General features: G+C 35.6%; 3 protein-coding genes across 4 annotated transcripts; 2 read left to right on the plus strand and 1 right to left on the minus strand.

The window, feature by feature from the left end:
* Positions 1–15,332: 15,332 nt before the first annotated feature.
* On the plus strand, positions 15,333–25,100 carry LOC110918679 (protein transport protein Sec24-like At3g07100). Of its 2 annotated transcripts, none has more exons than XM_022162956.2 (14): positions 15,333–15,779; positions 17,012–17,077; positions 17,284–17,337; positions 17,414–17,586; positions 18,631–18,814; positions 18,902–19,047; positions 19,134–19,288; positions 20,428–20,509; positions 20,601–20,716; positions 20,823–20,921; positions 22,333–22,456; positions 23,086–23,363; positions 23,940–24,154; positions 24,725–25,100. In XM_022162956.2, exons 1-14 carry the CDS (start codon positions 15,452–15,454, stop codon positions 24,934–24,936), a joined length of 2,232 nt encoding a protein of 743 aa, XP_022018648.1. In that variant the 5' UTR covers positions 15,333–15,451; the 3' UTR covers positions 24,937–25,100. The 2 variants fall into 2 exon arrangements, with proteins under 2 accessions (XP_022018648.1, XP_035841182.1); XM_035985289.1 differs by having other exon boundaries at positions 15,553–15,779; positions 16,733–17,077.
* Positions 25,101–30,350: 5,250 nt separating this feature from the next.
* LOC110918680 (probable calcium-binding protein CML48) lies at positions 30,351–34,409 on the plus strand. The gene is made up of 5 exons (XM_022162957.2): positions 30,351–31,056; positions 33,581–33,627; positions 33,757–33,932; positions 34,031–34,049; positions 34,119–34,409. The coding sequence occupies exons 1-5, from the start codon at positions 30,630–30,632 to the stop codon at positions 34,224–34,226; spliced, it is 777 nt and encodes a 258-aa protein (XP_022018649.1). The 5' UTR covers positions 30,351–30,629; the 3' UTR covers positions 34,227–34,409.
* A 3,173-nt stretch (positions 34,410–37,582) lies between these two features.
* LOC110918681 (glucan endo-1,3-beta-glucosidase 14) lies at positions 37,583–40,158 on the minus strand. Its single transcript, XM_022162958.2, has 3 exons — positions 39,985–40,158; positions 37,872–38,902; positions 37,583–37,787 (listed from the first exon to the last, which is right to left on the minus strand). Exons 1-3 carry the CDS (start codon positions 40,025–40,027, stop codon positions 37,731–37,733), a joined length of 1,131 nt encoding a protein of 376 aa, XP_022018650.1. The 5' UTR covers positions 40,028–40,158; the 3' UTR covers positions 37,583–37,730.
* Between the last annotated feature and the right edge of the window lie 23,754 nt (positions 40,159–63,912).

The following is a 63,912-nucleotide window of genomic DNA, read 5'->3' on the forward strand; positions in this document are numbered from 1 at the left end:
CTTGCAAAGGTAAATACTTTTAACTTATTTTCCGTTATACGGGCTTGGGTTACGGTATATAGCATACCACTTGATCGGGCATCAGATTTTCCACCGTTGAGTGGGTAATTGAATAAATTTGATCGGCTCGTTTAAACAGTCTTGTTACTTAAAAGCCTTTGGGGGGTTAATGACCATGTCCCGGATATCCCTGGCATCATTTTACGAAATGGCCACGACCTAAGCGCGGAGTGTAGGCGTACACTCGTCAGTGCATAAATAGTTTGATGTGGTGTGTCTATTGATCTTTAACCTGGACTTGATCCGGGCTACTGAACGCATAAGGAACATGTAATTCGTTCACAAGATTATAAATTTAAATAATTCTCCCAAGTTATAAAAGAGTTTGTGCCTTGTGCATTCAAATCAATTTTAATAAACATTTTCAAAGGTGTCGGTTGAATGTATTTTCCCAAAAAGACTAAATGTATTTACCGGGCTACTGAACGCATAAGGTACTATGCGTAATTGGCTGGATATTCTCCTTAGCATCATAAAGAGTCTCGCAAGCTTAAGATGCCTACGTCTGTTGAACAAAACTTATATTTTATTTGATCCCCTGTGGATACTTTTCGACTATTCGTAATACAAACAATGGTTGAAATATAATTATCTTTATGCTTCCGCTGTGCATTCATATATTGTGTGGTTTGACTATATTGTTGCCAACTACATCACGATAATCCCCCACCGGGCCCACCGGTGAGACACGTGGAAATCGGGGTGTGACAGACAGCGCAAAGGTAAGGTTTATGTTAGGGTTGATTGCATTGTGATTTTACACACCGATTTAACTAGAGTTGAGGTGACGTTTGAACGTTCAATGAACATGTTATCTGTCACACCCCAACCGATGGCGGAAACATCGGGATGAGACGAACAAATTGCTCAAAACAACATAACACTAAATGTGACAATATAATTTAAATTCAATTTCATAAATGCTAAAATGTCATACATTGTTCAAATAAACAAAACAGGATTCCAACATAGTTTATTACTAGGTGTGTTTCTAATCCACCCTAACTTGATTCTTGAATTCTTCATCTATCAACCTGCAACATGTATTAAAATAACATCAACAAAAATATGTTGGCGAGTATACAAGTTTGATACATAGCATAAAGTAGAATAAAAGTTTAAATACTCATATCCAACACAAATAACATGATCCACTTTGCCTTTCCCAATAGACTAGCGGGAGGTTAACACATCCAACTTGTTTTATACGATCAACTTGTTTTATACGATCAACTTGTTTTATACGATCAACGTGTTCAATACGATCAACGTGTTCAATACGATCAACTTGTTCAATACGGTCAACTTGTTTTATACGATCAACTTGTTTTATACGATCAACTTGTTTTATACGATCAACTTGTTTTATACGATCAACTTGTTTTATACGATCAACTTGTTTTATACGATCAACTTGTTTTATACGATCAACTTGTTTTATACGATCAACTTGCATAGCATATGAGATTAACAAACAGCAAAATGTTTCGTGTTTAAATGTGGATTGAATGTGAATATAACAAGTTTCAAGTGTTGTGTAATTTGAATAAGGAATACATGTTGCACCCAAAGTGTTTAAAACGAAAATGGGATCGAGTATACTCACATTGGATTGCGTTGCGTTTTCTTGGTAAACAAGGAAGAGTAGAAAGGTTTGAGATTATCCAAGAGATTGCAAGAGATTACCCTATTAAGATATGAGGTACTTGTTAATATTGCGTGACCTTGGTTTATTATTTAGATTGTGTTTGGGTTCGTGTGATTATAGCGTTCTACCATTTTGGTTTAGTCAAACAATATAATTAAAAATGGTGACGTTATTATATAATAAATTAACATCATTATTTGATAACTATTTTCACACTAGTGAGTATTAGAAATGAATAATGGAAATATTACAATATTATCTATTTTATTGTTAATCCCCTTTGTTTTAGTAATAAAAGACATTATAGTTAATTAAATTATAATAAAACTTTAAAATATGTGTTGACTAATTTTAGTAAAAAGGCTTACCGTCCCCATCGTAATGTTTTTTTAATAAAATTGAATAATAGTAATTTGATTTCATAAGAACCAAGACTAAGACTATCTCCAATGCATATTTAACACCCTTGTTCTTAGAAGTCCTTACATGTCCTTACCATTGGAGCAATGGTGCCATTTGAATCCTTTAACATTGAAGTCCTTAATTATGGATGCATGTTTGTATTGGTTTTGGTGATAAGGTGGACCCATACTATAAAAATAAAAACTTTTATTTAAGGATTGTGTGTAGTGAGTAGGTGATGAGGTGGAAATTTAGAAGAATAAGGATATTTGTAGGGTTGGAGATGAAATGAAGGTTTTTAAGGATTTGTAAGGATATGATGTGGCAGATGATGTGGCAGCTAAGGATGCCTAAAGACACCCGTAGCGTTGGAGATAGTCTAACTGTCATCTTCTTTATTGTGAATTACCCAACCGAACAGTAACCAGCACACCATTGTTTTGTTCTTGGAAACACCCAACCATGCACATTACTTCTGTATAAATAAATTAACAAGAACCAAAAAGATGATCGCTGGGAAGAGTGTATACCGAACAAAATGACGAGTCGAGTTCCGCCGAACATGGTTTCGAACTGAACAGGAACAAGACTCCGTCGTGACTCCATCGTGACTACGGTTACAGCGAGACCTCCAACTCCGGTGACTTCAAGTTCTCCGGCGACTGGTGGTTTATGGAACTCCGATCTCCGGCAGGGGTGTATGGTTCGATGAGAGGGTGTAAGGTTGTGCATAAGTTGTTGTGAGTGTGTCGAGAGCTTGTTGAGAGGATTCGATGGTGATAAGGTGCCGGGTTATGTGAGGAAGGAGGGGGGTAACGATGGTGTGGAGAAGTTCGGTATTTATATAAGTGTCGAGGGGTGTCGAGATTTTGGAAGTTCCGGTTGATTACGGCCGAGTTTGGAAACCGGTTGATTGATTGAATCGAGATAGGAAGGTAAGTGATTGATCGATAGGTAAATAAGGAAAACGCGAAATTGTTCTTCAATCCCGAAATCAGTGGGGAAGAAAGGAAACAACCAGGCTGTACGCGTTAAATCAGTTGGCGGCAATTGATTTAAAAAGGATATTCAACTCACTTTTCAGTATATAAGGAAAGTGAATTGACAGTTGTCAAGAAAGATAAGAAGTGGTGGAATGGTTTGCTGGTTTGTTTATAATTCGTGAGACTCGGGTTCGAGTCTGCTCAAGAACCTTTTTATAGTTTTGAATTTTTGATAGTTTCAACATTTACCGGATCAGCCCCTGAAGTTTCAATATAAGACTAACTGAGCTAACTGGATTTCATTAACTTAGTTCATTTGGATTATTAATAAATAACTAACTTAGTTAACTAGCTTAGTTAACCAATTAAAAATATTAGTTTTAATAATTGAATATTATTAAAATTACTTATTTATATTAACCATATTAATTAGATTAACTAACTAGGTTACTTACATAACCTCAATAGAACTTGAAATCTAACGAGACTTATATAAAAAGACTAATTTAATTAGTTAAGCCAATAACCCCTTTTTAACGATATCTTTCAACGATTTATCTTTAAAGTTTAGGATCCGTATTTTAAAACGGGTCGGACTTTGAAACGGGTCGATTTTGACGGGGGTTACATTATCAACATCTTCTTTCCACAAGAAGAATTGTGACGTTTGAACGTTCAATGAACATGTTATCAACATCTTCTTTCCACAAGAAGAATTTGCAATCGCCTCTCTACAAAACACAACAACTGTAAAGAAACTGCAATCGACTATCTACAAAACACAAATGCTTTACAACAAAATTGAACTTACAGGCCAATGAGAGCAGTCGTAAAATTCTTCACTATGTCTTTCACTTTTAAGTCCATCTACTCGAAGAACTGCAACAATGTCGTGATAGCAGTATGCATTTCCATCCAAATCGACCTTGAAGAGTTTAGGTTTTCGAATTATATCAGAGGTAGAAGACGAGGACATCTTGAATCAAAGTTTCCAGGGGCACAGGTAATGAATTCGACGACTTGGGGAGGAATTAGGGCAAGAACGGCTAGGGGGATTAGGAGTTCCGATTGATTTTGCTCTGCAATACAGGGAATATGTGTTTGTGTTGAATTATGGTTTTTATTATGTTTACAGAGATGATAAAGGGTGAGTCCACATAGGTTGTCCACCTCACAAGTCCCTTGCCACGTAGGATAAAAACCAAACTGAGTTAGTGATTTTTTAACGAAGGGGTGACATTGCCACCTAAATGTTAAGTAGAGGGTGGTGGGAGCCAAAATAAAAGTTGGGAGTGGCATTGGCCAGTGGCGGATCCAGGAATTTTTTCATGGGGGTGCGGAAAATTTTTAAAGATTTTAAGCCCGTAGGTATATAAAAAAATTCGGTTCATATTGGGTCGGATCCGGTCAATTCGGGTCGGGTCATGTAAAAAACAAAAGTACATCAAGCTAAAATTTATATAAACATCAAAAACACACCAAACGTCGTTACAGACATATTTAAAATGTCGCCGTACGGGTTTTCATTTTTTGAAATCTTTCCAAAAATCATCTAGAGCTACTTTTCAATTTATAAATCTATCCAAACATGTGAATCGCTCCATAAGTTATCGCTCCATAATTTTCAGTTTTCTTTTCAAGACCTACTAATTGCCGATTACTTATGTCTTTTAAGTTGTAACAACCAAAAACTCATCTAAACAACAAAATCACCCATTTAAAGTCTAAAACAACCAAAAACATCAAAATACATAAAAGAGTTAATTACTGTTTTCGTCCCTGAGGTTTGTCAAAAATAACGGTTTCAGTCCATTAGTTTAAAAATTGCGATTTCAGTCCATTAGTTTCATTTTCGTAACCATTTCAGTTCACTAACTTAACTCCATCCATTTATTTTGTTAACTTTGAGTTAACTAACTAATTCAGGGACGGTTTGCGTCAGTTTTAGAAACACAGGGACTTAAGTGTAAACTCTAAAACATTAAAACAAAAAAAAAATAGTAAATTCCAAAAAATCAAAAAAATTCCAAAAAAACCAAACAAATTCCAAAAAATTCTAAAAACAGGATCTTTAGTATTTTAAAACTGCTCATTACATAATTTAGGGATAAAACCCAGTAATTTACAATAATGTGATTTCCATGGAAATCTTTATTTTTAAAACATGTTCCTTTATTTATTTACATTGAGCCACTTTTCTAAGCTGGTAGTGCTTCCTGGCACTTTTCTTTGCTCACAACAGATTACCTGAAACATGTTTGAAAAAGGTTTTGTCAGCGGGGAAATACTGAGTGAGTTTATTCAGTTTTTAGGAAATGACCCATAGTTATAAATTACAACATAAGAGCGATTACAATGGTTTACATCTTTATCTTTATCTGGCTTTCTGCCACAATGGTGACAAGTCACAATGGTGACGATGGTCATACCACTATTAGGTCAATGAACTCTAATAGTGACGTTTCTCCCTAGTAGGTCAATGAACCTAACTGGGAGAATTAGTAATGTGCACAATACCCCACTAACCAATAAATCAAGATATCCACGACTTAGTCCCTGTAATTATAACATTATGAAAATAATTTGGAGTATTGTAAAATAGTTGATAAAAAGAAGAATGACTCACTTTGCAGATTTAACGAGCAGTGTATAAGCCTGCTGATTAGCCTTGATTATTTCTAATTTAACAATAATGCACACAAAACAGGATTAGTGATCAATACAGCAGTTACGATAATTTCCCGAGATCAAATACTTGCAATGAATGACCAAGTGCAATACTTCAACTCATTTATCAAAATGACAAACGACAAAGTATAGTACTTCAACTCGTATATCGAATTATCGACAACGACAAAGTACAATGCTTCGGCTCATTTATCGGATTACCGACAAACGATAAAGCATAGCCCAATGTGGGCGGCACTTAGACATTCTTTGAATGTATTGATTCCGGAAACTGAATCGTAATAGCGATCGAGTAATTACCCTGTTCTGCGGCAGCGATTCGATAATTGTGTGTGTGTGTTGGACTGTTTTGCTTATAACTCGACCTACGTAACTCCGCTTTTCGTCGTTCAAGTGCCAAATTTCAAGTCCCAACCCCTGCTATTTATACTGAGATTTTGACACCGTCGCGTAGCGCGAGGGGGTACCCCCTTAGGCGTCGCGCTACGCGAGTGACCACCCTATTTTCATAGAGTAGCCCTTCGTGCGTGTAGGCTTGCTGTGTTGTCAGTTTCTTAAAATTCGATTTTTATAATTAGTTATGAAGATAATCGTTGGCTAGGGTTTATCCCCCCCTGAGTTTTAGGGGCCCTGATCCTGATTCTGAAAATTCTGAAAATTTTAGGGTTTGTGTGGAATCACTTGGGTTTCTCAATTAGGGTTTTCTTAATAGATAATTAACATCCTAATTAGGGATTTTAATGACAGTTGTTACATCCTCCCCACCTTAAGAAAAATCTCGTCCTCGAGATTTACTAAAATAGATGAGAGTATTTTTACTTCATCTCTGATTCCAGTTCCCAAGTGTATTCTGGTCTTCTTTTGGATTCCCATTTGACTTTCACTAGCACTAGTCGTTTGTGTTTTGAAAAACTTAATTTTCCGATCTTCTATTTGTAGGGGTTTCTCTATTATTTATCTTATATCTTGAAGAGGTATTACCAAGGATTCGCCTGATAGACGTTTCTTGAGATTGGATACATGAAACACATCATGTACTTCAGTTAACTCTTCTGGTAGTTGTAAATGATAAGCTACTGGTCCTATGCGTTGGATTACTGAAAATGGTCCTACGTATCAGAGACTTAGTTTCTTCTTTTACCGAATTTATAAATTCCTTTCCAAGGAAATACTTTCAATAGCATTTTGTCTCCAACTCGGACTTCGACGGCTTTTGTTTATTATTTGCATAGTTCTTCTAACCGTCTTCAGCCTTTCCTTCGTGATACTAAATATCATAGTCGTAATCACCGAGGATTTCCCTTTTTCCTCATGTTTAATTCTTGTTGCTCAAATATGTATCTTAAATTCTTATGACCCATATGGATAGTAAGCTTGCTTAGATAATGTTTCCTAATCTTTAAGGATAACTTGTGGTTTCTAATTTTTTTAGGCTTACAAGTGGTAAGGCTTTCTTCGTGCTTTTGCAATTGCCTTGATGCATACACAATTACCTTTTTGTGTCGCATTACCATACATCCAAATTTTAACTTTGAAGCATTATCGTATACTTTAAAATCTTCTGTTCCTTCTGGTAAGGTTAGCTAGAGGCTTCTTTTTGTTTAGGTTCTTATTTAGAATTAACTGTGTTAACTTAGTTAAGGATATACCTATTTAAAAGAATCCTTAATAAACTGCCTATAGTATCCGGATAAATTTATAAAATTCCTACTTTCCATTTAAAAATTGCGAATTCTTCCATTATTATCTTAGCAGGATCTAAGTGAATATCTTCATGATTTATCATGTGACCTTACGTGGTTTATTTCCTATAATCATAAATACTTCTCCGGCGGTTACCTGGATTTTTTTATAAAGTTCTTATCACAGAGAATTCGAGTAGGGTTGGCTACTAACCAATCTATTTCTAATACAACATCAAATTCGATAAATTTTATAGGAATTAGGTTAGCGAAGAATTATATGACCTGAGAGTTCTATATTTTCCTTTTTGCCTGTTTTGACTGTAAAGATTTGTCTAAGTTAAGAGTTTGACAGAATGAAGTATTTATAAAACTTTGGTGTGCATCAGAGTCAGATAATACTTTTTGTGTAAACGTTGTAACCTAGGACGTACCGGCTATTACATCTGGAATGAGTTCTGTTTCCTGAGCAGTTAATTGAAAGGCTCTTGCATTCCTTTTTGCTTCTTCTGCAGGTTTGGCTTTAGTGTCAGATGGTTTGTTCAGTTTTGGACAATTTGGCCTAAGATGTCCAGTTTCTCCACAGTTGTAACAAACTGAAAATTTCTTCCTCCTGCAGTCTTCTTCCTGATGCCCCGGAATTTTGCAAAAATTGCAGTATCCTTTGCATCTTCCAAAATGCTTTCTTTTGCAAAAATTGCAAAATGAACTAGTAGAAGATTGCCCATTCCCTCCTTTCTTAAAATCGTTATGGTTATCCGAACGGATTACCTGGGTAATCTTTTGGGCTACTTCCTTCCTTCTATTTTCTTCTCTTGTTCGTACTAGTTCGTCAGTCAGAGTATTGGCTAAATCCACCGCATCATCAATCGTGCGAGGTTTCGCAGCCTTGACGATGTTACGGATTTCAGAAATCAATCCCCAAATATATCGAGAAATAAGTACTGGTTCTGGCGAAGCCAGGGTTGGTACTACTCGAGCATATTCGAAGAATGTCGTAGTATACTTTCGACAATCTACATCAACCATTCGGTGGGTTAAAAACTTGTTTGTCATTTGTTCCTTTTCATATTCGGGACAGAATTTTCTTTCTACCAAGCTTTTAAATTCTTCCCAGTTCATAGCATACGCCATCCTTCTTCCTTTTGATTGTAACACCGTATTCCACCATTCTAGCGCTCCTTCTTTGAAAAGGTTTGACGCGTACATGACCTGATCATCCTGAGCACATTTACTTATGGCAATTACTGCCTCAGTTTTCTCTAACCAACGTAGTGCCGCAGTCGCTCCTTCGTTGCCTGCAAACTCAGATGGTTTACAAGCAAGAAATTCCTTGTAAGTGCAACCAGGCGTTGCAACTTTCATTTTCTTAGGGAGCGGCGCTGGTTGTGGTTCATTGTCATGATTAACATGATCATTGCCTCCGTTTACGCTATTACTGAAGTTATCTTCAGAAATACGTTTGCTAGGAACGGGTTGTTGTGGTTCTATTGGATTTTTAACAGCAGCAACGATGGCTGGAATAGCGTTGGCTATCCCTTGAGCTATCATTGTTGGAATAGTGTTGGCTATCCCTTGAGCAACGATATTTTCTATATCCTGCCTAGTCATATATTGATCTCCCGGTTGTTGCTCAGAATCATTAGCCTCATTAACTGGTTCATTATTAGCGTTTTCCATTTGACAACTAAGTTATAGATAAATAATTAGTATACAAGAAATAATCCAATATCACACTTAATTGCACATAATCACGTATACGAACAAAATTTGTAAATTTTCTAAAATTTCATGCTTCTATATATAAACGTTTTATTATTTATCTTACAAATACTGATTTTACTATTATTATTACACAATAACAGTTTCATAACTCCCCTATCCTTTTTGTCAACGATATTTTAGTAACTGTGTTCCCTCTTATCGTAGTTCCAGGAGATCTGTCCCCCAATCTCTTGGATCCTATTCCCAGTATCCATTAGTTCTTCATCAAAGCGAAGTTCAGCCTTATTCTTGTTACTCATTGGTGGATTTGGTAAAGGGTCTAGATGGAACTTGAGGAAAAAGCTTATAGGGATGGTTTTGTAACTGTATTTCATTAATTAACCATTCGTCTATTTGCGAGTGGATTGAAGGGTTTGGAATAGATGGTTCTAAGTTCATTGGTAGTTGTGCTTCGAGAGAGTGATTAAAAATATTTTTATTAACAGGCTTAATAGTATTATGGCTTGCCATTATAGAATCTAATTCTTCCTGAGATGGTAACTTTTCAATTTGCCTAGAACTTTTCCCAATTTCTATTTCCTTGGGTTTGGGTTTTTCGAGAGGTAAAGCATCGAATTCTATAGGTTCTTCTATATCTAGTATATACCTATTGAAATCTCTGGAAACTTCTACTCTTACTGGATAGAGATTTAAATTCTGAAGGGCCTCAGACAAGTTACTCATGCTGTTTAGCAAAAATAGACATAGTCAGAATTCATAAAATTTATAGAAAACTTTTTTAAATATTAGTTCCTACTGGGTACTATTGAAATTTACATCATACGAGGTTTTATTTGAAAATTTTATGATTTTCTTGATAAGCCTTCTAGATTGTAGATAATAAAGGTACTAATACTTGAGTCAAATTATTTAAGAATTTGTATTACTTACTACATTGATTAGCATATAAAGATCTGCTCATATTGTACACAATTAGTCAGATAAATAAACAAATAATCATAAAATAGCAATTAATGAAAATTAAGTATTTTCTAAATACTTAATTGGCTTAAATCAGTGGCTTGAGAAGTGGCTCTGATACCACCTTATTTCTGTCACGGCCCCCGACCCGGTTTGACCCGTTTCAGGAGCCGCGGGACAGAAATCCTGCGGTATTTTAATTTAGGCGACAGCGGAAGTCTTTTAAAACAGGATCTTTAGTATTTTAAAACTGCTCATTACATAATTTAGGGATAAAACCCAGTAATTTACAATAATGTGATTTCCATGGAAATCTTTATTTTTAAAACATGTTCCTTTATTTATTTACATTGAGCCACTTTTCTAAGCTGGTAGTGCTTCCTGGCACTTTTCTTTGCTCACAACAGATTACCTGAAACATGTTTGAAAAAGGTTTTGTCAGCGGGGAAATACTGAGTGAGTTCATTCAGTTTTTAGGAAATGACCCATAGTTATAAATTACAGCATAAGAGCGATTACAATGGTTTACATCTTTATCTTTATCTGGCTTTCTGCCACAATGGTGACAAGTCACAATGGTGACGATGGTCATACCACTATTAGGTCAATGAACTCTAATAGTGACGTTTCTCCCTAGTAGGTCAATGAACCTAACTGGGAGAATTAGTAATGTGCACAATACCCCACTAACCAATAAATCAAGATATCCACGACTTAGTCCCTGTAATTATAACATTATGAAAATAATTTGGAGTATTGTAAAATAGTTGATAAAAAGAAGAATGACTCACTTTGCAGATTTAACGAGCAGTGTATAAGCCTGCTGATTAGCCTTGATTATTTCTAATTTAACAATAATGCACACAAAACAGGATTAGTGATCAATACAGCAGTTACGATAATTTCCCGAGATCAAATACTTGCAATGAATGACCAAGTGCAATACTTCAACTCATTTATCAAAATGACAAACGACAAAGTATAGTACTTCAACTCGTATATCGAATTATCGACAACGACAAAGTACAATGCTTCGGCTCATTTATCGGATTACCGACAAACGATAAAGCATAGCCCAATGTGGGCGGCACTTAGACATTCTTTGAATGTATTGATTCCGGAAACTGAATCGTAATAGCGATCGAGTAATTACCCTGTTCTGCGGCAGCGATTCGATAATTGTGTGTGTGTTGGACTGTTTTGCTTATAACTCGACCTACGTAACTCCGCTTTTCGTCGTTCAAGTGCCAAATTTCAAGTCCCAACCCCTGCTATTTATACTGAGATTTTGACACCGTCGCGTAGCGCGAGGGGGTACCCCCTTAGGCGTCGCGCTACGCGAGTGACCACCCTATTTTCATAGAGTAGCCCTTCGTGCGTGTAGGCTTGCTGTGTTGTCAGTTTCTTAAAATTCGATTTTTATAATTAGTTATGAAGATAATCGTTGGCTAGGGTTTATCCCCCCCTGAGTTTTAGGGGCCCTGATCCTGATTCTGAAAATTCTGAAAATTTTAGGGTTTGTGTGGAATCACTTGGGTTTCTCAATTAGGGTTTTCTTAATAGATAATTAACATCCTAATTAGGGATTTTAATGACAGTTGTTACAGAAACGGTTCGGCTCGAAACGGTACGGGTCGAAACGGTTCGCGTCGAAACGGTTCAGCTCGAAACGGTTCGGGTCGAAACGGTACGGACGGTTCAGCTCGAAACGGTTCGGGTTCGAAACAGTTTGCGCCGAAACGGATTTTTTAGATTTTTTTAGAATTTTTATGATTTTTTAGAATTTTTGTTATTTTTTAGAATTTTTTGGAATTTGTTTGGTTTTTTTGGAATTTTTTTGATTTTTTGGAATTTACTATTTTTTTTGTTTTAATGTTTTAGAGTTTACACTTAAGTCCCTGTGTTTCTAAAACTGACGCAAACCGTCCCTGAATTAGTTAGTTAACTCAAAGTTAACAAAATAAATGGATGGAGTTAAGTTAGTGGACTGAAATGGTTACGAAAATGAAACTAATGGACTGAATTCGCAATTTTTAAACTAATGGACTGAAACCGTTATTTTTTACAAACCTCAGGGACGAAAACAGTAATTAACTCTACATAAAATTTCAAACATTTTTTTTATCATCTCTATAACTCTATTTCTTCTAAAAACAACATAAAACAACAATAACATTAAAAAAACGTAGGTACCTTGTATTGTTTGGATTCCGTTGAGTTTGGTGGTCGGATGTTTGCGATTTCCAGCAAGAAATTGGAGTTGGATGGTTGTTGTTGGTTGTTGCGTGATTGGGCAAGAGGATCGCAGAGGCAGACGTGGTCACGAGAGAGAGCGCGAGAAACATAATAGGAAGGGCAGTTTGGGTTCGATTATTTTATTATAGACTTATAGTTCAAATTTTGTTGGGCTGGGTTAAGTGGGCTTGGGTTGGGCTAAATTGTTTAATATGTGGGTTACAAACTTATAAATGATGTTATATCATTATAAAAGTCAGTGTTTAGGTTATATTTTTATAAAAAACAGTGTTTATTATATTTTTTTATAAACTAAAAATATGATTTTCTTTTTTGTCTAAGGGGGACGATTGAAATTTTCAAGGGGTGCGATTGATATTTTACCGAAAAAATAACATTAAAAATATTTTTTAAGGGGTGCGGTCACCCCTTGCATTGGCCAATTTTGCTTAGTTTACGATGATAAAATTGATTTCCCCTTTAAGTGATTGTTTTTTAGTTTCAGATAATGCAATTAATTTCATGATGTTTTAACGTGCAGGACTTTCATGTAACTTACGTGGGATAAAAGGGAACGAATTAATGTAGGCTTGATTACTTATCTAAGGGTGTAAGGGGCACTCTCCTAAGAGGGGAGTTCCCTCTCTTACGCATAACCAATCCTCGTGTGCCACGTCAACTCCCCTCTTAAACTCCCCTAACACCCTAAATTGATGGCGGCACTCCCCTCTTAGGTGACTTGGTTTTTTATTAAAAAAAAAAAGGAAATTTCTCATTGGTCCAACCCTTCTCTCTCTCCTCCCTCTCTTCGGTGAATCCCCACCGATTTCTTCCCTCTCTCTACCTCACCGCCTTGATGGCGGTACCACCACTCTTCGGTGGATCAACTCCCCGCATGGGGTCACCGACTACGCCCCTTACACCCTAACAATTCATTTAAGATGGTTTATTTGGCAACCTATGGGAAGAATATCAGGTTTGGTGCCAATTTCAACTGGCACAGCTTATAGCCTTGTGGTTGTGGAAATGAGGGAAAGACTCCTGGTCGAATGATCTTGAGTTCGATTCCTGATCCATCCGGGTTTTACCGGCTCTGCATTGTCGTGCTCTCGGGCGGGTGCATGGTCGGGTTTTCCCCAGAACTTGTGGCATGGTGGGCTAGGGGCTCCGTGCGTGCAGGTTGGGCTGCCGCGGGCTACCTTTCGGCCAATGGGTGTCGCGTACGGAGTACCCGACGATTCTTACGTTGGACGTTCAAAAAACATTAACTCACTACCTTTATGGTGTTTTTTGTGACCCAGGTTTGACTTTCACTCTCCCCATTATTTTCTGTGGCATTCAGGTGAAGGACGAATACGGGCAGCGCCTGTTAGTTTTGGATGGGAGGCGAGGTTTTACCGATTATTCCACTGTCGTACCTTCAGGCGGGTGGAGGTCGGGTTTCGGCGCATCTGGGAGAGCCAAGGGGCTGGCGACGGTCAAGTAGTCGACCTTGGCCACAACGACCGGTGTCACGGTAGTTGACACGTCATTTCTTGCTTTAAAAAAAAAAACTCACTACCTTTATGGTTTCAAAATATGAGGTCCTTACATTAGTTTTTGGGTGATTTTAGACAAAAACTTGATCACTAAACTTTGAATTGTCATCTGGTTCATGTTTTTGCATTCCAAATGAAGACCTAAAGACGTTGTTATGGGGATACAAGGCTAAACCACCCGTGATCACCCTTAGGTGAAGGATTAGTGTTAGTATTTGAGTTCAACCTTTGTTTTTCCTAAGGGTATTGGGGGTGGTCCGTGATGGCCATCACATCACGCGTGGAACTCGATCGCACACCGTCGCCGTCCATATTTTTAACGCGTTGAATTTGTAACACGTTGTTTATATCACGCGTTGAAAACAAATTAGCCACAAAGATTGTTTTGTCTTTTTATGCAATTGAATTAATAGCAACTTTGATGAAATGTGCAAATTAGCCCCTCAACTTTTGTTAGCTATTTTTAAACAGCTTTCCTTTAATTGCAATTGAGGTCCCTCATCTTTATATAAATTTTAATTGCCAATCTCGACGAACCGTTTAAGTCGGTTGTAATTCAACAAAAGCGCGAGATTTGCGAAATGTGGGGTTGGGAGATGCCACCCGTTTAATTTAAGTTTTTTTTTTCTAATGTTTAGTTGTTTTTTATTTTGCTATGTAATTTATTTTTTAATTTTAATGAAATTTATAATTTAGTGTTTTATTGTTAATTTCTAATTTAAAAAAAGTTGTGAGTGATGAAATTCCATAACTAGTGATGACCACCGCCACTAAAAAGGCTTGTGAGTGATAGAATAGTGATTGATGACATGGCGGAACTTGATTGAATGTTTGTGAGTGATGGAATTCCCCACTCCCCTAATCTTAGAGGGTGTTTGGGGTTGAATTTTGAAAATAAATTATGCGTTTTGAATAATCAGAATCAGATAATTAACTATAACAAAACGTGATGTTGAAAGATAGTGTTAGGATTTGATTATGTTGCTTGATATCACAATAATCAGATAATCAACTATTTGAGTGTTTGGCAAATATATATTTAAAAAAATAAATAAGTAAAAACCCTTTTCTAAACCTAAATAATCAATTTTTGGAAAATTACGTTTTATTACAGTAGGAGGGGAGCTGCTTTTAGAAAACTGCATTTTATAAATTTCTATATACATTAAAAAACAAACAATATTCTTCAAACAGACTGCATAATTTTAGTCCATCTATTCTTTTACGGATGCATGCATTTTACCTCTTAAAAACAAACATAACGGGAGAAATGATAGTAGTCAAGTCCGTAAACCGTTTGCCCGTACCCGACCCATCCTACACTACACATATCAGTCAACAAAAAATTCCAACGTGGCACAATGTGATTCGTCAACAATACGTGTAACATCAAACCCAGAAACAGCTGAGTCAGCAATCGAGTAAACTCACTCAACTCATTTTTCCGAACTCACACACCTCCGGTATCTTCTCCGACCCGATCGGAGTTCCAAAACACACACCAAACCCTAGAAAATATCTCAACCAGCAATGGCGGTGCGAGCGACGGTGTTACGGTTTCCATCAGAACCAGACGCGCAGGAATCGTCGGGACTACCGTGGGGAGTGACGGTGACGCCGTTCGCCGCCAAGGACGAGAACGGCAACTCGCCGTTGTACGGATCCGGCGGAGACTTGATCCCTAGGTGCGAGAATTGCTGGGCGTACTACAACACGTATTGTGATCAGGAACAGTGGGCGTGGACTTGTGCGATTTGCGGAACGCTAAATGGACTCTCGTCTGAGACGATTGCGAGGCATGCTAATCCGGAATCGTCTCCGGAGACGATGTCGTCGTTCATCGATCTGGAATTGCCTCGTAAGTTTCAAATTATGTATCTACACTCAGTATCCTGGATTGTTATTGAAATTGAGTAATTCTGTTAAGAAAACAAATCGGTTGAGCTGGAATTAGGATTCTAGACCTAACAAATTAAGCTCTGAATCCTGTTTTGGAGAGGTGTAGATCTTCGTTGCTATAGGTTTTATTAAATTCATCGTGTTAATGTAGAGTTGGAGTCCATTGAAGCTGTTATGTGAAGTTATTGAGACTGTTTTAGTTATAGGTTTCAGTGATCATTTGTATACTCAATTGCATACCACTGAAAATGTAGTCTGATTCAGGAATTGGTGAATGTTTCTTACTGTGGAAGTTGTTTTATCTACACTCTATTTATGTATTTGTCCTGCATGGTTATTGAAATGAGTAGGTCGGTTAAGAAAAAGCTTTTGAGCTGCAATTAAGATTCTAGATCTACAAAATTAAGCTCTGAATCATGTTTTGGAGAGGTGTAGATCGTGTTAATGCAAAGTTGGAGTCCATTGAAGTTATTGAGACTGTTTTTAGTTAAGAATTTCAGTATTCATTTGTATACGCAATAACATACCAGTGAAAATCCTGCATGTTTCTTATTGTGGAAGTTTTTTTATTAATATGTGTAATTAAGCTCTAAATCATGTTTTAGATAAGTGTAGGCCTTCATTGCTATAGGTTTTATTCAATTCATCATTTTAACGCAAAGTTGGATTCTATTGAAGATGTTATATGAAGTTATTGAGTCTCTCTTAGTTATGGATTTATTGTATTCATTTGTTTACTGAATCTCATACCAGTGAAAATGTAGCCTAATGCAGGTATTGGTGAATGTTTCTTACTGTGGAAGTTGTTGTATTGTTTTATTTTTATAGTTAAGCGCTAAATCCTGTGTTAGATTAGTGTAGATCTTCATTGTTATAGGTTTTATTCAGTTCACCTTATTAATGCAAATGTAGGCTAATACAAGAATTGGCAAATATTTCTTCTTGCACTGGAGTCCATTGAAGCTGTTATATGAAGTTATTGAGTTCTGTATCAGTTAGACACTACTGTATTCATTTGTAAACTTAGTTCCATACCAGTGAAAGTGTAGCCTATTGCAGGAAATAGTGACTGTTTCTAACAGTGGAAGTTGTTTTTATTATTTTTGTTTTATAATCATCAAGTTTTTTTAGAAATAGATGTCAATATTCAATTATTCATGCGAATTATTCTCAGTTTTTTCCATGTTGTAGTTGATGGTGCTGAGGAGGAGGATATGCAAGCCCGGCCTGTTTATGTTGCTGCTATTGATTTGGCATGTAAGATTTGTATGAATATGTTTTTTGTATGTCAACTGAACATGTTTCAACTATGGGCAGAAAAAAAGGATATGCATTATTAAACAAGTATCAAGTATAAATGTTTCAACAATGGGCAGAAAAGATGATGTCCGTTGCTGTATTCTAAGCTCTCTGAGATGAAATTGTTTATGTATTTATTGAACATTCATTTACTATTTTTGCAGCCTCAGAAGAGTTTCTAGAACTTACAAAAAGTGCTTTGTTAGCAGCTCTGGAAGGTTGGTAACTATGACATTATTACTTAGACTTTTAATATGACGAGTTTCAATTGCTAAAATCTTGTTTTCGTTATAGCTCTTGCGCCTGGATCTCTTTTTGGGCTTGCTACATTCAGCCACAAATTAGGTTTGTATGATGTGCAAGGACCAATTCCCGTGGTGAAAAATGTTTTCTTACCTGCGGACTCTGATGGAACCCTATCAATTGAGCTTGAAGATGCTATGCCATTGTTTTCCTTTTTGGCTCCAGTAAGTTAGTGACAAGTTTACTTCGGTGTCCATATCAGTTTATCATTGGTTGTGACTAGAGGTGGAAATTTTGAACGGTTTAGTTTTGGATACTGGGTAGGTCAATATAGGTTATGTTTATCTCAATCTAGTATTTTGACCCGCCGTGCGTTGCGGCGGCGTCGAAACTTAAAGTAACTCGAACTTATACCGTCGATAATTTGACCCGACTCGTTTTCGAACAAAATTTACGCCAAAACATAGACCAACTGAAAACACACATGAAACTAAGCATGAAAACGTATTATATTTGACTTGACTCATTACTGAGAAGATTTATGTCCAAACGCTAAACAACTTGGATTTATAACGGAACGTACTTAAAAATAAGCACGTAAGAAAATAGTGTTTCTTACGTTAAAGAATGTTACCTCGCGTTGTGGCGAAGTCGAAACGTAAAGTAACTCGAATTTATACCACCTAGTTAAAATGTATTATATTTGACCCGACTCGTTTCCGAACAAAACGTATACCAACCAAAAGCGTACACAGAAGCAAGCACGAAAATGTATTATATTTGACACACGTACATAAAAATAAGCATGTAAAACTCGAGGGGATCAAAATGACATTTTACAAAGTTTTTAGAAAGCTGAGGGGGTGTAAGTGACAATGCTAAAAGTTGAAGGGTTGAATACACAAAGAGAAAAGACAAAAAAAAAACATTGGATGGCATTGTTGTAAATTTGATGAAGAAAAATAATAAAAATTAGAGGTTGGAACTATTCCTAAGACACCCTCTTTTGTTATATATATAATATAATATAATGGGTCAAATCAAATAATTTAGCTAATAGGGAACAAGAATAATTGGGTTGAAACTTGAAAGTCTCCTGAACTGTATTATTGATGCATGCAACCTCCTAAATTGTTTTAGTCGATGATTATTATCTTATATTTCGTATGGTTTTTGCAATTATATTTATCTCATTAATTTATTTATATCAAAGTTAAATTGGTAAAAAAAGTGATGAGATTTACAATGCTCCATTATATTTACTACAGGTAGAAACTTGCAAGGATCGAATTGCATCTGCACTTGAAACCTTGAGGCCAACATCGTCATGGGCAGGTACAGGTGGCGAACAAGGATTGGATAGAATTCTGCTGGGAGGACGCGGTTTCGGGCTGGCAATGGAATCACTTATCTCATACCTTGGATCTGAACACGGCAACACTTTCGCATTAGGTTTGCTTATGCTTTACCCTTTAGTACTCACATGATAAAAAAATATCATGAAACAAATTAGAATGTTTAAAATGAAATCATTTGCAGCCAGAATCTTTGCTTTTCTATCTGGGCCTCCTGATTATGGGCCTGGCCAACTGGACACAAGAAGATATGGCGAGCAGTATGCTAGCAGAGGAGAGGATGCTGAGCTGGCATTACTTCCTGAACAAACACCGTTTTACAAAGATTTGGTACTAATCTAAATGTTGATTACAAATTTGTGTTCTCCATGTGATATTTATTTGTGAAAACGTGTGCTTTTATGGATATTTTACAGGCTGCAGTTGCTGTTCAAGCTGGTGTTTGTATAGACATACTTGCTGTTACAAATGAGTACACAGATCTGGCGTCCTTAAAGTTTCTTAGCATTGATAGTGGAGGCTCATTGTTTCTGTACCCAAATACTGATGATTCAACACTACCTCAGGATATGTAAGTGATGGATGCTTTAAATGAGTTTTCAACCTTCGTATAGATAATTTGTGCATCTTATCTCATTAAGGTTACCTAAAAGATTGACATCTCAAGATATAGATAAGAGTTAATTACGTTTTTCATCCCTGTGGTTTGTTGAAAATAACCATTACAGTCCATTAGTTTAAAAATTGCCAAAACAGTACCACCACTTTCACTTTTGTAACAATTACAGTCCACCTCCGTTAACCCCATCCAATTTACCGTTAGTATTTTATAAAGACTAAAATACCCCTATGTAAAAAAACTACAAATAATAATCAATTTTTTTACAAAATTGTTTTTTTTTTGTAGTTTTTTTTAACATGAGGGTATTTTAGTATTTTCACCAAAAACTTAACGGTAAATTGGATGGTGTTAACGGAGGTGGACTGTAACTGTTACAAAAGTGAAAGTATTGGTACTGTTTTGGCAATTTTTAAACTAATGGACTGTAATGGTTATTTTCAACAAACCACGGGGACGAAAAACGTAGTTAACTCTTGTTTTTTTTGTAGTTTTTTTTAACATAGGGTTATTTTAGTATTTTCACCAAAAACTTAATGGTAAATTGGATGGTGTTGACGGAGGTGGACTAATTGTTACAAAAGTGAAAGTACTGGTTCTGTATTGGCAATTGTTAAACTAACGGACTGTAATGGTTATTTTGCAACAAACCACATGGACGAAAAATGTAATTAACTCTTGTTTTTTTGTAGTTTTTTTAACATAGGGTTATTTTTGTCTTTTCCACCAAAAACTTAATGGTAAATTGGATGGGGTTAACGGAGGTGGCATATAATTGTTACAAAAGTGAAAGTACTCGTACTGTTTGGCAGTTCTTAAACTAAGGGACTGTAATCGTTATTTTCAGCAAACCACTAGGACGAAAAACGTAATTAACTCTATAGATAAAATGGTGTGGGGGGTGAATTTGTGTTTCAGGGGTCTTATAGTTATAATCAGTTTTGGATTGATAGTTTCATACTAGTTGCAACACATCTGATTATCGAAGGATACAGTACAACTTCAAACATTAAAAACACATATACAATCCCCTTTATTACCAGTATTATCTGAATCTGGCTATTCAAAATCACGTTCTTTTTTTTTTGTAGGTATCGAATGTTAAGTCGTCCATATGCATTCAATTGTGTCATGCGGTTAAGGACATCCACTGAATTCAAAACCGGAAATTCAGTGAGTTGCTGTACATTCTATTGCGGAACCACAAAATTGTGTTTTATACTTTTATTCATGGTTCTAATCTACATTAATTATCTGCTTGCAGTATGGTCACTTCTTCCCTGACCCACAATATGAAAATGTTCAGCATGTTATTTGTTGTGACTCGTATGCTACTTATGCTTATGACTTTGATTTTGTCAATAATGATGGGTTTGCCAGGTAAAAGTTCATATTCCATGCTGGCCATCTAGTATCATACTTCGTTCTAGTAGCTTCCATTGTATAAGTATCATAAGCCTGATGTTTTTGGATCAATTATGTGCAGACACACTTCCGAGCTTCCCATGTTACAATTGGCTTTCCAGTATACTGTTGTGGTGCCCCCTGAGGAACATTCAACTACAGGCTCAGGCTTGACGAGTAGGTATGTATATCTGTATTATAACTTTATATATCCTTTCCAACTGTAAAATCCAATGAACTTCAATTATAAATTTATAACCCGTTGTCGGTACTCACCAGCCAATCAAAACTAAGGGGTGTTTGGATGTGTGTTTCGGAAAGCAATTTTGTGAAGATGAATGATCAGATTTAAATAACTAGATGTAATCAAAAGATAGTTTTTGGACATGCTTGTGTGGTTTGAGTGTTTGAACTTTGAAGTTGTTATAATTAGTGATGTGTGCCACGTTTCACGTTCATATCCATTTCTTTCATGTTTTGCATATTTGAGTCCGTAACATTAGGTTTGTTTAGTTAGTGGGTTTAGTTTGTTAGTATATTTCTTTTCTGATGCTTTTGTAAGCCTATAAAATGGCACTTATTATTTGAGTCAAGATTATGAATGAAAAATATTAAGAGAGAGTTATCTCAAATCTTGCTTCCTACTATTTTCTTTTGAGGTTAATCCACTCAACGGATTATTTATCCCAAATCCGATTGATATGTACCAATCGGATTTGGGATAAATAATCCGTTGAGTGGATTAACCTCAAAAGAAAATAGTAGGAAGCAAGATAAAAATAGGAAACAATGGAAACACATGAAGTAATTGCAACGTGAGGAAATGGCTTGTGAAAATGGAATCGAACATGGCACACATCAATTAGATAACTAGTATTTTACCTGCACGTTATGGTGGTATCAGCACAGTACTAGCACGGAGTTTAGTTGTCAAAGAAGGGTAAAAAGTAACTTTATCGAAGTTTAGGGACTGTATGATAACTTTAGTATTTTATCCTACACGTTGTGGTGTATCAGTACAGTACTGGTATGCGGTGTAGTTGTCAAAGAAGGGTAAAAAGTAACTTAATTGAAGTTTAGGGACTGTATGATAACTTTAGTATTTTACTCCGCACGTTGTGGTGGTATCAGTAGTATTCAGTACAACAATACAGTCTTGGTACACGGTGTAGTTGTCAAAGAAGGGAAAACGTAACTTTATTGAAGTTAAGGGCCTGTATGATAACTTTATTAAAGTTCAGGGGTACAAAAGTAATTTAATTAAACAAAATGGGGGAAACAATAGGCTGATTAAAGTGCAGGGCGTGTAAACGAAAATATACACTAAAAGATAACTGAGAAAAGAAAAGTGGCCGCCGCATGTCAGCATGTGAGTAGCTAGATAAGTCTCTAAAATTAGGTTTGAAAAAATTTTAAGTAGAAAATTCTGTTTTCCCATTAGATAATTAGTTTAGTTGAAGCTGGTAAGAACTGGTTATTTGGCCCATAAATAACCAAATAATCAAAAAATGAAGCAAAATATATTTATTTAAACATTCAAAACTGATTATTGAGTATTTTTTTGTTTATACAAATGTAACGTGTCTATGCAGATCAAAATACACTATCAAAAGGCGACTTAGAATAAGAACAATGCAGTTTGGAGTTGCACGTAACTTTAATGAGTTATATGACAGTGTCGATCCTGAAGTTGTTCTTTCGATACTTGTTCACAAGGTAAAGTTCTTTACAACCTTATACATAAATTTTACATTTGGCAAAACGGGCAGGTCAAATGGGGTGGTCAACAACAGATCAAAACATGCTCAAGTTGGAACAGCCTGATTGTTCAACCCGTTTTCCTTTTATCTAAAAATTTTGAGTAAAATGCCATTTTCGTCCCTTAGGTTTGGCCAGTTTTTTGCGACTTTCGTCCAAAGGTTTGTTTTTCTGCGTCTGGATCCAAAAGGTTTGTTGCCGTTTTCATCAGGCTCGTTAACTCCATCAATTTTTCTCCATTAAGTTAGGGGTATTTTCCTCTTTTTTATTTAGTAAAGGTATTTTGAAAACCCGTACATTATGCTAAATGCTTGTACATAAAGTGAAAAAGACCGAATTGCCCTTTAAGTTTACACAAAAACGAAAATAGTCAAATACCCGGAGAAAAATGGATGGAGTTAACGAGCCGGATGAAAATGGCAAGGTTTTAAACCTTTTGGATCCAGATGCGGAAAAAAAACATTTGGACGAAAGTCGTAAAACTGGCCAAACCTCAGGGACGAAAATGGCAATTTACTCAAAAGTTTTGGATGTGATAATTTGCATCTTGTAATATCTAATCTGACTACTGTGCACTATCGTCACAGGTGATACTAGCCTCGCTTAGCGAAGGAGTTAGAGAAGGCAGGATGTTACTACATGATTGGCTTGTAATTCTTACAGCTCAATATAACGACGTATGCAAAATTGCTTCCAGTGAGTTTAGAAGCTCAACGGGGTCACTTATTGATGTCACATTTTCTCAATGTCCACAACTACAAGCTTTACCTCGATTAGTATTTGCTTTACTTCGAAACCCTCTTTTGCGTTTTCATGAAGAAGGCATTCACCCTGATTATCGGATTTACCTTCAATGCTTGTTCAGGTACGCTATGGTAAATTTACTTTTAACAAAGAGTAAGATGCCATTTTCGTCTCTGAGGTTTGGCAAGTTTTGCGACTTTTGTCAAAAGGTTTGTTTTTCCGCATCTGGATCCAAAAGTTTGAAATCTTGTCATTTTCCTCCGGCTCGTTAACTCCATCAGTTTTTGTCCGTTAAATCAGGGGCATTTCCGTCTTTTTTGCTAACTTAAAGGGCAATTCGGTTTTTTTCGCTTTATGTACAAGCACTTAGCATAACGTACAGGTATTCAAAATACCCTTACTAAATCAAAATAGACCAAAATACCCCTAACTTAACGGACAAAATGGATGGAGTTAACGAGTTGGGTGAAAATGGCAAGATTTCAAACCTTTTGGATTCAATTGCGGTAAAACAAACCTTTGGACGAAAGTCGCAAAACTGGCCAAACCTCATTGGACGAAATGGCATTTTTCTCATTATTCAATATTATCATAAGTTTGTAGCTTAAAGTTTTAAAAATTATACTAATTACTTGCCATATGTTTGATTATATTCCCCATTCTAAGGTTTAATATTTATTTTAATTAATTGTTGCAGTGGGCTGGAACCGAGTTCTCTTCACCGTGCAATATATCCACTTTTGACATCATATGCAAATCCTGATAAACTAGCGTATCCTCGCCATTCATTGAGCCGGGCTGCTTTAATGACGAGTGAAAGTCCGATATTTTTCCTTGATGCATTCACAACCTTGATTGTATTCTATTCCTCTACGGCTGACCCTACACTTCCTTATCCTCCACCACATGACTGTAAGTCATTGATTCCTTTTTCTTTCAAAAAACGTTATATGAATGGGTTCTGTTTTTTTAAATCTCTAATGGATAAAACCTTTTATGAAAGGTTTTTCTTGTTTTCTATTGAAAGGTTTTTCTTGTTTTCTAAAGAGTTAAGTGCCATTTTCGTCCTTGCGGTTTGTCCAATTATGCCGGGCCAAATTTCAAATTCGTACCATTTCTGTCTCTGACATTCTTGAAACATGCCAGTTCTGTCCAAAAACTTAACGTCTGTTAAAACCTATTGTTTAATGAATGGTAAAAATGTCATTTTCCTTTATTTATTTTCTTTCTTTCTTAAACCCTATTAATAGGGTTTAGAAAAAAAAGGGAAATGAAAAAGGAAAACAGCAGTTTTACCCTTCATTAAACGGTAGGTTTTAACAAACGTTAGTTTTTTGGACGGAGCTGGCATGTTTCAAGAATGTCAGGGACGGAAACGGTACAAATTAAAATCTGGTCTAGACTGGCATAATTGGACAAACCACAAGGACAAAAATGACTGTTAACTCTTTTCTAAATAAACTTGTTTGACTCAAATTATAGGTTTGTTGAGAAGAACAATAAACAAAGTGAAACAAGAACGAAGCATTACTCCTAGACTGATGTTTATTAGAGGCGGTCAAGAGGATGCATCCGTGTTTGAGAGTTATCTAATTGAAGAACAAGATGTGGATGGAGGTGGGTTCGCAAATGCGATGGGCTTTGTTTCCTTTTTGGAGGAGATCAGTCAGAGTGTGTTAGAGTACATGAAGTAGAAGACTTGTACATATTGCATCAAGGGTTGTACCTAGCGAGAGAGTTTTGAAAGTTTGTTTTCGGAGACAAGTTTTGTGTAACAAGGACTAACCCAAGATTAGTGATCAAAATGAGGAAGTATACACATTTTTTGGAATAAATAACATGTTGAGTTGATGGTTAACCGCCTTAGCGGATAAATTTATATAGCCACCATGACGGTGGGAGTCTAAACGCAACGCCTTGCCCTAGGCCATGTTTTTTGGTCGATTGTGCAATCTTTATGGGACAAGGCGTGAACCTTGATCGGATGTGGGTGTGGCCCTGATCACATGGTTTTGGCGAACGCCTTGTATTCATGTTTTTTTTTTTTTTTTTTTTTTTTTTTTTGTAATCGGTTGTTGGGGACCGGTCTTGAAGCAGCATAGACTGCATCTGACCGTTTAAGAAGTTAGATTGAAGCACCATGTGTATATGTCCAGACTGTTGGTTCGCATGTATCTAGAGGGACTCTATAGAATGTGGGCCGGGTTAGGTCTAATGGGTTGATCTGCATCCTGGCCCAAGCCCAACCACAAGGTCGATTAAAACTTTCATCAAGCGGAATTATTCGAATAATTTTGCAACCTAAAATGATATACAGGATGTTAAAAACTAATATTACTAGTCACTTCATGGGGTTTGGTTAATTATCAAGTTAATTGATTGTTACATCTTTGAGGACATATTTGGGCCTAATATCTTGTGACTAGATTCTTCGAGAGAAAAGAAGTTGTTTGCTTGTGACCGACTAATAATTGGTTATCGTGTGACTTTTAGTTTATATTTATACAATATTTCCATTATATCGGACTTTATATATGGACCAACCATATGGTGACAATGACTGGCTAATAATTGCATGTGGCTAGTCTATAGTTTTTTTTTTTTTTTTTTTTTTTGAACGGCTAATTTCGGCTAGTCTATAATTGCATCTCATCCCACTTTGTTGGGATGTATTCAAACATTATTTCTCTTTGCATAAAAAATAACAGCATGTGCAAAGTCTATGTAGGTAACGGTATGCAATCACATAGTGTATATAAATCATGTAAGGTTATGTTTGTTCTAAATATAAGGTATAGTAAATAATTTTATTACGTAACATTATGTAATCACTATTATATGTAATAACTAGGTTAGAACCCCGTATAGGGTGAGGTTTCTGTAAAAAGGACTCTTTTTGTGAGAAGTGTGAGAAGGCATAGAAATTGACATGTAGGCATCATTTTTTGAACTTAGGCATGATGTTTTTTGTTGTTATGGCAAAAAAAAACACCAAACATAACAATTTAAAACACAATGAAACATATTATGGACGTGAAATTTAAAAGACACTATTTAACACTTAAAGCACACTACTTAATGTTCTTGACATGGTGTTTTAAGTTTTAAGCCTAGAAGGCTAGAATTCATTGCGTGGTGTCTTAAATTGTTATGTTTAGTGTTTTTCTTGCCAAAACAACGCAAAACATTATGTGTAAGTCCATAACATGATGGCTACATATGAATTTTTATGCATTCTCACGCTTCTCACTAAACATGTCTTTTTTACAGTATCCTAAGACACCCCGTGTATTACACGGGTTAAATAAATGTAATTTTATATATTAAATAATAAAAACTTATATCTTTATGAACCTTATATATTGTACGTGTTAAATACATGTGATTTTATATATCAAATAATAAAAAAGTTATATCTTTAAAAACCATGTGTATTACACAGATTAAATAAATGTAATTTTGTATACTAAATACTAAAAACGTCGTATCTTTAAAAAAACTCGTGTATAATCGGGTTGAATAAATCTACCAAATAATAAAAAAATTAGATCCTTAAAAACCCCGTATATTACACGTGTTGAATAGATATAAAAAGGAGTTATATTTTTAAAAACCATGTGTATTACACAGATTAAATAAATGTATTTTTGTATATTAAATACTAAAAACGTCGTATCTTTAAAAAACCCGTGTATAGTCGGGTTGAAAAATCTACCATAAAAAATTATATCCTAAATAAATGTAATTTTGTATATTAAATACTAAAAACGTCGTATCTTTAAAAAAAAAACTCGTGTATAGTCGGGTTGAAAAATCTACCAAATAATAAAAAAAAAAATTATATCCTTAAAAACCTCGCGTTTTACTCGAGTTGAATAAACATAATTTTGTATACCAAATAATAAAAAAAAGTTATGTTTTTAAATAATTAGGAAAACATTTAATATTAATTTATTATTTATATGTTTAATATAAGATAAGTAGATAAGAGAGGTATTTGTTTTAAAAATATATTAAATTAACAATTTAGATTTGAGGATAATATTTTATTAAAGTATGATAAGATTTAATATTAATTTATTATTTATTTATGAGTTAATTGCCAAAATCGTCCCTAAGGTTTGGGCAAGTTTGCCATTTTCGTCCAAAATGACACTTTTGTACCAAATTGCCCCCAACGTTTGTAACTTTTTACCATTTTCATCTAAACTACTAACTTAGTTTATTTCTTCTGTTAAGTTGAGGATATTCGGATGTAACTGGCAAATATAAAACCATAGGGACGATTTTGGCAATTTACTCAAACTCTTTTAAGTTTCTTTTATTTAATTAATTTTGTTACATATATAATAAAAAAGAATATACATGCAATTTTTATATGAAAAAAAATAATAGCTTTGTCACATAATTTTTATAATTTTTCATCCAACTACTAACTAAGTTAATTTTTCTATTAAGGCGAAGGATGTTTATAAACTAAGACAAAAATTAATTTCTATTTTTTTATATAGATCAGTTTTATAAAAATAAAATTTACTTAAACCTCTAAATTTTATAAAACTAAAATGCTGGTGACCTTATTGAAAAAGGTCAAATAAAAAAATCTTATCATATGTACCAAGTTTGTAATTTATTTTCTACTCTTTTAAATTCACTCCTAAGGAAAAACAGATGCCAGTTCACCCACCCCCCCTATCAAACAACGTATCGTTACCAAACCTTAAAATTACCCACCAAATTGTAATTATAATGCTATGAACCAAAAGTTTCTTTACTCAAGACACTCAGAATAAGTATTAGTTAGTTACACTCATAATCTTAATTAAATAAATATTTTATTTCTACCAACATATTTCCTAGGTGCTCAACACATTTAAAAAATATGTAACGTTTTACAATTTTTTTCTATATCTACAACTGATAAATACTAAAAGTTGTAATCGATTGTTATGTGTTGCACACCAATGACGTTTTCTCTTTATAAAACTGATTTATATAAAGAAGCTTTAAATTAATTTTTGTCACAGTTTGTAAAATTTAAAACATCTTTCACCTTAACAGAAAAAATAAACTGAGTTAGTGATTTGGATGAAAATTTATAAAAATTATGTGACAAAAGTATTAACTTTTTTTTTTCTAAAACCTCGATGTATATTCTTTTTTATTATATATGATAACAAAAAAAAATAAATAAAAGAAATTAAAAAGGGTTTGAGTAAATTGCAAAAATCGTCCCTGTGGTTTTATATCTGCCAGTTTCATCCAAATATCCTCAACTTAACAGTAAAAATAAACTAAGTTAGTGGTTTGGATGAAAATGGCAAAAAGTTACAAACGTTGGGGGCAATTTGGTACAAAAGTGTCATTTTGGACGAAAATGGTAAACGTGCCCAAACCTCAGGGACGATTTTAGCAATTAACTCTTTATTTATTTAGATAAATATAAATTTGAGGATACCTTCAATGAATGACACGTGTACAAAAGTTGGTTTCTTTTATTATAGTAGTTAGATATAATATTAAAAAAAAAACTATAGCAATAGCTTACTTGAATTAAAGAGAATAAAATTTTTGTGTTTGTTGTATAACTTTTTTTTTTTTTAATATTAACGCATAAAAAGTTATGATCATTTCAAATTAAAGAGAATAAAATTCTCGTTTATATGGTGTATTTTTTTTAATATTCACGTATGAAAAAGTTATGATTATTTAAAAAATAATAAAGTTATGAATAGACTATTGCGAGGGAATGAAAAAAAATATGTTTGATTGGTCAAGGTAATGGAATCACGCATTACATAAAGCATTCAATTCCCTCAAATTCATTCTATCCACATCTCTCACACTACATCACCACCACCCGCTACTCGTCATCGTCGCCACCCACCGCCGCCGCCAACCACCACCGTCCCCATCGCCACCCGTCGCCGTCCCCACTTGCCATCATCGCCACCCTCTGCCCCCGCCACCACCACCCACCACCGTTGCCACCCTCCGCCACCGACCACCCGCAAAAAAATATCGACCACTGCCAATATCGACAATGGTGGTGGGTGACGGCGACGATGGTGGTCGGTGGCAGAGGTGGGTGGCGGTGGCGTCGAAGGCGGATGTGGGTGGCGGCTGTGGCGGTGATGGTGTCGGTACTGGGTGGCGGCAAAGGTGGATGGCGTCGTCGGACGACGGTGGTGGGTGGTGGCAGGTGACGACAGGGGCAGAGTTGTCAGCGGTGGGTGACGGTGGTTAGCGGCGGAGGTGGTGGTGGTGGGTGACAGCAGGGGCGGAGGTGGGTTGTGGCGACGACGGTGGTCACGGCTGTGGTGGGTGGTGGCGACGGTAGTCACGGTGGCGGTTGTGGCGGCTGTGGAGGTGGTGCTGTTGGGTGGTTGCAACTTTGGTGGGTTGTAGTTTTGTTAATGAAGAGTGAAGGGTGATGGAATGGAAAAAATAGTGGTGATGGATAGAATGATTTTGAGGTAATGGAATGCCTGATGTAACGAGTGATTTTATTCCCTCTAACAACCAAACACTCTTTTGTTTATATTACAATGATCCATTTCATTTAATATCTCAGCATACCAATCGCTACCTAAGGGCATGTTTGGCTAAGTTTTTTAAAACAACTTATTGGCTTATTGACTTATCAAAAAGCCAATAAGTTGTTTTTGTGTTTGGCTAAGCCAAAAGTCCTTTTAGAAATGGCTTTTTGCAAAGAAGAAAAAGGAGGTTTCAAGAAGTCACAATATTGTGACTTTTTGGCTAGCTTTTAACTTTTCAAACTACAAATTACCAATATACCCCTTCTTTACCCCCTTATATCTAAAAGAATGCCCATTTTAGTTATTTTACATCAATAAGCTAATCCAAACACTTTTGTTAAAAACTCATTTTCAAAAAGTCATTTTCCCAAAAGTTCTTTTTTACTATAATAAACTTAGCCAAACATGACCTAAATAACTAAATGAATGAGCTTAAGAATGAACAATAATAATTATTCCATTGTCATTATTTTCTCCATTTATTTCACTTGTTTTTCTTGTGGACCACTAATCTTAACTCTTTCAAACTATTGAATTACTTGATAATGATCCATATCCCTTTCTAGACTTGGCATGATAATTCTGTTTCGAAGTTCATACATCATACATGTATATCTAAAATGCCTTTATATTTTATATTAAAAAAACAACAAATTGATCCAAATCAAACTTCTCATCCTCTTGCAAACGAAACCAACAACAAGAAGATTTCACCAAATGTTTTCAATTTTCATTCAACCTTCAAACCGAGTACTGTCACGCGTATAATCTAAACCCAATCTCTTCAATTTCCCCCAATAAATCATTCCCCCAATTCAGTTTTTCTCAATAATCACAAACCCAATCAAATGTCGTCGTATTACGGTCACAACACCGCCCCATCTGCCCCACCGGAGCCCCACCCACAACCCGCTTCACATCCCGGATCACAACCCGGTGTCGGTTACCCATACCAACAACCACCGGTACAATCTCAACAACCTGCGTACGGGTACAATAATAACTACGGGCATAATCAGAATCAGACCCAGAACCCGAATAGTTCAATCGGGTTTGGTGGTGGGCAATACGGGTACCCGCCGGCACCGTCGTTTCCACCGGGTACGCACCCGGAAGTTATTCGGAGCTTTCAGATGGTGGATTTGGATCGGAGTGGGTTTATAGATGCGAAAGAATTGCAGCAGGCGCTTATTTCTGCTTACCAGAAGTTTAGCATTCGGACTATCCGGTTGCTCATGTTTCAGTTTCGGAATCCCCTTGACCCTTTCAGAACTGGTATGTATATAAATATTATTAAATATTTTAATATTTAATACAGTAATATTTTGTTAATACACTGACATTTATTAAATATTTTGTTTGTCGGAATTTTGAAGTATTTTAATAAAATATAAAAACTTAAAACACTAATGAACTATCGAACACGTTACCGAATGTTCACTAACATAAATGAACGAACGCGGCCTATGTTCATGTTCGTTCATTTAACTAAAAATCCGAAATTTCTTGTCGTGTTTGTTTGTTTAATAAACAAACGAACACAAACGAACTTTCCGCCAAACGTTTGGTTCGTTTGCAGTCCTAGTATGTATGATAAATTATTGGAGGTTGTTAGGGATAAATTGTGATTGATCTCGGTTAGTTTAATTGCTATGAAGGTTAAGAGTGTTAGATTGTTAGGTTATTCTATTGGATTTATATATGGTGGCAAACGAACCGAACAAGACCTTGTTTGTGGTTGTTTGTTAATGAGATATATGTGTTCACGAACTGTTGATGAACACTTACCGGACGAGATTTTATGTTCGTGTTCGTTTGTTAAGGAAATGGACGTGTTATTTTGTTAATTTTAGGCAACGAACACAAACACGTTCATTTCCTTAACGAACAAACGTTTATGAACAAACATATGAACATAAATGAACCCAGACTAATGTTCATGAACACAAATGGAAACAAACGTACACAAACAAGCATTCATGCACAGAATATTCAATATATGACACTAATATCAACATTCAACACCCATGTTGATTTGATGTTATACAGCTATTTAAAAGGTGAAACCCGAGGGTTAAACGCTATATGGCCGTTTATATGGAAATTACATAGCTATACGCCCGTTTAACTGGAGTGGCCAATACCTAAACACATGTTTAAAAACCGAAACGAAACGATTGACAGGTACCACGGATCACCACTGAAAAGTGGTGTATATATAGAAAATTAGAAACACCCTTAATTGTTTTTGCTCCAATTCTGATTCCAAATCGTATTATTTTGAGATCCTCAATCATGTTGATCCAGTTCAAGATGTTAAATCCTGACTTCTTGTCCCAAAGTCCTCTATCAAATCTTAGTAATTTGAATAGTCTCATTGAACGATGAACATGAACTTATCTTGTTATACATTGTAATGCCAATAACGATGTATGAGATAGAGTTAATTACGTTTTTCGTCCCTGTGGTTGTTGAAAATAACCATTACAGTCCGTTAGTTTAAAAATTGCCAAAACAGTACCAATATCCTTCATTTTACTTTTCACTCTCCTCGTTTCTTCAGATCCTGGCAGAACATCACCTGCTCCCTTGGTTTTAAAAAGCTAGAGGCGCACAAAAGCGACGAGGTCTAAAACCGAGGCGCGAAGCGCAAAGCGCAAAAGCGGTGGGCTTTTCGTACCCGAGGCGCAAAGTGATTATATATTTTTTTATATATATCCCATAAGTTTTTAGCATCACTTATCCAAAATATAGCTATAAATAAGGTTTATATATGATTTTACCTACAAGTACAAGCCAAAAACCCTATTGTACAACAGTTCCAACGACTCCGTCTCACCACCGCTTCTCTCCGCCGTATCAACGTCAACCGGATCTCTTCCGGCACCTCCACCGGCGTCAGATTTGTCTCCGTCAACCGGTTACACCAAAATCGAAATTGCCAACCACCTAACTTTTTCCCCCATCACAATCGAAATCGCCGGCCACCTAATTTTCCCCATCACAATCGACGTCGGTGGGAAAAACTTGAGGCCTACCCAAAAAAAATGTGGGGAGGAGATGAAGGCTGGGCGGTGCCCTGTGTGTGTAGTGGTCGGAATTGGTAGAATTCATCGGTAAAAAAGGAGTTGGCTGATGATTTGTTTGAAGAGAATGACCATGGGATGGGGGGTAGGGGTAGGGATGGGTGGTAGTTTCATGACGGTGGTAGTCAGAATGGGTGGTGAAGGTGGTCATCGTTCACGTATGTGTGTGTGGTGGTAGGAGATGTTTAAGATGGATGAAATGGAGAGGGTGTGGAGCCGGAGCAGGTGATATTCCGGCTGGATCTAAAGTAACGGAGACAGTGAAGAGTAGAGTGAAGGATAGTAGATAGATGAAGCTGTTAACCGCCATTGTTGGTGAGTTGAAGGTGGAAGTTGTGAAAGTATTGGTATTATTTTGCCAATTTTTAAACTAAATAGACTGTAATAGTTATTTTCAATAAACCACGGGGACGAAAAGCGTAATTAACTCTTTATTTATTTATATTGTAGTTTTAATAACAGGGGCATTATGGTCATTTCAAATAAACCAACAAAATAAATGGATGGCGTTAGTGAGAATGGACTGTAATTGTTACAAAAGTGAAAGTACAAGGACTGTTTTAGCAATTTTTAAACTAATGGATTGTAATGGTTGTTTTTAACAAACCACGGGGACGAAAAGCGTAATTAACTCTTTTAGTTATGAAACCGGATACGTTGTTTTCATTTATCTTCATTCCCCATATTCATGTTGCATATTTGGTTATTTTTAGGTCCTAAAGAGTTTGCTGATCTATGGAGTTGTCTTGGCCAATGGCGCGTGAGTGATCGATCCTATTTCCTTATCGTATACGTAGAAATATTGTGTTTTTTATTTTTTGTTGGCATTTTTGTATATTTGGTTTCTTGGCATTTCTTGATTCGTATCTTTTTTTTTATACGGTTTTAGGCTATCTTCGAGAGATTTGATAGGGACAGAAGCGGAAAAATCGACGCTGCAGAGTTAAGAGACGCTCTATACAGTCTTGGATATGCGGTTCCACCTTCCGTACTGCAACTCTTAATCTCGAAATATGATGACCAAAGTGGACGCAGAGTCGAACTTTCCTTCGATAGTTTCGTCGAGTAAGGCTATTTCCGTAAATTTACTATATCCACATTTTAACATTTATTGCTAGTTTATTGTCCTAAATCTAATAATCTTATAAATATTTAAATTTCAGGTGTGGCATGATTGTGAAGGTGAGCAAAGGGTAAATAGGTCATTTTGTGTCTAAAGATGGTATAATAATATACACACATTTTTTGCAGGGTTTGACAGAGAAGTTTAAGGAAAAGGATACGCGATACACGGGTTCAGCGACACTATCATACGAGACGTTTATGACGATGGTGATCCCATTTCTGGCAGCTGAATAGTCGTGTTTAACACGTTGCAATTATTCGCTTCGTTTTAGCTTTTCGCGTGTCAATTTTGGTCAAGTAAGATGTAAACTTGGAAGGAGATGAATATGATTGTAAACATTGTTAGTTTGTTAAAAGTGTTTCTTGCCTGTTACTCCTTTGTTTTGTACAATACCGTTAATTCTGTTGCTTGTTTGATTTTTTCTACAACAATGTCCTTTTGATTTGGATCATGCTATGTATCAAATTATTGTAAATTGCAAGTGAATTAAAAAAAAAAATTAGAGTTAATTGCATATTTCCCCTTAAAATACTTCTTAATTGCATATTTACCCAACTTGAAATTAAAATTGCATATATCCACTTCCTTAATTAATGTAATTGCAAGTTTTACCCATTTTGATTTTGTTTAATTAAATATAAATTATACAATGACTATTTTACCCTTATTTTTACTAAAACCTTAAAAATTTAAACATTTATCCATTTTTACTAGTTTTTGTGGCTTTTTCACAATTCTTTTTACATTTCGCTAGTTAGCTTTTTTTTTTCGCTTTTTACTAAAAGCCACAAAAACTAGTAAAAATGGATAAATATCTAAGTTTTAAAAGTTTTAGTAATAATAAGGGTAAAATAGTCATTATATAATTTGTTTTGAATAAAAATGGGTAAATTTGCAATTTTATTAGTTAAGTAAGGGGATATATGCAATTTTAATTTTAAGTTAATTATGCAATTAAAAAGTTTTTTAAAGGGAAATATGCAATTGTCCTAAAAATTTATATCTATAATTTTTATTAAATTATTAGAAATGATATATGTAGCCCATGATATTATACCCCAATGGCATTTTGGCAGTGATATAAGACTTAGGGACCTGAGTTCGATTTTCACAAGGAGGTTTTTCTCATATTTATTGTGTTTCCACTTGAACTGATGTATAGGCATTATTGCCTAGTAGAGATGGATATGATCGGGTGGTTCCGCTGGTGGTACGATGATAATCTCGTGAAACATCATCTATCCAGAACCGGGCCATGTAGGGAATTTGCATCTACACTTGTCACTTTTAATAATTGCTAAGGACTAGAAGAGTGTTTGTATATGATCCTATTTCTACTAGATATACATGTATCTATAGTTTTATTTGCAAGTGTCTTACACTTTTAAATGTATGGAAAATGATAAAATAAAATGGAATAACTATTGAGGCCCATGTCAGCTTCATAACTGGAATTGACCCATACACATGCTTACCATTTATTTTGTTTCTTCAACCCTCACATGTCCTGATCCCCATGTGGGACCCGCATATCGTCATCTCATTATCTAGTTATTTTAATCACTCTCAAAAGAATGAATGAATAAACCTAAGGTATAAATAAACTATACAATAATAATATAATAACTCATGAAAAAAACTGAAAAAATATATCATTTCTTTGTATGAATGTAGACATTATTGTTAATGAATCATTTTGATGAATATTCTATATATATTTATGAATGAAATGCTAGATACATGTTGCTAAATACAAGTTCGGAAGTGTTGGTGTGACGGTTCTTGGTGATGCTAGGCGGTAGCCAATGGCATAAGTCGTCAGCTATCCGTGTAATATTTCACCTGTAAATAACGGTATCGTTAGATGGTTAGATGATTATTATAAGGAACAACAAACAAAATGCAATAAAACAAGTTTATTCTTATAATAATATTTTTAATATTGTTTAAAAAAATGAAAAAATGGTTATAAAAAGTTGCCTCTTTTTTCCTAGACTTTTGTAAATTTGAAAACAAGAATATTGTGAAAAATTGGATTCTAATTAAAAAATATATGATTGCAAGTGGGAAAAGGAAAATTACTTCTACTTTTAAGAATTTATTGGGATTATACAAATGGTTGGAATTTTGACTTAAGAATGAGTCAGGGCCGTCTCCGAAAATGCTAAAAATAATTTGGGCCCTGAGCGAGACAAAAAACCGGGCCCTATCCACCCTATTATACCATATTATTCAAAGTTTCAATTAAATATAATACTATCTTTTTTACCTGCCACATATTGTAGCAACGCCATACGTGACGAGTAAATTATAGACCACAGTCAACACGACTCGTTTCCGAACTAAATTTAGGTTGAAACGTAGAGTAATCCAAATTCATACCATTAAATGAAAATGTATTACATTTGATCCGACTTGTTTACAAATACAATTGTCGAAATGTAGACCTACTTAAAACGTACATTAAATAAACACGTGCGGTGGCGTCATATGTGGCATGATAAAGTATAGACTACAATCGACCCGAATCGTTTCTGAACTAAATTTACGTTAAAATGTATGGCAACTTAAATTTATAATGTCGAATAAAAACGTATTATATTTGACCCAATTTATTTCCAAACATCATTTATGTCAAAACGTACTCACACGTACATAAAAATAAAATACACTTTCTTCAAATAAAATACTAATGAATTATCAATAACAGTTTTAATTAAAAGGAAAATACATTTTAAATAATCTGTGAAGTTCAATTTCCAATTGGAAAAAAAGAAAAAAAAATGCATATACTGTGAACTTCAATTTTCAGTTGAAAATAAGAAAATAAAAAGTGGAACAGAGAAAAGATTCGATCTCGGGACCTATGTTTCAAAATGGAGGTTACTTACCACTAGAACAAGCTGATTTTTTAACCCTGTTTTGTATCATACGGTATATATAACTTATATATAAAATATATAAAATTTGAAAATTTTTCGGGCCCTTTTATGATTTTGGCCCTGAGCCGACGCCCACCCGGCACTTGCTCAGGGCCGGCCCTGGAAATGAGTGCTATGATGAAATAATTATAAGCTTACATATGTAACTAGGGGTGCAAATGAGGAGCTACTCGAGATCGGCTCGAGAAAAAGCTCGAAACGAGCCGAGCCTTATCGAGCCCGAGCTGAGCTTGAGCCTCAAAACAAAGCTCGTTTGTTTATCGAGCCTCACATGTGAAGGTCGTTAGGCTCGTCGAGCCTTATCGAGCCTTAGTGTAAACGAGCCGAGTCGAGCCGAGCTTATTTAAACTTGTTTAAAAGCCGACCTCGAACCTAAAAATAAGCTTATTTAGTAAACGAGCCCGAGTCCGAGCTTTACTTATCAAGCTCGCAAGCCTAAAAAGTCTATTATTAATATTATTTTTATTTAATATACTAATTAATAGATAATAAACGAGCCGAGCCCGAGCCGAGCTCGAGCTTGATAAAATACAAACGAGCCGAGCTCGAGCTTTAAAAACAAAGCTCGAATCAAGCCGAGCTCGAGCTCAAGCCTGGCTGAGCTCGGGCTCGGCTCGTTTGAACCCCTGATGTAACTTATTTGTGTGGATTTTCAACCAATCATGAAATAAATAGATTTTCAACAAATATGTCCCTAAAGTTGAAGAAAATTGAGTTGTACATTACCTCCATTGACTACCCTATTTAGGCATTTTTTAGCTTTCTATGTAAAGTTAGAATAAAATATCAATCTGTTTAAGCAATGAGTAAGGATCCAAGTAGCAAAACAAGAACCCTAAAGATGCACAATGCCTGCAAAAAAAAAAAAAAAAAAAAAAAGTTAAAAAAAACTTTATAAAAAACCCGAAAACAAGGGCAAAAACGTAATTTTCTTACATTTTTCGCCGAAGATGAATAATCGATACGAGGAAGATACCCTTGAACACCGAGGTTATAAACCGGAGTACCGTCAGGATAATACAACCCGTAGTTCCTCTCGGACGTTGGCCCGGGCTTCATATTCTCATTAAAAAGCGCGAAAACGTATATATCTATCCGTTGTGACGGATGAGCCGGCGTCCCTTGTCCCGCTTGCATTCTTTGCAACAAGTTTCTATTATAAATCCCCGCGTTCTCAACCGTCGCCCCCGGTTCATCCACGTCACCTTTCGAAGGCCACCCGGTTTCCGAAATCCGCACTTGAACATCACTATGACCCAACGCCTTTATACCCGAATAAACCGCATCGATTTGCGCATACAACATGTTATCATATTTCAAATTCGTATTCGGATCCACTGTCCCCGAATTCGGCTCGAAAAGCAGGTACTCAATCTGAACGTTTTTCGGGTCGCTTTTGTACGCAAAGTACGGGTACGCGTTAATGAGAAACGGCGAATTCGACATCGCGTGAAACGCAAGAATCGGTTGAATATACTGAACCAAATCATCGCGAAACGCACCGTTCGAAGGCGGGAACGAAGTTTTCAAGATTTGAAGCGAATGCGCGGTTGTAACATACACTTGCGAGTTCAATCCTAAGTTAACTAACGCTTGATACATCGATTTCATCGCGGGAACAAGGTATTGCGGTAGTTGAGGATCTACGCCTCCTAAAACCTCGTTTCCGACCGTTATACATGTGATTCGAGTTTGCGAAATGTGAGGTTGTACCTTCTGTTGGATCCATATTTGGGCTTGTTGAGGATCCTGCATTTTTTGCAAGTATTCGTTTCCTAAACCGATGATGAATTCGACGTTTGTGTTTGCAAAAGCGGTTAGTACATTCGGGTCTGCATCGTATAGTTTCACTCTGCTGATGTTTAAGGATTCCAAAAGGGCCGAAACGCGCGATGGAGTGGGGAGATTGTTCGCGATTTGTCCGTAATTGATCCCAACTCCAAGACTTAAGGTACTAGTAAATGATCCTGTAAACAAAATTCAAGAAAGTTTGATTGTTTTAGTGAAGAGTAAATTGCGTTTTTGGCCCCTGTGATTATATCACTTTTACTATATTAGCCCAAAATAAAAAATTTTAACATATCTGCCCCCATGGTTCTATAAGACTATAACTAACTATTTGGCCCCTAAGTCTATAGATCATGGGGGCCAAAATGGTTAGTTATAGAGACCATGGGGGCCCCAAAATGGTTAGTTATAGAGACCATGGGGGCAAATATGTTAAAGTTTCTTATTTTCGACTAATATAGTAAAAGTAATATAACCACAGGGGCCAAAAACGTAATTTACTCTTTAGTGAATTAAGATTCAAGATCTAATACATTGTACAAAAAGATTTGATTTTGAAGATAATTATGACTAAAGATTCAAAACCCATTGTCGAAAATTGTTGATTTCCCATAAAAATGTTGAATTTTTGTGAAATTTGTGATCAAGTTCATCAATTTAAACCTTCAAGAGGTGGTTCGGGTTCGGGTTCGAATTGGTTTTCTACTATAACCTCTTGAAACCAATCTACCCGGTGTAAGCTGTCATTTATCTGATCCCATTGGTTAGCAGAGTATTGACAGTATTGATAGAATGACAGATCACGTGAGTTTTCCGGTAACAAATTCTCATAAAAAAAGTATTTCATTCAAAAAGTTTTAAGGAACACAAGGAGTAGATAAAATTGTGTGTTTTGACTTGTAAATTTATAAAGATTCATGCTTCAATGCCAGATTTAAAAACCCTTTTGGAAATTTTACTAATTTCCCACAAAGTTTAAATTTTTAAGAAACTTATGATGTAATTAATTAATTAACTTGCATTTAAATTTATAAACTTTATGCAACAACAGGTGACAGAAAAATCACAACTTTATGATTTATCTTGAAAATCTTGATGTTTAAATGTTATTCTGCAGCTAAAGTTGTAAAATTTATAAACTTAACAAGGAAAAAACACAAAAGAATGCAATAATTCTACATTACTTTGATTAAACTCAAAACTTTTTTCAAGAAAATCTTGGAATTTGTTATCTAAATGCAGAAAAAAGAAGAGGGATTACTTGAAAACATGAGTAGTAGAAGTGTGCATAGAATAGCGGCCATTGGAGATAATATTTGCAGGTTTCACCGCCGGGGGAAGAAGTATCTCCGGCGAAGATTGAAGGTGTAATAAGCGATTGAAATTGAATGGAGGTGGATTTATATATAAGATATTGTTATGATATGTGTGTGCATACTTAATGAGCTTGTGATTTGGTTTCCATTTTTGTAGTTTATTTATTTTAGTTTGTTTTAAATGTAAGGGCTGTTGAAATTGATTGAAGCTCGATCGAAAAATGTTTGGAATTTGCTCGTTTGATTCTGTTTGATTGTAAAAGGTGTTCGGTTCAGATCGCTTCGGTTTGAAACGAATCGAGCATGAGCAAAGGTCCGCTCAATCGATTCGACTTGGCTGGCTTGAATTATTTTTTAATATATATGTATATATTAATAAAATAACTAAAGACGCATATTAATAATGTTTGGTCAAAGATCAAGCTAGAGTCCATTTAATTATAGAATTGATGGTTGATACCAATAGTAATTAAGTCAAAATGTTACCGAGACGTGAAGTGTCGATCGATACTCAAGTATCAACCCGTCATTGAATTCAGAAGTACATAATCCTAATTAAAACCCTGCATCAACCATCATTATTCAAATTCTCTGTCGCCAAGACGCCAACTCCCTAAGGTTTTGTTTCAATCGGTTCATTTGATTTCGAACATCTCATAGATCAAAGGTCTACTTCAATCGATCGACAATTCATCTTTCCGCTCAAATGATCTCGGTAGAATGAGTTGATTGTTTTTTTCTAATCGTTGTTATTTGGTAAATTTATACTTGTGTTCTGATTGGACGAAACCTGCACTTGACTCTAAATACTAACAACCCCATCGTCACTTTTCTATTTGTTATGTGACGCTTGATACTCGCTCGACGTTCGTTCGAAAAATACTCAGATCGAAATGCGCTCGTTAGATTTGGCTCGGTTGAAAAAACGCTTCGCTCGGTTCGGTTTGTAAACGAAGCAAGCACGAGCAAAGGTTCGTTCGGTTCGGTTCAACTCATATACAGCTCTAAATGTAAGGCTATAAGGTGTGGAGGAGTCCTATCACTTGGAGATGGGCCTCTACGTAGGCAGCCACGTTATCGGGTGTGGGGGATTAGTCCCAAGGGATGGGCCTAGGATGTGGGTGATGAGCCCCATCAATATATACAAGATGTATGTATGTATGTATGTATGTATGTATGTATGTATGTATGTATGTATGTATGTATGTATGTATGTATGTATGTATGTATGTATGTATGTATGTATGTATGTATGTATGTATGTATGTATGTATGTATGTATGTATGTATGTATGTATGTATGTATGTATGTATGTATGTGTGTGTGTGTGTATGTATGTATGTATGTATAGACGTGTGTGTTGATAAAGTCGGTTGGGCGATGTTGGCGACAAGACAGCCCCAAAGGGGCGGTGTGGACGAGCCGGGACGGGCCTCACCAGACTGGTGACGTCCCCACACCTTATAACCTAATATCTACATTAATATCTATATTGGTCAAGCTTTTTTAGCAATTTATTGTTCACTTCATAGTTATACTATGTGTTAAATATCTATTTTGGTCAAGTTTTTCTACTTTGTTTTTGTTGCAATTTATTGTTCACTTCATAATTGTAGTATGTGTTAGTGGGCTTGGTAACTTTGTTTTTGTTGCAATTTATTGTTCACTTCATATTTATAGTATGTGTTAGTGGGTTTGGTAGAATTTACTTTAAAATGGTTTAATAAGAAATAAAGTGTTATCATGTGGTGTAGGCGCACATTTCTTTTTCAACTTTCACATAATCAATGGGTGTTGTGAGGTTTTATTGGAGCGTTATGTGAAATGTGGTACTGGATTGAGGTGGCTAGATATGATTGTGAAGTATATCATTTGATATTAAAAAAAGTCCATCAACGTTGCCTCACGCCCTTAACTCCATTTGAGCCCCTCGCCCCTTCCGAGCCCAGTTGTTGCGGTGTTCGCGCCCACGGTGCAGCAACCTATGTAGCGCTAGACGCCACCTCTTCCAACCCAACAACACATGGTCTAAGAAATATAATTAGTATTTGATTGATTAAAAAGTACTAATTGCAGATTCCTAAAACATTTAGTAGAAAAAACAAGGTAATTTTTAATTTGTATGAGAAAATTCTCTAATACTTACGATATTCAAAAAAAGTTAGGTGTTACCTAGTTACGCCTTAAAGGTTCGAACCAAATAAAATTTGTAAGAATTGTGTTCCATATAAGAAAATTGTGATATGAACTTCTATATAAAGAGATCAAAATGATTAGACGGTGTTGCATGTCAGGATTCAGAAAAAGAGTCTACTTACATTCACACTAATGAAAAGAACGTTAACGTAACCTACACATATGCATATAGTGTCTAAAGTTTATCATTTAGATACTCGTGTTTAAAACAATTTCAAATAATACAATATTTTAAATTCGTTTCAAAGATGTATTTAAAAAAAACAAACTACACTATGTTTCAAGTTAATATTTTTGTTTTAAATAAAAGTATATTTAAAAAAAATAACTTAGTTATGGTATTGATTAGTTATAAAAAAAAACTTAGTTATGGTATTGATTAGTTATTTGTAATTTTAATACGGGGAATCATTTAAATAGTTGCTTAAAAAGATTATATGATTCCTAATGTGTGTAATGAGACAATATCATACGCAATTTCAACTTTGACTACAAGTTATGATTTTGGAATATATGAAATTGCAATGTTTTTTTAATGAAACTTCTTTTACTTATTATTTTATATTATTTTTTGCGGTTTCCTGGTTTTCAACTTTTTTCCTCGCTCACATAATTTTCTAATAGTTAGGAGGAAAAATAAAACCAAGTCAAATGTTAGTATTTATAATTGGTGATGATTTATGCTTATAAATTTTAACCTACTTAAGGTGTCTTATAACAAAATTTGTTGAGGACACGAGCTTGAAGCACATAACTTTGGTGATCTTGAAGCGCAAGTTGGCGAGATGAATGCGATACAAATCTAAAAATTTTACACGAACCCGCTAAAAATTGTGTGTACATGAACTTGATCACAACTCGTCTTAATATGTGTTGACACGAGCACAAACAATTAGCCTATTTGTTTTTTATATTATTACTCTAAAGTTACAGATTTCATTGAAGATCGCAACTTTTTTTGTAAAACAATAGTAAAATGCTAAAATGGGAATTTAGGCCAATTTTGTTACTTTAGTCTAAAAATAAACTTTTTTTTTATTTAGGTCCTTGTGGTTTCATTTTTGTTGTCATTTTCAATCCAATTGACAAACTGGGTTAGAATTTTCTGTTAACTTCTCGTCTTTTTGTCGTTTTCCTCATTTAAATGAAGGGTATAATCGTCATTTTATGCCATAATATATTTTAATTAAATGAGGATAACGTAAAAAGGGGAGAAGTTAAAAAAAATTTCTAACCCATTTTGTCAATTGAATGAAAATGACAACAAAAGATGAAACCTCAGGAATCTAGATATAAAAAGTTTCATTTTTAAACTGAAATGACAAAAATGGTATAAACTGAGCGACCATTTTGGCCTTTTACTCAAACAATTATTACATAAGTTTTAGGCTTTTGACATAAAATACTCAACAATTATACCATAGAAATTTCTCTCTTAAGTTTTAGGCTTTTGACATAATATACTCAACAATTATACCATAGAATACTTTTTTTTTAATTATAAAGATGAATGAGTCAACCCGTGAACTTGTTGAGTTGACACGCACCCAAATCGTTTAGCTAAACGTGTGTACATGTTTGGTAACATATAAACTTGAAACCGGATAAACCGAAACCTGTGATTTTCGTGTTAAGCTCGAAAGGGATGAAATTGTGTTGAACGAATGACAGGGGTGAGGGTGAGGGTTATATTATGTTTTTTTTGGTTATAATTAATATTCAAATAAATAATTGAAATATTCTTTCTTAAATATAAGTTATAGAAATTACATAAATAATTGGAAACCAATTACAAAGAAATTCTAATAACCTCAGTTTCCATTTCTAATTTCTTTCTTTTTGCTTTAATCGTTCACATCTCTAAACATTTTCCAAGAATATATATTATGTCTTTAAGAAATTTCTCAAATTATTAACCAACCCCACCAATGTAACCGTGTTTGGTATTTAGTTCTTTTTTGGTCATGTACTAAAAAGTTGATAATTCCTTTTCATGGTGGTGCAAAATCATTGAGGGGGACGAATTGATAAAGAAATTTACTAAAATATACACCTACTAGATTAAGAACTTTTTCTATATACAACTATTAGTTAATTACGTTTTTTCGTCTCTGTGCTTTGTCAAAAATTACTATTTCAGTCCATTAATTTAAAAGTTGTCATTTCAGTCCATGTGGTTTCACTTTCGTAACTATTCAGGTCTACATTGGTTAACCCCATCCAATTATTTTGTTAGTTTTATATGAAATGACCATAATGCCCCTATTATTAAAGTTAAAATCAAATAAATAAAGGGCTAAATTGTCAAACCAAGAAAGTGAGGGGCTAAATTGTTAAAATGTTGTTTAATCACCATGCATTGTCTCTCTCTGTAGAACCACACAATAAACCACCATTACACCACCAGACTACACCACTACCACCACCACATCATACAACCCCCACCACCAAACCAATAACATCTAATCAATCCAAAGACAAGCAAGATTCTGATTTCTTCAACTACCAATATTGAATGTTTGCAAGTTATTTAAATACGTCAAGAATGAACAATAGAAGAAACTCACCTGCAAATGTCAAACTTCGGGAATACCAAATTTCAGGGTTTTTTTCGGGTAGGGTATTCTTTTGTGCACCATTCATTCATTTTAACTTTGGGCTTTCATACGAGTCCAATGGGCTAATATCTAAATAACATGTGGTCGCCGAAGAAAATGATCGGAAAATATGGGGATGCCGGAGAATATGACCGGAAAAAATGGGGTGGGGGGAAACAGTTTTACAGCTTTGTGAAGTGAGACCCACCTCTAATTGTTTTTAAGTTTTTATAATTTTGTATTTTAGTTTTTATAGGGGCAATTTCATCATTTCATTAGAACTTAACATAATAAATATACGGTGTTAAGTGAGTTGTAACACCACGTAAAAACGTGTCCAATTAGGTATAGACACGTGTCCTAAACTCTAAATATGCAAAGGATTTAGTTTGAAGGACTAAAGTTGACAAACAGCGAAACTATGCTTAACAGAAGGACTAAAAGTGTCAACATGCCAAACTTGAGCCTCTGAATGACAATACGTGAAGAAAATATTCTTAAGCGGGTGATCAATTTGATATACGAAGCCGTTTGTGAAAATAATTGGAAGATTATAAATTACAAGGGTTAAAAGTGTCAATATGTAAATTCTGACCTCTGAGTGACCTTTTAGCGAAACCGAGGCTTCGAAATATTCAAGTATACTCCCGAGAATAAGTGGTAAAAATTTCATGTGATACCGAGATCGTTAAGCATGTTTTCCAAACCTTGGGTTAAAAGTGTCAACTTGATGAAATTTGCTTTCATAGAGATATTTAACCAAACCGAGCCTAACGAAGTTTGCTTACACATCATTGGACTTCAGCAAATTAACTACAAGGGCCTTGATTGCCAAAAATAAGGTTAAAAATGGTTTAAAAGCACCAGGGACTGAATCTGCCAACTTCAAAACTTGTTTTGCCAGTTTAGCCGGTCCACGCGGCCCGCGTAAGCCTTCACTATGGCTTACGCGGCCCGCGAGAGGTCCCCAGTAACAGAAAAATGTTGCCAGGTGCGGGTTATGGCTGTTCCACCGCCTTTACCTAGTTTGTGACGACCTTGGAAGCTATAAGTCGGTTTATTTAATTAGCTAGGACACCTGGGGTGATCCAGGGCCTCCAATTACACCTGGAAGTGATCCTTGATCATTCAAATTGCTATATAAAGGGACTTAGTCTTGAAGTTCATTTGCTCATTCGCAACTTTTGCTAATCAACATCACCTGGAGCATTGCAAGGACTTGGAGAAGACTCTCAAGTGTAGAAAAGATTGCTTGGACTTGTAGTAAGCCCCTAATTACCTGATTAGTCCTTTTAATTAGCTTAATTACCTTAAACTCAAACTTAGTGTAAATTTAGTTTGACTTTCGTATTAATCACTCATAGTTTAGTTACTGATCAAATTGAAAGTGGTTATAGAACCACATTAGAATAGGTGATTAACCCTTAAAAGGGGCATCTCCTAACTATCTCGTTTGACTAGTTAATTGTCGGGTCAAAGTAGTTTGACAAAAAGTCAAACTGGACAGAATTGTCAAAAATGATTAAAATTAATAAACCAGAGATTTTAAATATATTTTAACATTCTAATGACTTAGTAATTGATATTAAAACATGTCTTATCTATCCTAACCCGACAATTAGTAGTCTAAGGTCAGTTCATAACCGAAAGTCGCAAAAGCTTGACTTTTGCTTTGACTTTCAGTTCTGACATGTTCAAGCTTAATTCTTCCATGTTTTAAGCTTCCATTAGGACCACATTACTTAGTAGTATAACCCTCTGGAGTTATATTGCATGTGCCTTGTGGTTTGAATTATATGCACTTGATCGTAATTATGCTTAATAATGTCATAAACACCCTTTTTACATACAACTGAGATTTTTTAGCAATGGGAATGGACTAAAACCTTTGCTACGGATATTTAGGCATGTCCCGAAAATTTGACATCAATTTGAGGTCTAGAATAGGAGTTATGCTCGATAGCGTAATTAAGAAACTTCTTATTATTTAAATAGCGTAATTAGCATAAAGCCTATCTAAACCTGATTTTTGACACAAAAATTTTTACCTACTAATGTAAAATAATATTTCGGGATTTTTGAATATTTGTAATTATTTTTAGGCTGAGCATAAGATAGGATTAGAGCTTAATTTCGGTAATTGTCGGTTTTACCCTTTTCATGCATAAAATGAGTTTTACATAACATTTTAATGCCAAACTTTTTGCTACTGATCCTATATGATAAATAGAATATTTTGAACCTTATAAACTGATCAAAAACTCAGATTTCCTATTTTTACCCGAATACCTCTTTAAATCGGTTTTTAAGCCTTTATAGTACCTAGTATGGGTCAAAACTATATTTGGCATATAAAACTCATTACCTACTGATGTTTTAAGATAATTTATATAATTATACAGTAAGCCAAAGTTTTTAAACTCAGAAGCCTGTTTTTGCTCTTTAAAAGCTTATGTGAAATTACCAAAATGCCCCTCCGGTGCATAGTTTGATTATATAAGATATATTTCATATATATAAAATACCATACTGATGTAACTTATAAAAACGCATGTTTTTACTAATTAAATCAGACCTGGAACTCAGTTTAGTATTTAAACTCTTTTATGGGCATTAAAATTACCAAAATGCCCTTATGGGACTTATTTTGGTTTAAATTACTTTTTGGGCATGTATGTTAGTATATTACTGATATATTAACATATTTTGAGCATAATAACGGTTAAGACCTGTATATAATTTATTTGGTTACCCGTTACGCGTTTACGCGTTCGGATCGATCTACGTTACTAGTTTTCGTAAAATAGCCGAAACGGGCTTAACCTTATCGTTAGATTCTCATTTTCCAGAATGTGTTTAGTTTACCCATATTATACAAGTATCTAAGCTTGTTGGGTCTAAATCGCATTCTATCCCGGTCTCCGCTTAATCTAGCGTTTAGAACCGTAAGGTTTCCTTCTAGCTAGCCGATCTAAGTCCTTGACTAAATTAAAGACCTGTTAGCATCCTAATAGGTTAATAAACCTTCTATACAGATTAAATAGCTTCCGATAGAAGGTGCCTTCAAAAGCTTTAGGATTTCACTGCTAGCATCAGGTAAATACTTTTAACTTATTTTCCCTATATGGGCTTGGGATACGGTATATTAATACCACTTGGTCGGGTATGGGATTATTTAGTTGGATTGTGATTTAATAAATCCGCATAACCCGTTTTAATCTGTATTGTTTGATAACATTAACATTTGGGGGTTAACGACCGTGTCCTGGATATCCTTGGCTCATTTAAGTTAATAATGGCCACGACCTACGCACGGGGTGCAGGCATGCACCCGACAGATGCAAATGCTAAATATTAAATTACCCACAAGTTGGGGATAACTCCATTGTGGGTTCCATAAGTGGTGAGTCAGTTAATCATGTCCGGCTTACAAACCGGCCCCACATGTATGTCAAACATGTAAAGCTGTATACAAGATTTTATTAAAGATTGTCCCAAGTTATAAATGTTTGTGCCATGTGCACTCAAAGAAATTTTCATAAATGTTTTCAAAACGAATCGGTTAAATTGTATTTACCAGTGTAAACTGACGTATCTTCTTAAAGGCTGATTGACAGGTACCTCTCGTAATAGGCTGGAGCTATAGGGTGTCATAGAGGATCTTGCAAATCCATAAGATACCTGAAGTCTGTTATTATTGTTTCCTTGTACATTTATGATCCGCCTGTGGATCTTATTACATTCCAGTCTGTATTATTCATGTACTCGAACACACCAGACAATATGGTTTGTAATAGTTTATTTATCCAGCCTTCCGCTGTGCTATATTATTGTGTGTATTGACAATGATGATATCAACTACGTCACGCTACTCCCCACCGGGCCCACCGGTAATACGTGGAATATCGGGGTGTGACATGAGTGGACTGAAATGGTTACAAAATCGAATCCACATGGACTGAAATGGCAATTTTTAAAGTAATGGACTGAAATAGTGATTTTTGACAAACCATAAGGACGAAAAACGTAATTAACTCTACAACTATTAACATATTTTTTACAGCAAAATAACTAAACTTGACATAATTTGAGCTTAATAACCGTAAATTAGCCTATTAGATCGACTGTCACGCACCCTTGTTAGGTAAAATCTATGCCTGGTGAGTCAAGTTTGAGCAATTTTTACACAGGCTCTACGTTCTTGAATAAAGAGGACGTGGCATATGCGTGTCATAAATTTTACACATGTATTACACCGGACATAAATCATGTCCACTATAGACCACGATTTTAAAATTCTCAACTAGTCTCTGATTAGTCGCTGATTAATCATTAATCAGAGGTTCACCGATTAATGACCGATTAATCGCTTGGCAGTCAATGACGGTCCTATTCTGACCAAATTTTGGCTAGATATTTGCCAAATTTCAACCAAACCTTATAAATTCTCGCCAATTACTTAAAAGTAGGTAGATGAGGGGTTAAAACATGTCTACTTTAAAAAACTACATATACAAAATGTTTGTATACATATATAACTAAAACTAAATATAAAAATTTCAATCTGATTAATTCCGATTAATCTCTATTAATCTCGATTAATCACTAATCGTTACCCCACTAAACGATTAACATCTAACCATTCTTACAACACTCCTATAAACACATGTCATCTTTAGTTTGTTCACCTTAAAGGATATAGTTACGTCTAGTGAGCCTAAAAATACCACATGCATTAATGGAGGAAAAGTAAATATTTATAAATAATTCATTTAATCAATGTTATTTTGGTAATTTTTTTAAGTAAATAGAATTCACATTCTTTTCACTGTTTTTATCATATTACTACATTAAAAACAATTAAATTTTCTCTATTCTTTCTGTTAAATAAAATCTTGAGTAAATTACAAAGTTCGTCCTTTATGTATGTCATTTATTACAAATTATGTCCTTTAACTTTAATAAGCTCAGAAAACATACTCGATGTTTGCAAACTCTTACACATTATGTCCTTTAGCCCTAACTCTATTATTTTTCATGGTTAAATCAGGCCAAGGGTACCCCACATAAGGGTATTTTGGTAATTTTACTATTTATTCATATAAAACAATTTACCTCCACCACACTCTCTACCTTCACCTCCACCAACCACTAGCTACCAGACGTCCCCACAAGCCACCACCATGACCACCGCACTGTCACACCCCAACCGATGGCGGAAACATCGAGATGAGACGTACAAACTGTTCAAAGACATCATAACACTAGTTGTGACAATAATTAAAGTTTATTTCATTGATTTTCATAAGTTTCATACAATACATGGAAATGAAAAAGTACATAACATAGATTGTAAATTTAAATAGTTGATGGGTTTCTAAGCCATCCTAGCCTTTTCTTGTTTTCTTGAATCCTCAGCCTGCAGTATGCATTTAAAATACAATCAACAAATAATTGCTGGCGAGTATACAGGTTTGAATATAGCATAATAGAGTTAAATAGTTTATCAAATCTATTCCATGTGAACAACTGATATTAATTAACTGTTGTACTCGTAACGATGAAATCCACATGTCCAAACCATAGTTACGCAATTAACATAGCCTAACCCTCGAAAGGGTGGTAATAGAGTTAATAGATTAAACCTAACAATACCCGTATATACGGGAGGGGCGTTACAACCTACAGCGCTAAAATTGGCGGATGTTACAGTCTCCCCTACTTTAGGAGATTTCGTCCTCGAAATCTAAGATTAACGTATTTCATAAAAATTTAGAACAATCCACATGCCATACTTAGTTAACAAGATTAACGTATCCCTGGCATGTGAATACACAGGTCAACCCATCGAGTATGTTAAGGTGTGGCTTCTTACGAAGTTAATGACAAGTTTATCACATAAAGTTTAACCCAAGTGACACGAATCCAGTATATCGTATTAGCATGCACGTGAAATAAATTCTAAAATTTTTGAAAAGGAACGTTCAATCATAAAATTTCATTGAGAACGAATAAAAGTTGGTAACTACCTCCGAGGTAAGAGAATCACCTCTAGCTCGTTGGTGAAGTTAGAAAGTGAGTGGAGCTAATCATCAAGGTTTGGGAATCACCCCTATCTTGATGATAAGTTTCCATTTTTTTTTTTTTTTGGGAATATGAGTATTAACAAGCATCAAGATGTATCAAAGTATTCATATATAATGTATTATTTTGTGCATTGCATAAGAAAATGTTCATGTTTAAATGGATAGATTGTGCAATGAAAGTGTTTATCATTGTGTTTTTGATAAGGAAATGCATACTACACCCAAAAGTGTGAAAAGAAAATGGGTCAAGTATACTCACCTTAGGTTGCGTTGCGTATATTGGAAAAAGATAATAGAATCAGGGATTTTCCAAGAAGATCGTGCACAAGAGAATTACCCTATTAATTTGAGGATTTGATTAATTATTTGGGAATTTATAGAATAATTTAGATAATAAGACATAAATAATACAAAATTCCTAAAGTGTTGGAACAATAAAATAAATAGGAATTTAAATAGATAAATAATTATTTTAACAATCTAAAATAATTACCACAACATTAGTTAATAATCTTATAAACAAATAACTTATTTATAAAGTTTCTAGTTTATAAAACAAATAAATAAATCTGAAAATAAAATAGATAAAATTTCTAGATTTTTATTAAATAAACAATAATTCTGATTTAAAGAATATAAATCCTGAAATTAATAAATATGATCAAATAATAATTAAATAGTAATTCAGAATTAATTTATAAAACAACGTTTAAAATAAATATTCTGAATTAATAAAACAATATATCTGATTTTTATGATAATAATTCTGAAATACATAAATAATTCTGATTTATAGATTCTGAAAATAAATAAATAATCCTGATTTTAAAATATAATTCTGAAATAAAATCCTGATAAAAAAATATACAAAAATATGATTTCTAAATAATAATTCTGATTTGTAAATTCTGAAATAAATAAATAGATAAAATCTGATTTTATTAAATTTCAGAAATAAATTCCGAAATAAATAAATAAATAAAGTCTGATTTTATTAAATTTCAGAAATAAATCCTGAAATAAATAAATAAATAAAATCTGATTTTATTAAATTTCAGAAATAAATTCTGAAATATAATTCTGAAAATAAAATTCTGATTTTATTAATAATAATTTCTGATAAAAGAATTCTGAAATAATAAATAAAATATTTGATTTTATTAATTTCTGATATTAAATAAATAATTCTGTTTATTTAATAATAAATAAATAAACCTGATTAATTATAAAAATCCTGGAAATAATTCACTAAATAAATCTGATTTTTAAATAAATTCTGATTATAATAGGTAATCTGAATATAATATAATAATACTAGTAATAATAATAATTAATAATTATGAATACTAATAATAATAATAATAATAATGTTAATAATAATAATAATAATAATAATAATAATAATAATAATAATAATAGTAGTAATATAAACGAACTGTAATAATACAAATAATAAAAGGAAAAGAAAACGGAATCGGAACGTGAATTCGTACCGGACACGGTCACCGGCTGCAATGGCGGTGGTCGGCGGTGAAGTTGGTGGCTCCGGCGAAGGTGGGTGGCAGACGCTGGTTTCAGCGACGTGAACTAGATTCCGGCGACGAGGTGACTTCGGTTCGTATCGGTGTTTTGGATTCGGTCGGGTGTAAAGGGACGAACCATGAAGGTTCGATCAAGTATATATAGGTGATGGGGGTGTTGGTTACAAGAACTGAAAGGTCGGTTCCGGTTAGATGATCAGAAGTCGGTTTAATAAACGAAGAAGACGAAGCAGCTTGTTGGCGGTTATGTTGTTTGATTCAAATTCACGCATTAAATACGTGATAAATACAGTGCAGGTCCAAACCATAACACATAAATGATGCAGCCCAGTTGGTTATGGTTGTTGTTTGTGAACTGATGGACGCGGGTTCGAATCCCGGGTCGCGCATTACATTGGGATTTAATCCCTTTTTTTTTTTTTATCAGTTATGGTTAGCCACTAACTGAGTTTTCCAACTCAGTTAGTGCTGCCCTTTAGTAAAAGCTAACCAGGTTAGGTTATTTAACCGGTTTTCACCAACGGGGTTAGATTCGCTAACGGAAATGCTAAAAAAAATCAATAAAAATTTAGAAAATAATTATTTATTTAATTTAAATTGTTATATTAATAAAATAATATAAAAATCATATTTAACCCAACTTCAATATTTTTACCGAATTAGCGTATAAATTTCCAATTTTTGTACGGTTTAGGGTAATCTCTTGGCAACGATGAATTAAAGAGTCGAACTTAAGATGGAATTCCTCTGTTTTTACGTGTTTAACATAGTTTCATAGTTTCAATGATTCATAGTATTCAAACACAAAATATGGATAAAATCATGCAATTTCATTATGATTTCAAGTCTCGAGTACAATTTTGGAATTTGAATCAAGTACAACAAAGGTACAACTTACAAAAGTAGAAAGTACAAGTAGACTTTCCAAAAATGGAAAGTTTGAAAATACGAAATGTTACAGTCTCCCCTACTTTAGGAGATTTCGTCCTCGAAATCTAAGAGGAAGACTGTTGAAAAGATGGCATCCAAGGATTCCACAGAGGGAATAGATGAAACTTGATTGTGAATGGGAGTCATATCAAAGGCATGGAATAATAGAGAATAGTGGGAGTATGGAAGTGAACGATTGACTCTAAGTGGATGCAAGTATAAGAATGGCATAAGTATTGAATATACAAAAGTTGCGTAGTAAGAATGGAGTTTCGTCTTGGATAATCGGACATAATGCGTTTGTAAGTTGTTTAAAGTTTGCATTAGGTCCAAAAAGGTGTGCAAAACACTGAATTTTCTCATGGCACGTTTCACGAAAGTTTGGTAACGTGGTGAAAACACTTATATATAGGATGTACCAGCGGTGTATCCACCATGTTTTGACCATGTTACGTCCGTTTCGTTATTCGTGTCATGTTACGTTCCATGTCTTACCATACACAGTAGTACACTCTATGGTTCTCATGCGCTTATTACTATAATCCCGTGTGCACCCGCGATTATACCAATCGTCGCATGATCCGCATAGCTTGTACTAATTTGCGTATGAATCAAGGTATACATAAATTTTGAAAATAAGATTGTGTGCGTATAAAAATGTAACATGTAAGCATGTTCGCGTTCCCAATAGTATAAGACTAACGTAAACGAATCCTTCGGGTTTCGCCCGTGTACATGTGCGAATGTATAAATTTTGAGTAAAAAGCATGAGCATAGTATAAGTTTAAATTTGAACACGCACGTGAGCATAAACATAAAACGCATGCCAGGAGTGTGAGCAAAAGTATAAGCATAACGTGTATTAAAATGAGCATAAATGTGAGCACAATTTGAGCACAAACGAATGACGTGAGTATGGACAAAATTCGTATAAATGAGAGTATGAACACGAGTATGAGTGTGAATACGAGTATAAATATGAGTATAAACATAAGATGCATGAGTATGGTTGTAAATGTGAAAATTAAGTGTAAAACATGAATGTTTAAGTACGAATGGAATGTATGAGTATATATATATATATATATATATATATATGAGTGTAAACGTGATCGTATAAGTACAAGTACAAGTATGTTGTTGCGACTATGAGTATAAATATGAGTACAAGTGTAAGCATACGAACGTATTGTGGGGAGTACGTGTGTAAATATGAGTCAAAGTATAGACACGAAACGTGTCGTGGTAGTTATGAGTATATAAATACGAGGATCATAACAGACGTGGGAATGTGTCTGAATATAAATACAAGTATAAACATAGCGGTATAAGCGTATACGCAAATTGCATACGTATGAATGTGTATATGATTATAAGTAAAACGAAGGTGTATGAATATGAATTTAAGTATCACGTAAATGTATAATTGTGAGTGTGTGTATAAACGTAAAACGTATGAGTTTTGAATCGTGAGTATAACATAAATGCGTAAGTGTGAACATAAGTGAAGCATAAAATGTACAAGTATGGACGTAGGGATTAATGATTTTGTTTATAATATAAAATTAAAATACATGAGTTTATGCGCATAAAAGGTTTAAAGTTTTGAATATGAAAGGAAAAAGAGAACGAGTGACACGCGTGAGATTGTTGTGAGATATTGACTAAAACGTGTAAAATGATATACATATATAGTTGTTTGTGCAAAACGTGAAGTTAAATTAGATTGAGTTGTCAGGAATGTAGAATCTAGTTTGTGAATTGTAAAGAGAATATAAAGGAAAACATCTTTTGATTATGCGAAAGGATACTTTGTAAAAGAATGGAAGTGCTATTATGGTTTTAAAAAAAGAATTTTCATAGCTGAAAATTTGTCGTCCTTATAAAGTTTCCTTGCCCACGTGTTTTGAATTTAATTAACGTATCAAGCGAGGTTTTGAAAAGTTCTTCGAATTAAAAAGTTTGCATCGTTTTAAGAAGTTTTTTTTTTTTTTGTATTACTAACTTCGAAGTTTACAGATTCTAGTGAAAAGGTTTAACCTTAGGAAAAGGAATTTTGGTATATGAACCTGGTGATCGTGAAAGGTGTCCTTAATAAAATGTTTTTGTTGATCTTGAAAAGAGTTTTGATAACTGATCGGATAATATTTGTAATATTCTGTATGAAAAGTTGGTTTGATTCTCAATTGGAAATTTAGAATTCTTTAGTATAGTGATGCGAGATGAGTGCGTTTTAGTAATTACGTGGAATACGAAATTTTGTGGGCAATAGATTTATTAAACTGATTAGGGTGACAGTAGTATTTTGTGAAATTTTTGAAATCGAGGAATACGCGTTTTTGGTAACATTGAAAATTTTTGTGTATGCGAGCGATGTGAAAATAGATTATAGAATAGGAGATACGTCTAAATAAATGAATCATTTTGAAATACATGATAAATGATTTAGGTATAAACATGATCGTGTTTACGCAATATAATCTATTAAAGAAAGTATTGGTAACGATCACCTAGGTAAGGGAATCACCCCAAATCCGTTGGTGAGGTCGTTGTAAGATGAGAAAAGAAGCGAAGTTAATCGTCAAGGTAAGGAAATCACTCCTATCTCGATGATATGTCTTCACTCGTTGTTACAAAAGTGTAATTAAAATTAAGTGGAATTATGCATGCTAATGATGTATAATCGTATGATGTATGCGCAAAAGTGAAATCCTAAAAATGGTTCAAAATTGACAAGGAAGAGTTTCATCATAAAAGATCGAAGATAATAAAGTGTACATCTGATAAAAAGGAACTTGGATTTTCTGGGAGAGTGAGAGTACTGACGAGATGATGACATCTAGAAATTTAAAACAAGAAATGGATGAGACTTTTAATCATAATGTTTTTGTTTAGGAAAATTGACTTCATGTATGCATCACATAGCACATAGTTTCTCACATGGATCACCAAATAGTTTCACATAGTTTAACATAGTATTACACATAGAATGATGTTTCACATAGAATAATGAAAGCAATATAAATTTAGTTTGTTCACGAAAGAGAGTAGTTATTAATTGTTTTGGATTGCGATAATAACGTGCTTCGTGTTCCCAAATTTGAATTGAAGATAACGCTCAAATATAAATCACATGATAATTGAGATAGCATAAAAAGAGATTTTATCAATAAATATGGAGTGTCACGGAACGTAACATAGACTATTCCAAAGTGAATCGAAGTCCTTTTCGAATTAAGGAAACGTGCTTTGGCCTAATAGACAAACATTCTCATCGAGGAGCGACTAACGATGTTTGTCCTTCCAGTTACTACACGTCCTTAATCGATTGGGTAAATCGAAACTTTGGCGAGATCGAAAATCAAGGAATGGGACTAGTTAACAAGATGCGAGTTTCACCTCTAACTTGATAACATCGTACCCTAACGTGGTTAGTACCCATCCAAAGATGAGGGTCCACTAGATTAGGAAATGGAAAACTCCCATCAAGATTTGGATATCACTCCTAACTTGAGGGTAGATTTCGTGCAAAATCAAAGTATAGCTGAGTGAAAATCATCACCAAGTGTGGGAATCACCCCTATCTTGATGAATCATTTCGATTGTGTTATAAGAGTGTCTTCAAAGCTTCCAAGTGTGTATTGTGTTAGCCTTAGGAAAGGCTTGTATATTAGAAGTCCAAAAGAATAGAGAGAAGCAAAGAAGAAAGCAAAGGATAATGTCTTTAACAGCAAGTAAATGAGAAACCTCTTAAACTATAGACTAGGTAAAGCAAGGCAATCCTAATTCCCTATAGTTATGGCTCTGATACCAATCTGTCACACCCCAACCGATGGCGGAAACATCGAGATGAGACGTACAAACTGTTCAAAGACATCATAACACTAGTTGTGACAATAATTAAAGTTTATTTCATTGATTTTCATAAGTTTCATACAATACATGGAAATGAAAAAGTACATAACATAGATTGTAAATTTAAATAGTTGATGGGTTTCTAAGCCATCCTAGCCTTTTCTTGTTTTCTTGAATCCTCAGCCTGCAGTATGCATTTAAAATACAATCAACAAATAATTGCTGGCGAGTATACAGGTTTGAATATAGCATAATAGAGTTAAATAGTTTATCAAATCTATTCCATGTGAACAACTGATATTAATTAACTGTTGTACTCGTAACGATGAAATCCACATGTCCAAACCATAGTTACGCAATTAACATAGCCTAACCCTCGAAAGGGTGGTAATAGAGTTAATAGATTAAACCTAACAATACCCGTATATACGGGAGGGGCGTTACAACCTACAGCGCTAAAATTGGCGGATGTTACACGCACCACTGCCATTACTACTCCCACGCACCACCCCACGCACCAGCCTCCGCACCGCCACGACTACCGCACCACCGCCATTACCACTCTCACGAGCCATTCATCTCTCAGATATGGAAGGAGGCGGCGACTGGTTGTTGATTTTGGGTGTTCAATGTGGAAGGAGGAGACGACCGTCAGATCTAGGGCACCACCAAAAGACAGACAATTTAACATTAACATGTTGTAGCAAAGAAACCCTAAAGCCCCAATCCAGTCGGCCATACCAGAGAGCTACTATTCGGATCCGAAAATGGTGCAGCGGCTCACCTACCAGAAACGACAACGCTATGCTACCCAACGCAGCGGCTCACCTACCAGAAACGACAACGTAATTATTGGTGGAAAGTTGGTTTTCCAGACTACACAGAAGAGAGCGAGGGGTCCAAAGTGCCCTGTTACTGGCAAGAGAATCTAAGGGGTAATTATGCGCCTTTTACAGTTTCGATTGCATTTTTCATTTGATGATGACACCGCCATTACCACTCTCACGAGCCATTCATCTCTCAGATATGGAAGGAGGCGGCGACTGGTTGTTGATTTTGGGTGTTCAATGTGGAAGGAGGAGACGACCGTCAGATCTAGGGCACCACCAAAAGACAGACAATTTAACATTAACATGTTGTAGCAAAGAAACCCTAAAGCCCCAATCCAGTCGGCCATACCAGAGAGCTACTATTCGGATCCGAAAATGGTGCAGCGGCTCACCTACCAGAAACGACAACGCTATGCTACCCAACGCAGCGGCTCACCTACCAGAAACGACAACATAATTATTGGTGGAAAGTTGGTTTTCCAGACTACACAGAAGAGAGCGAGGGGTCCAAAGTGCCCTGTTACTGGCAAGAGAATCTAAGGGGTAATTATGCGCCTTTTACAGTTTCGATTGCATTTTTCATTTGATGATGATTATTAATTATGGTGTGGTAGCAATTGATTTGACTGGGAGTGGTAACGGCGGTGGTGCGGTAGTCGTGGTGGTGCGGAGCAGTGTTGGCATCTTGATTTTCTGTCTGTTGGTGGGGGGTTTTGCAGAAGTGGAGGTGCGGTGGTGGAGGTTCGGTGGTGATGATGGAAGTACGGTGGTTGACGGTGGTGGAGGTGCGGTGGTGATAGTGTAGGTGTGGTGGCAGGTGGGTGGTGGTGTTGGTGGTTGCAGGTGTGGTGTGATGGCAAGTGGGTGTTGGTGGATGGTGTTGGTGTTTTTATATATTTTTAATAAATTAATAAAATTACCAAAATACCCTCATGTGGGATACCCTTGGTCTGATTTAACCATGAAAAATAACAGAGTTAGGGCTAAAGGACATAATGTGTAAGGGTTTGCAAACATCGAGTATGTTTTCTGAGCTTATTAAAGATAAATGACATACTTTGTAATAAATGACATACATAAAGGACGAACTTTGTAATTTACTCTAAAATTTTTTTATACCTTTATCATTACTTTTATATCTACTCTATTCACAACCATTTTCAAAATATATTAAAAATTATAGATGGTGAACAGTATCCCCTAAAGATGAAAATTAACATTTTCTCTTTCTTTCACTCACAACCACTTTTGATGATGATGTTGACGTGATTGAAGAGCTCAATATTGCTAGACAACAATTAGAGTCGCACCCCTCTAAAAAAAGAAAAAAAAAACTTGAAAGATTAAAGCGGTGTTGACCTCAACCAAATCTACCAAGAAACCACAAATTCTCCAACAAAATAATATAAAAACGTATCTTGTAAACGTTGATGAAAGATTATGAATGCTCTAAACTTGTGCTTTTTGTGATGCTATCGAAGAATAGAATTTAAATTAATAAAAAAATGTAAATCTATGAGTATTAGAAGGACCATTAATGAAAGTGTGTTACAATGGGTGACGCGGATCTCGGTGAGCAGGCACGTGTTTACTGAAACTGGATCCACCTCGCAATTACCAAAAGGTCGGTGCCTTTTGTCCAGCTTGGAATTCCTTTTTATTAATTTATTAATTAACTAATATAATATTCGTCGACTCATCCGACTTATTCATTGGAAGCTCGGACTAAAGCCAGACAATCGTTTATTACAACAGAGTCCATGCTGGTACCGAAAGTGACATGGCGTTCAACTGGATGAAAACCCCATAAACATCCCTAGCCGAAACAGTGCCCCCACCTAAAGTATGGGTGTGAGAAGAAAAACCAGATTGCCTCAACCATGTTACTATGCTGTATCATTGGCTTATTAATTAACTAATTAATTAAAAATTTGCTTGCCATTTATAATTTATATTAAGGTGTTAATATACAACTGTAGTTTTCTAATGGTAGAAATTATAATTATATAAAATTGCTTAGCATGTTTTTTCTGAAAGGTGTAAATCAGTTGGAAAACCCATTACTGACTGCTTCATACGTGTTTGACGGAAGACGGCCATCCGGGTTCGAATGAGGGGGAGTGCAATGCAGAGCCCTTCCTAGCACTCTGTGGAGAAAAAATCGCCCACAGCCAGGCTCGAACTCGGGACCCCGGTCAGGAACCCCACTAAGATGGGTAAACCTTACCACCTCCGTTGCAATCACTGGGCTACAACTCGGTATGGTGGGGCGGGGGGTTTGGGGCGTGGGTTTGGTGGGCTTCGCTGGGCTATTTGAATATTTTTTAAAACACCAAATTTAATTTTTTTAATATTTTTAAATATAGAAAATTACAAAAAAAATCCTAACGTTTATATTTGTTTTTTATCTCTTCTCTCATCTCCAAGACTAGTTGTAACTCGTCACCCTCTAGGTGATCAATGGCCTGGGATAGAAATTTCAAATCATCTCGTTTTTGTTTCTAGGCATCTCTAGCGGCATCTCTAGCGGCATCTCTAGCTTCTTTCCTCCTTCGAATTTCGGCCCTTTGTTGTTGGAATACGTTGAATGTATCCAACTTGCATTAAATGTCATCCAACTGATCGCTGTGTATTCGCCTACGCGAGCCCGAACTCCAGCTGAAGGCGATGCCGTACCAGATCTTGATTTTTGAGCACGCCTTTTTGCGACATCTCTTCCATACTCATCTAGAGGTACAATCAGATTATGGTCAGCTAGGCACTTTCGGAGGTTCGACACATGGAAAGTCGTGTGGACGTTACTAAGTTCTTCCGGTAGTTCGAGTCTGTAGGCGACTTTTCCGATCCTTTCCAGAATCTTAAAAGGTCCAACATATCGAGGCGTTAGTTTCCCTTTCTTGCCGAATCTGACCACACCCTTCCAAGGTGATACCTTTAGGAGTACGTAGTCGCCAACGTCAAATTCCAGGGGCTTGCGTCTTCTATCGACGTAACTTTTCTGTCTACATCGAGCTTTCAACAAGTTGTCTCGGATCTGGAGGACTTTGTCAGTCGTTTCTTGTAGTAACTCGGGACCGCTGTGAATGACCAATCTCGTGCCACACAATAGGCGATCGACATCTTCTTCCGTATAAAGCCTCGAAGGGTGCCATTTGTATGCTGGCATGATAGCTGTTGTTATACGAGAATTCGACTAGCGACAGATAAATATTCCAATTACCACCAAAGTCTATGACACACGCACGGAGCATGTCTTCAAGAGTACGGATCGTTCTTTCAGTCTGTCTGTCGGTTTGAGGATGGAATGCGGTACTTAAGTTAAGCGACGTACCAAGAGCTGCTTGAAACGTTTCCCACAATCGCGAGGTAAACTGAGCATGACGGTCAGAGATGATGTCGCGAGGCGTACCATGATTACAAATGTTCTCGTCGGTGTAGATTCGGGCTAATCGTTCTACCTTGTAGTCTTCTCGTATTGGCAAAAAGCGGGCTGATTTGGTCAGACGATCCACTATAACCCAAATGCTGTCGTGACCTGATGGCGTGGGTGGAAGTTTGGTTATGAAATCCATAGCTATACTCTCCCACTTTCATATAGGGATTGGCGGTTGTTCGAGTAAACCAGAAGGTCTTTGATGCTCAGCCTTGACTCTTGCACAAGTCAGACAACTTTCGACATAGATGGCGATATCCCTTTTCATGCCCGGCCACCAGTACTTGTAGTGAAGGTCCTGGTATATTTTATCGGCACCGAGATGAATAGAATATCGGGATTTGTGGGCTTCATCCATTAGAATCTTTCGCAAATCGTTCCGCTTAGGGATCCAAATTCGGTTCAGATAATAGAAAATCCCATTTGATTTGCTTACAAGCTGAGCTCCATCGTGATAGATTCTTTCATTCTTCAAGGTACGTTCATTAAAACAAGCATGTTGGGCTTCGCGGATGAGGGTTTCGAGGTCGTGCTGGGCTTGAGTATTGCGAATACTAAGCAAATAACTCCGTCTACTGAGCGCGTCGGCAACAACATTTGCTTTGCATGGGTGATAACGAATCTCACAGTCGTAATCGTTAAGAAGTTCTACCCATCGGCATTGACGCATGTTAAGTTCTCACTGATTAAAGATGTGTTGTAGACTCCTGTGATCGGTGAAGATCGTACACTTGGTACCATACAGGTAGCGTCGCCAAATCTTCAATGCAAAGACAACCGCGCCTAGGAGATCCTGGGTTGTGTAGTTCTTCTTGTGGATTTTGAGCCGACGAGATGCGTAAGCTATAACCTTGTCTCGCTGCATAATAACACAACCAAGACCAAGGTTGGAAGCATCACAATAGACAATGAAGTCGTTGTTTCCGTCGGGCAATGTGAGAACGGGAGCATTGCAAAGCATGTGCTTGAGGGTTTGAAAGACAGACTCTTGTTCGGTTCCCCAAACAAAAGGCTTGTCTTTATGGGTAAGAGCGGTAAGCGACACATCGATTTTAGAGAATCCGTCGATAAATCGTCGATAATAGCCCGCTAGTCCGAGAAAAGAATGAACTTCAGGCGGGTTCTTAGGCGTAATCCAACTCTTAACTGCTTCAATCTTCGCGGGATCGACATGTATACCTTGACTATTAACGATGTGACCCAGAAACTGAACCTGCTCCAGCCAGAATTCGCACTTAGAGAACTTGGCATAGAGTTGGTTCCCCTGGAGTAACTCGAGAACTAAACGTAAATGTTGCGTGTGTTCGGCTTTCGACTTGGAATAGATCAAGACATCGTCGATGAACACGATGATGAAACGATATAGAAATGGCTTACACACGCGATTCATCAGATCCATGAAAACCGCGGGTGCGTTAGTTAAACCAAAAGGCATAACAACGAACTCATAGTGGCCGTATCGATTACGAAATGCGGTTTTGGGGATGTCTTCCTCTTGAATGCGCAATTGATGATAGCCTGAACGTAAATCAATCTTCGAGAAACACCTAGCACCTTGCAGCTGATCAAATAAGTCATCGATTCGAGGCAAAGGGTAATGGTTCTTGATGGTTAACTTATTCAACCCCCGATAGTCGATGCACATCCTGAACGACCCGTCCTTCTTTTTAACGAAAAGGACTGGCGCGCCCCAAGGAGAGGTGCTCGGGCGAATAAAGCCTTTTTCAAGTAACTCCTGGAGTTGGTTCGAGAGTTCCCTCATTTCGGATGGAGCAAGTCGATAAGTACCTTTGGAAACAGGGTTAGCTCCAGGAATAAGGTCGATACGGAAGTCGATATCACGACTTGGCGGTAGTCCAGGAAGATCTTCAGGGAACACCTGAGGAAATTCACGGACCACTGGGACGTCTTTAACTTCAACCTTCTTTTTCCTTTCCTTCCCCGCTACTACAATGTTGGCCAAGAAAGCTCTGTATTCCTTGCGGAGATACTTGCTGGCTTGGACACATGACATGAGCTTGAGACCTTTCGAAGTAGTTTCACCGTATACACACAATAGATCACCATTCGCGAGCGAGAATCGAATCATTTTATCAAAGCACACAACTTCAGCATGGTTTTCGCGAAGAAAGTCCATGCCTACTATGACGTCGAAACTTCCAAGCTGCATCGGAATAAGGTCGATTAGGAAGATGTGATTGTTGAGCTCGAGAGTACAATCACGGAGTACAGAGTTAACAGCGACAGTTCTTCCAGTAGCGACTTCGACTTCAAATGACGGGGGGAGATAAGAGCGCTTACGACTAAGGAGCTTTCTCGAATTCAAACGACATAAAGCAGTTATCAGCTCTAGTATCAAACAAACACGATGCATAAATACCATTCACAAGGAACGTACCATTAA

The sequence above is a fragment of the Helianthus annuus genome, chromosome 2 (assembly GCF_002127325.2).
Source record: "Helianthus annuus cultivar XRQ/B chromosome 2, HanXRQr2.0-SUNRISE, whole genome shotgun sequence".
NCBI classification, from domain to species: Eukaryota; Viridiplantae; Streptophyta; class Magnoliopsida; order Asterales; family Asteraceae; genus Helianthus; species Helianthus annuus.

Excerpts from the sequence above, each read along its gene's own strand:
- LOC110918679 (XM_022162956.2), top strand. The coding sequence starts at position 15,452 with ATGGCGGTGCGAGCGACGGTGTTACGGTTTCCATCAGAACCAGACGCG. Across the intron at positions 19,048-19,133 it reads CACCGTTTTACAAAGATTTG|GCTGCAGTTGCTGTTCAAGC; the intron begins GTACTAATCTAA and ends GATATTTTACAG. Across the intron at positions 20,922-22,332 it reads GGCTCAGGCTTGACGAGTAG|ATCAAAATACACTATCAAAA; the intron begins GTATGTATATCT and ends GTGTCTATGCAG.
- LOC110918681 (XM_022162958.2), bottom strand. The coding sequence starts at position 40,027 with ATGGCCGCTATTCTATGCACACTTCTACTACTCATGTTTTCAA. Across the intron at positions 38,903-39,984 it reads TCTACTACTCATGTTTTCAA|GATCATTTACTAGTACCTTA; the intron begins GTAATCCCTCTT and ends TTTTGTTTACAG. Across the intron at positions 37,788-37,871 it reads ATTCATCTTCGGCGAAAAAT|GCATTGTGCATCTTTAGGGT; the intron begins GTAAGAAAATTA and ends TTTTTTTTGCAG.
- LOC110918680 (XM_022162957.2), top strand. The coding sequence starts at position 30,630 with ATGTCGTCGTATTACGGTCACAACACCGCCCCATCTGCCCCACCGGAG. Across the intron at positions 31,057-33,580 it reads CCTTGACCCTTTCAGAACTG|GTCCTAAAGAGTTTGCTGAT; the intron begins GTATGTATATAA and ends GGTTATTTTTAG. Across the intron at positions 33,628-33,756 it reads GTTGTCTTGGCCAATGGCGC|GCTATCTTCGAGAGATTTGA; the intron begins GTGAGTGATCGA and ends ATACGGTTTTAG.